This window comes from Triticum aestivum, chromosome 2D (genome assembly GCF_018294505.1).
Source record: "Triticum aestivum cultivar Chinese Spring chromosome 2D, IWGSC CS RefSeq v2.1, whole genome shotgun sequence".
Taxonomy (NCBI): Eukaryota; Viridiplantae; Streptophyta; class Magnoliopsida; order Poales; family Poaceae; genus Triticum; species Triticum aestivum.
The window spans coordinates 9,925,350-9,997,438 of NC_057799.1; the positions used below are offsets into that span (position 1 = coordinate 9,925,350).

Here is a 72,089-nt window from a genome sequence, read left to right on the forward strand (position 1 = left end):
ATGCATCATCCCACAACTAACTCATTAGTCACATTGCTTGCAAGGCTTATAGTGATGTGCATTACCGAGAGGGCCCAGAGATACCTCTCCAATACTCGGAGTGACAAATCATAATCTCGATCTATGCCAACCCAACAAACACCTTCGGAGACACCTGTAGAGCATCTTTATAATCACCCAGTTACATTGTGACGTTTGATAGCACATAAGGTGTTCCTCCGGTATTCGGGAGTTGCATAATCTCATAGTGCGAGGAATATGTATAAGTTATGAAGAAAGCAATAGCAATAGAACTTAATGATCATTATGCTAAGCTAACGGATGGGTCTTGTCCATCACATCATTCTCTAATGATGTGATCCCGTTCATCAAATGACAACACATGTCTATGGTCAGAAAACTTAACCATCTTTGATTAACGAGCTAGTCAAGTAGAGGCATACTAGGGACACTCTGTTTTGTCTATGTATTCACACATGTACTAAGTTTCCGGTTAATACAATTCTAGCATGAATAATAAACATTTATCATGATATAAGGAAATATGAATAACAACTTCATTATTGCCTCTAGGGCATATTTCCTTCAGTCTCCCACTTGCACTGGAGTCAATAATCTAGATTACATAGTAATGATTCTAACACCCATGAAGTCTTGGTGTTGATCATGTTTTCCTCGTGGAAGAGATTTAGTCAACAGGTCTGCAACATTTAGATCCATATGTATCTTGCAAATCTCTATATCTCCCTCCTTGACTTGATCGCGGATGGAATTGAAGCATCTCTTGATGTGTTTGGTTCTCTTGTGAAATCTGGATTCCTTCGCCAAGGCAATTGCTCCAGTATTGTCACAACATATTTTCATTGGACCCGGTGCACTAGGTATTACACCTAGATCAGATATGAACTCCTTCATCCAGACTCCTTCATTTGTTGCTTTTCAAGCAGCTATGTACTCCGTTTCACACGTAGATCCTGGAACGACGCTCTGCTTGGAACTGCACCAACTTACAGCTCCACCATTCAATATAAATACGTATTCGGTTTGTGACTTAGAGTCATCCGGATCAGTGTCAAAGCTTGCATCGACGTAACCATTTACGACAAGCTCTTTCTCACCTCCATAAACGAAAAATATATCCTTAGTCCTTGTCAGGTATTTCAGGATATTCTTGACCGCTGTCCAGTGATCCACTCTTGGATTACTTTGGTACCTCCCTCCTAAACATATAGCAAGGCACACATCAGGTCTGGTACACAACATTGCATACATGATAGAACCTATGGCTGAGGCATAGGGAATGACTTTCATTTTCTCTTTATCTTCTGAAGTGGTCAGGCATTGAGTGTGACTCAACTTCACACCTAGTAACACATGCAAGAACGCTTTCTTTGACTGATCCATTTTGAACTTCTTCAAAACTTTATCAAGGTATGTGCTTTGTGAAAGTCCAATTAAGCGTCTTGATCTATCTCTATAGATCTTAATGCCCAATATATAAGCAGCTTCATCGAGGTCTTTCATTGAAAAATTCTTATTCAAGTATCCTTTTATGCTATCCAGAAATTTTGTATTATTTCCAATCAACAATATGTCATCCACATATAAGATTAGAAATGCTACAGAGCTCCCACTCACTTTCTTGTAAATACAGGCTTCTCCAAAAGTCCGTATAAAATCATATGCTTTGATCACACTATCAAAGCATATATTCCAACTCCGAGAAGCTTGCACCAGTCCATAAATGGATCGCTGGAGCTTGCACACTTTGTAAGCACCTTTAGGATCGACAAAACCTTCTGGTTGCGTCATATACAACTCGTATTTAAGAAATCCATTAAGGAATGCAGTTTTGACATCCATTTGCCAAATTTCATAATCATAAAATGCGGCAATTGCTAACATGATTCGGACAGGCTTAAGCATCGCTACGGGTGAGAAGGTCTCATCGTAGTCAACTCCTTGAACTTTTCTAAAATCTTTGGCAACAAGTCGAGCTTTGTTGACAGTAACATTACCGTCAGCATCAATCTTCTTCTTGAAAATCCATTTATTCTCTATGGCTTGCCGACCATCGGGCATGTCAACCAAAGTACACACTTTGTTCTCATACATGGATCCCATCTCAGATTTCATGGCCTCAAGCCATTTCACGGAATATGGGCTCATCATCGCTTCCTCATAGTTCGTAGGTTCATCGTGGTCTACTAACATGACTTCCAGAACAGGATTACCTTACCACTTTGGTGCGGATCATACTCTGCTTGACCTATGAGGTTTGGTAGTAACTTGATCTGAAGTTTCATGATCATCATCATTAGCTTCCTCACTAATTGGTGTAGGCATCACTGGAACTGATTTCTTTGATGAACTACTCTCCAATTCGGGACAAGGTACAATTACCTCACAAAGTTCTACTTTCCTCGCACTCACTTCTTTCGAGAGAAACTCCTTCTCTACAAAGGATCCATTCTTAGCAACCAAACTCGTAACTCAAATATTACGCTCGGCCATCAGATCGTAGAAACTTTATTTTCTTATTACGATCATTTTCCACTTCACTCTGAAATTCTTTGAACTTGTCAAATGTTTCAGACTTCTTTTTCATTAAGTAGATATACCCATATCTGCTCTAATCATCTGTGAAGGTCAGAAAATAACGATACCCGCCACGAGCCTCCTCACTCATTGGACCGCACACATCAGTATGTATTATTTCCAATAAGTCGGTGGCTTGATCCATTGTTCTTGAGAATAGAGTCTTAGTCATCTTGCCCATGAGGCATGGTTCGCAAGCATCAAGTGATTCATAATCAAGTGATTCTAAAAGCCCATCAACATGGAGTTTCTTCATGCGCTTTACACCAATATGACCTAAACGGCAGTACCACAAATAAGTTGCACTACCATGATTAACTTTGCATCTTTTGGCTTCAATATTATGAATATGTGTATCAGTACGATCGAGATTCGACAAAAATAGACCACTCATCAAGGGTGCATGAGCATAAAAGATATTGCTCATATAAATAGAACAACCATTATTCTCGGATTTAAATGAATAACCGTCTCGCATCAAACAAGATCCGGATATAATGTTCATTCTCAACACTGGCACCAAATAACAATTATTCAGGTCTAAAACTAAACCCAGAGGTAGATATAGAGGTAGCATGCCGATGGCGATCATATCGACCTTGGAACCATTTCCGACGCGCATCGTCACCTCGTCCTTAGCCAATCTTCGTTTAATCCGTAGCCCCTATTTCGAGTTGCAAATATGAGCAACAGAACCAGTATGAAATACCCAGGCGCTACTACGAGCATTAGTAAGGTACACATCAATAACATGTATATCAAATATACCTTTCACTTTGCCATCCTTCTTATCCGCCAAATACTTGGGGCAAATCCTCTTCCAGTGACCAGTCCCTTTGCAGTAGAAGCACTCAGTTTCAGGCTTAGGTCCATACTTGGGCTTCTTCCCGGGAGCAGCAACTTGCTTGCTATTCTTCTTGAAGTTCCCCTGCTTCCCTTTGCCCCTTTTCTTGAAACTAGTGGTCTTGTTAACCATAAACACTTGATGCTCCTTGATTTCTAACTCCGCAGCCTTTAGCATCGCGAAGAGCTCGAAAATTGTCTTTTCCATCCCTTGCATGTTTTAGTTCATCACGAAGCCTTTATAGCTTGGTGGCAGTGATTGAAGAACTCTGTCAATGACACTATCATCAGGAAGATTAAGAGCATAATTGGTTTGCTGCCAAAAATTGGCATTGCCAATATTTGGCATTGTGCCAAATATTGGCAACTACTTTGTTGGCTACGAGTTGTTTTGCCTATCTCACATAAAATTGCCAATAGTTGGCAAGTCTTGGTATTGCCAATAGTTGGCAATGCCAACATTTGGCAAGCCAAATATTAGCAACAAACCAATTATGCTCTAACTCCCAGCTAAGTCAAGTGGTTATGGTACCCAAACAAACTGAGTATGTGTCCACTGACAAAACTATTCTCCTCCATCCTGCAGCTATAGAAATTGTTGCAGACTTCATATCTCTCAACTCGGGCATTTGCTTGAAATATTAACTTCAACTCCTGGAACATCTCATATGCTCCATGACGTTCCAAACGTCTTTGAAGTCCCGATTCTAAGCCGTAAAGCATGGCGCACTGAACTATCGAGTAGTCATCAGCTTTAGTCTCCCAGACGTTTATAACGTCCAGAGTTGCTCCTACAGTGGGCCTTGCACCTAGCGGTGCTTCCAGGACGTAATTCTCTGTGCAGCAATGAGGATAATCCTCAAGTTACGGACCTAGTCCGTGTAGTTACTACCATCATCTTTCAACTTAGCTTTCTCTAGGAACGCGTTAAATACAAGTGAACGGTAGCACGGGCCATTGATCTACAACAACATAGATATGCAAAAACTATCAGGATTAAGTTCATGATAAATTAAAGTTCAATTAATCATATTACTTAAGAACTCTCACTTAGATAGACATCCCTCTAGTCATCTAAATGATCACGTGATCCATATCAACTAAACTATGTCCGATCATCACATGAGATGGAGTAGTTTTCAATGGTGAACATCTCTATGTTGATCATATCTACTATATGATTCACGTTCGACCTTCTCAGTGTTCCGAGGCCATATCTGCATATGCTAGGCTCGTCAAGTTTAACCCGAGTATTCTGCACGTGCAAAAATGCCTTGCACCCGTTGTATGTGAACGTAGGGCTTATCACACCCGATCATCATGTGGTATCTCGGCACGACGAACTGTAGCAACGGTGCATACTCAGGGAGAACACGTATACCTTGAAATTTAGTGAGGGATCATCTTATAATGCTACCTGATAACCCACAAGTATAGGGGATCAATTGTAGCCTCTTTTGATAAGTAAGAGTGTCGAACCCAACGAGGAGCTAAAGGTAGAACAAATATTCCCTCAAGTTCTATCGACCAGCGATACAACTCTACACACGCTTATCGTTCACTTTACCTAGATCAAGTAGAAACTAGAAGTACTTTGTAGGTGTTGTTGGATAGGTTTGCAAGAATATAAAGAGCACGTAAATAAAAATCTAGGGGCTGTTTAGATGAAGACACAACTAAGTTAGTTTTAGTAGAGAGCTTGTTGTCACGAGAAAGTTATTTGTCCCTAGGCAATCGATAACTAGACCGGTAATCACTATTGCAATTTTATTTGAGGGAGAGGCATAAGCTAACATACTTTCTCTTCTTGGATCATATGCACTTATGATTGGAACTCTAGAAAGCATCCGCAACTACTAAAGATCAGTAAGGTAAAACCCAACCATAGCATTAAAGTATCAACTCCTCTTTATCCCATATGCAAACAACCTGCTTACTCGGGTCTGTGCTTCTGTCACTCACGCCACCCACCATAAGCAAATCACAAACATATTCCAAACCCTACAGCGGGGATCCCTCACACTTGCGCGACACGGAGAGCACCATAGGACAGCACCAATATAAAAACATGCAACTCAAACCAATTACGATCATCAATTAACCCATAGGACAAAACAGATCTACTCAAACATCATAGGATGACCATACATCATTGGGAAATAATATATAGCGTTGAGCACCATGTTTAAGTAGAGATTACAACGGGTAAAAGAGGGGTTACACCGCTGCATAGAGGGGGGAAGAGTTGGTGATGACGGCGGTGAAGTTGTTGGTGTAGATTGCGGTGATGATGATGGCCCCGGCGGCGTTCCGGCGCCATCGGAAGACAGGGGGAGAGGGCCCCCCTTCTTCTTCTTCTTCTTCCTTGACCTTCTCCCTAGATGGGAGAACGTTTTCCCCTCTGGTCCTTGGTCTCCATGGCATGGGAGGGGCGAGAGCCCCTCCGAGATTGGATCTGTCTCTCTGTCTCTCTCTGTTTCTGCTCTCCAGATTCTGCCCTTTCACCGTTTCTTTTATAACTGGAGATCCGTAACTCCGATTGGATTGAAACCTTCGCCACGATTTTTATTCCGAAAATTAGCTTTCTTGCGGCAAAAGAATAGCAGCAACCACCTTACGGGGTGCCCACGAGGGTCAGGGGCGCGCCCCCTGTCTCGTGGCCCCCTCGGGCACCGTCTCGTGTTGATTCTTCTTCCCAAATATCAAAAATAGTCCAAAAATATTCTCCTTCCGTTTGGACTCCGTTTGATATGGGTTTTCTGCGAAACATGAAACATGCAACAAAGAGGAACTAGCACTGGGCACTGGATCAATATGTTAGTCCCAAAAATAATATAAAAAGTTGCCAAAAGTATATGAAAGTTGTATAATATTGGCATGGAACAATCGAAAATTATAGATACGACGGAAACGTATCAGCATCCCCAAGCTTAATTCTTGCTCGTCCTCGAGTAGGTAAATGATAAAAAAGATAATTTTTGATGTGGAATGCTACCTAGCATAATCTTGATCATGTATCTAATCATGGCATGAATATTAATACAAGAGTGATTCAAAGCAATAGTGTATCTTTTGACATTGAGACAATAATACTTCAAGCATACTAATAAAGCAATCATGTCTTTTCAAAATAACATGGCCAAAGAAAGTTATCCCTACAAAATCATATAGTCTGGCTATGCTCCATCTTCACCACACAAAATATTCAAATCATGCTCAACCCCGATGACAAGCCAAGCAATTGTTTCATACTTTTGACGTTCTCAAACCTTTTCAACTTTCACGCAATACATGAGCGTGAGCCATGGACATAGCACTATAGGTGGAATAGAATATGATGATGGAGGTTGTGTGGAGAAGACAAAAAAGGAGAAAGTCTCACACCGACGCGGCTAATCAATGGGCTATGGAGATGCCCATCAATTGATGTCAATGTGAGGAGGAGGGATTGCCATGCAACGGATGCACTAAGAGCTATAAGTGTATGAAAGGTCAAACTGGAAACTAAGTGGGTGTGCATCCAACTTGCTTGCTCATGAAGACCTCGGGCATTTGAGGAAGCCCATCATCGAAATATACAAGCCAAGTTCTATAATTAAAATTCCCACTAGTATATGAAAGTGATAACTGAAGAGACTCTCTATATGAAGAACATGGTGCTACTCTGAAGCACAAGTGTGGTAAAAGGATAGTAACATTGTCATTTCTCTCTTTTCTCTTATTTTTTCTCCCTTTTTTTTGGTGGGCTTCTTTGGCCTCTTTTTTTATTTGGGCTTCTTTGGCCTCTTTTATTTTGATAACCTCACCTGGGACAATGTTCTAATAAGGATGATCATCACACTTTTATCTACTTACAACTCAATACTAGAACAAAGATATGACTCTATATGAATGCCTCCGGCGGTGTACCGGGATGTGCAATGATCTAGCGTAGCAAAGATATCAAAAAACGGACAAGCCATGAAAATATCATGCTAGCTGTCTTACGATCATGCAAAGCAATATGAAAATGAATGCTCAAGTCATGTATATGATGATGATGGAAGTTGCATGGCAATGTATCTCGGAATGGCTATGGGATTGCCATGATAGGTTGGTATGGTGGCTGTTTTGAGGAAGATATAAGGAGGCTTATGTGTGACAGAGCGTATCATATCACGGGGTTTGGATGCACCGGCGAAGTTTGCACCAACTCTCGAGGTGAGAAAGGGCAATGCATGGTACCGAAGAGGCTAGCAATGATGGAAGGGTGAGAGTGCGTATAATCCATGGACTCAACATTAGTCATAAAGAACTCACATACTTATTGCAAAAATCTATTAGTCATCAAAACAAAGTACTACGCGCATGCTCCTAGGGGGATAGATTGGTAGGAAAAGACCATCGCTCGTCCCCGACCGCCACTCATAAGGAAGACAATCAATAAATACCTCATGCTCCGACTACATCACATAACGGTTCACCATACGTGCATGCTACAGTGATCACAAACTTCAACACAGGTATTTCTACAACCCACAACTACCCACTAGCATGACTCTAATATCACCATCTTTATATCGCAAAACTATTGCAAGGAATCAAACATATCATGTTCAGTGATCTACAAGTTTTATGTAGGATTTTATGACTAACCATGTGAATGACCAGTTCCTGTCAACTCTCTAAATAGATATAAGTGAAGCAAGAGAGTTTAATTCTTTCTACAAAAGATATTCCCACGCTCTAACAAATATAAGTGAAGCAAAAGAGCATTCTACAAATGGTGGTTTTCTATGTGAAGAGAAACAGGCAATCCAAACTTCAAATGATATAAGTGAAGCACATGAAGCATTCTATAAAGCCAACCATGGACTATCTCATACCACAATGGTGCATAAAAGAAAAGTGAAAACTAAATGCAAAAGACGCTCCAAGATTTGCACATATCGCATGAACGAAACGAATCCGAAAACATACCGATACTTGTTGAAGAAAGATGGGATGCCTTCCGGGGCATCTCCAAGCTTAGACGCTTGAGTCTCCTTGAATATTTACTTGGGTTGCCTTGGGCATCCCCAAGCTTGAGCTCTTGCCTCTCCTCCTTATCCTCATATCGAGACATCCTCGATCTTCGAACACTTCATCCACACAAAACTCAACAGAAAACTCGGTAAGATCCGTTAGTATAATAAAGCAAATCACTACTCTAGGTACTGTTGCAAACTAATTCATATTTTGTTTTTTCATTGTAGCTACTGTAATATAACTTTCCAATGGCTTAATCCACTGATAGAAATCGATAGTTTCATCAAAACAAGCAAACTATGCATCAAAAACAGAATCTGTCTTAAACAGGACAGTCTGTAGTAATCTGAACATTCACCATACCTCTGGTACTCCAAAAATTCTGCCAAAATTAGGGAAAATAAACAATTTGTATAGAAAGACAGTACAAAAAGTTTCAGAACCATTTGACGTTCCAGTAAAAAACGTAAAATCGCGCACTACAACCAAAGTTTGTTCCTGCACCGCACAAACCAACAAGCATTGTAAACATCCTAAAGGGAAACCTTGACACATTATTTTTATAATACAATGGAATTGTACAAGGGGATAATTATTTTTGTTGAATAGTTTCTGTAATCAAGATTCACAAAGTTTCCGTGAGCAAGAACAAAGTTCAAGGAGCTCCCCCACTTCAACCATGCTTGTCTCTCTCACTTTCACTTTCCTTTTTGAAAAAGTTTTGGGTTCCCCTCTTTATTTCTTTGTTTTTAAACTATATAAAAGCACTCAACAGAAATAAATGACTCTCTAAAACTTCCGGGTTGTCTCCCTGGCAGCGCTTTCTTTAAAGCCATTAAGCTAGGCATATAGTGCTCAAGTAATGGATCCACCCGGTTCCCAAGGTATATCAAAGCCAATTTTAATTAACAATGATTTGCAATTTAGTAGTGAGCACAAAGTAACATATATCATGCAACAACGAAATCTAACTCTCTTCCTATGCATCGGCATGTCATAAAAGAACAATTCATGAACACATAGTAAAGGCCAATGCATAGTATAAACAGTTTCTTGCAATTTAATCATGTTGGAAACATAGAGAGGTGGAGATATAGTTCCTCTGTCATAATAATTGCAAGTAGGAGCAGCAAGCACATGCATATTATATTCATCAAAATCACCATGTGCAACGGTGAAAGGCAGCCCATCAATATAATCCTTAATAAGGGCAAACTTCTCCGATATAGTGTAGTCGGAAGAATTCAAAAAGATAATAGGACTATCATGTGTGGGTGCAATAGCAACAATTTCATGTTTAACATAAGGAACTATAGCAAGTTCATCTCCATAAGCATATTTCATATTGGCATCTTGGCCACAAGCATAGCAAGCATCATCAAAAAGGGATATTTCAAAAGAATCAACAGGGTCATAACAATCATCATAGCATTCATCCTTCGGTAAGCACGAAGGGAAATTAAACAATGTATGAGTTGAAGAGTTACTCTCATTAGAAGGTGGGCACGAGTGATCAATCCGCTCTTCCTCCTTTTGTTCTTCGCTCTCCTCCTCATCTTTTTCATCCAATGAGCTCACAATGTCATTAATTTCTTCTTCCATAGACTCCTGCAAAATACTAGTCTCTTCTTGGACAGCGGGGGAGTCCTCAATATAAGGTCTAACATAGGCATTAGAAGCATAATTATCATAACAATATTCAAGTATGGCAAAATTTTCAGATTTGTAAAGAGTAGCATCATACTTTTCAATCAAAGAAGAAATTTCATAAGCACCCTTAAAAGCAACAAATTCTTCAATTTGTTGAACATCATAGTAATTATAAACACCCTTAGCATACGAAGATACGATTCCATTATCACTAAACTCACATTGGTAGGGAAGGTGTTTCTTAGGGTTTTCAGAACAACAAGTCACATCAAATATTTCACATAAATTCCAAGCATAGCATTGCAAACGATGAATTTGATTCAGTAAAAGTTTCCCTTTTGGAGATAAGCGGTGTCGCACAAAACAAGCATGCTCATCTAAAGATTTGCCCTCAACTAAGCTAGTTGGGGTTTCAGCACGAGCACAAAGTGGTCGAAGATGATCCAAGTAAAAGGCTTCAGGAGTGTGATAGATTTTGAGTGGTTCTTCAACCATTGGTTCAGTAGGTACAACTATTTTTTTTTGGTATTTTGCGTTTCCTACCCATAACTAAAGATAGAAAACAACTTAGAACAGCAAATAAAAAGTACTTAGAGATAAAGCAAACAAGCACACACGAGAATATTCACCCCACGGTGTGACTCCCCGGCAACGGCGCCAGAAAAAGATCTTGATAACCCATAAGTATAGGGGATCAATTGTAGCCTCTTTCGATAAGTAAGAGTGTCGAACCCAACATGGAGCTAAAGGTAGAACAAATATTCCCTCAAGTTCTATCGACCACCGATACAACTCTACGCACGCTTAACGTTCGCTTTACCTAGAACAAGTATGAAACTAGAAGTACTTTGTAGGTGTTCTTGGATAGGTTTGCAAGAATATAAAGAGCACGTAAATAAAAAGCTAGGGTATGTTTAGACGAAGACACAACTAAGTTAGTTTTAGTAGAGAGCTTGTTGTCACGAGAAAGTAATTTGTCCCTAGGCAATCGATAACTAGACCGGTAATAACTATTGCAATTTTATTTGAGGGAGAGGCATAAGCTAACATACTTTCTCTTCTTGGATCATATGCACTTATGATTGGAACTCTAGCAAGCATCCACAACTACTAAAGATCATTAAGGTAAAACCCAACCATAGCATTGAGGTATCAAGTCCACTTTATCCCATATGCAAACAACCTGCTTACTCGGGTCTGTGCTTCTGTCACTCACGCCACCCACCATAAGCAAATCATGAACATATTGCAAACCCTACAGCGGGGATCCCTCACGCTTGCGCGACACGGAGAGCACCATATGACAGCACCAATAATAAAACATGCAACTCAAACCAATCACGATCATCAATTAACCCATAGGACAAAACGAATCTACTCAAACATCATAGGATAGCCATACATCATTGGGAAATAATATATAGCATTGAGCACAATGTTTAAGTAGGGATTACAGCGGGTAAAAGAGGGGTTACACCGCTGAATAGAGGGGGAAGAGTTGGTGATGAGGGCGGTGAAGTTGTTGGTGTAGATTGCGGTGATGATGATGGCCCCGGCGGCGTTCCGGCGCCACCAGAAGAGAGGTGGAGAGGGCCCCCCTTCTTCTTCTTCTTCTTCTTCCTTGACCTTCTCCCTAGATGGGAGAAGGTTTTCCCCTCTGGTCCTTGGTCTCCATGGTATGGGAGGAGCGAGAGCCCCTCCGAGATTGGATCTGTCTCTCTGTCTCTCTCTGTTTCTGCTATCTGGATTCTGCCCTTTCACCGTTTCTTTTATAACCGCAGATCCGTAACTCCGATTGGATTGAAACCTTCGCCATGATTTTTTTTCTCCAAAAATTAGGTTTCTTGCGGCAAAAGAATAGCAGCAACCGCCTTACGGGGTGCCCCTGCCTCGTGGCCCCCTCGGGCACCGTCTCACGTTGATTCTTCTTCCCAAATATCGCAAATATTTCAAAAATATTCTCCGTCCGTTTTTATTCCGTTTGGACTCCGTTTGATATGGGTTTTCTGCGAAACATGAAACATGCAACAAACAGGAACTGGCACTGGGCACTGGATCAATATGTTAGTCCCAAAAATAATATAAAAAGTTGCCAAAAGTATATGAAAGTTGTATAATATTGGCATGGAACAATCGAAAATTATAGATACGACGGAGACGTATCACTACCGCCGTCCAAAGCTAAATAAGATGTATAAAATATAAACATCACATGCAATCAAAATATGTGACATGGTATGGCCATCATCATCTTGTGCCTTTGATCTCCATCTCCAAAGCACTGTCATGATCTCCATTGTCACCGGCTTGACACATTGATCTCCATCGTCACCGGCTTGACACCTTGATTTCCATCGTAGCATTGTTGTCGTCTCGCCAACTATTGCTTCTACGACTATCGCCACCGCTTAGTGATAAAGTAAAGCAATTACATGGAGATTGCATTTCATACAATAAAGCGACAACCATAAGGCTCCTGCCAGTTGCCGATAATTTTTACAAAACATGATCATCTCATACAACAAATTATATCTCATCACGTCTTGACCATATCACATCACAACATGCCCTGCAATAACAAGTTAGACGTCCTCTACTTTGTTGTTGCAAGTTTTACGTGGCTGCTACGGGCTTCTAGCAAGAACCGTTCTTACCTACGCATCAAAACCACGACGATTTTTCGTCAAGTGTGCTGTTTTAACCTTCAACAAGGACCGGTCGTAGTCCAATTTGATTCAACTAAAGTTGGAGAAACAGACACCCGCCAGCCACCTGCGTGCAGAAGCACGTCCGAAGAACCGGTCTCATGAACGTGGTCATGTAATGTTGCTCCGGGCCTCTTCATCCAACAATACCGCCGAATCAAAATTATCGCCCACAACTCTTGGTGTTCTACCCGTGCATATCATCTACGCATAGACCTGGCTCTGATACCACTGTTGGGGAAGGTAGCATGCAATTTCAAAAAAAATTCCTACGCTCATGCAAGATCTATCTAGGAGATGCATAGCAACGAGAGGGGAGAGTGTATCCACGTACCCTCATAGACCGAAAGCGGAAGCGTTAGTTTAATGAGGTTGATGTAGTCGAACGTCTTCACGATCTAACCGATCTAAGTACCGAATGTACGTCACCTCCGTGTTCAGCACACGTTCAGCTCGATGACGTCCCTCGAACTCTTGATCCAGCAGAGGGTCGAGGGAGAGTTCCGTCAGCACGATGATGTGATGACGGTAATGGTGATGTGATCCGCGTAGGGCTTCGCCTAAGCACTACGACGCTATGACCAGTGGAGTAAACTGTGAAGTGGGGCACCGCACACGGCTAAGAGAACAATTGATGTGCTATCGGGTGCCCCTGCCCCCATATATAAAGGAGGAGAGGGAGGAGGCCGGCCAAGGGGAGCGCCATACGGGGCGGGAACCGACTAGGACTCCTAGTCCTACTCGCCCCCCTTCCTTCTTACGGAGGGGGAAAGGGGAAGGAGAGGTGAGGGAGAGGGAAAGGGGGGCCGCGCCCCCTCCCCTTGTCCTATTCGGACTCCCCATGGGGGGGGCGCCATCCCCTTGTGGGCTGCCCTCTCTCCCCTATGGCCCATAAGGCCCAATACTTTCCCTGGGGGGTTCCGGTAACGCCTCGGTACTCCGATAAAATACCCGAACCACTTGAAACCATTCCGATGTCCGAATACGACCTTCCAATATCTGAATCTTTACCTCTCGACCATTTCGAGACTCCTCGTCATGTCCGTGATCTCATCCGGGAGTCGAACAAACTTCGGTTACTAAAACACATAACTCATAATACAAATCGTCATCGAACGTTAAGAGTGCGGACCCTACGGGTTCGAGAATTATGTAGACATGACTGAGACACATCTTCGGTCAATAACCAATAGAGGAACCTGGATGCTCATATTGGTTCCTACATATTCTACGAAGATCTTTATCGGTCAATGCATTATTCCCTTTGTCATCGGTATGTTACCTGCCCGATATTCGATCATCGGTATCATCATACCTAGTTCAATCTCGTTACCGGCAAGTCTCTTTACTTGTTCCGTAACATCATCCCACAACTAACTCATTAGTCACATTGCTTGCAAGGCTTATAGTGATGTGCATTACCGAGAGGGCCCAGAGATACCTCTCCGATACTCGGAGTGACAAATCATAATCTCGATCTATGCCAACCCAACGAACACCTTCGGAGACACCTGTAGAGCATCTTTATATTCACCCAGTTACGTTGTGACGTTTAATAGCACACAAGGTGTTCCTCCGGTATTCGGGAGTTGCATAATCTAATAGTCAGAGGAATATGTATAAGTTATGAAGAAAGCAATAGCAATAAAACTTAACGATCATTATGCTAAGCTAACGGATGAGTCTTGTCCATCACATCATTCTCTAATGATGTGATCCCGTTCATTAAATGACAACACATGTCTATGGTCAGGAAACTTAACCATCCTTGATTAACGAGCTAGTCAAGTATAGGCATACTAGGAACACTCTGTTTTGTCTATGTATTCACACATGTACTAAGTTTCCGGTTAATACAATTTTAGCATGAATAGTAAACATTTATCATGATATAAGGAAATATAAATAACAACTTTATTATTGCCTCTAGGGCATATTTCCTTCAGTGTCGTGCAGTGCTGGAGGCCGGTCATCCACCGGGACCTATCGCCGGGACGACAACGGGTGTCATGAGGTGGTCCTTGCGCGGGGCACGTGGGGCTGCGGCGACGTGCTGGCCTTCCGCGTGTGTAGTGCCGGCCAACAACGTCGTGATCTTTGGTTGTAGGTGTTGATCCATATCCGATTGACCGGATGGTGGTGGCTGATGATTGTTCTGCAATGATTTCCTATGGATCCACGATAGCAGAGGTCATCGAAAAGACATCGGAAGGTTTTATCTCTTGATCGAGTGGATGACTTTAGTGGTGGAATGCAAATAATGGATGACCGTCAAATGGAAGGTTTTATCTCTTGATCGAAAAGACGTCGGAAGGTTTTATCTCTTGACGCGAAGGGATGGATGTGAGGTGGCGACCGTCAAATTGTACCTGCGGAGATTGTGGAAAAGCGGCCGCGACAACACTTGTGTGGCTTGGATGGTGGTGCTGCGTGCACCCAGTCTCGAGCACCGGGGCGAAAGTCTAGGTCAGACCCGAGTGGTTATGTCTAGCAATGGTGATGTTTATTTTACGTTGTTACCTTTTTGGAGGCATTGCTCGGATATGCTTCGACTCATACTGCAGGGTGAAAACTTAGATTCTGGCCTTTCTGGTTGGATCCGGTGATGGCGGCGCTTGAGTGTCGCTCCCTTCCTGAAGGCATTGTTGTTGAAGATCTTTGTCATCAATGTGGTGTCAATGGTTGGTGCGGATATGGTCTTAGTTTTAGTTTGTTGATCACTAATATGATCGTTATGTTTTTTTTCTTTTTCCTCGCCTACACATAGCTTTTGGTCTTATGACTTTGCTAGTTGTTGGCGTGTTTGTGTGTGTTGAGTTGGCTGTGTGCATCCTATTTATACAGAGACCGGGTGTGTGCTCATTGTGTTATGTATCCTCTTGATACTCCATTTTGAGGCAATAAAAGCCACCCTTTATCAAAAATAAATAAAAGGAAAATAGCATGATGCAACTTACAGGATAGATACCTTTGAATCATTAGTGTATAGACAAATTAGGTGGCCTCTGTTAAACTAGTCTTAAAGTGTTCTGGAAAAGCAAAGTTTCGCATATACTCTTTGCAAAGTAGAAAAGTCTCCAGGGTTGACTAAACCGTTGACAGCAACGATTGGGTGGCTGAAGCAGGACGCAACTCATCGGCAAGAAACACTATGTTCCCTTCTTTTTAATCTTCATCAGTAATAATGAGAAATTTTCTTTTTGACACGTCAAGGGCGGGCTTCGCCAGCCTGAACCTTATAATACCAAAGGTGAAGCAAGTACAGAAAGTAGGGATAGTTACAAGGCATTCTGAGGAAGAAAAGAAGAAAGGATTAAAGATTACATGAGAGCTATAATCTCGGAACAGGCTTTCGTCGCGCTTTAACTATAATAAAGTAACAACCTCAAGTTACACGGCGGAACGATACAATGTGATGAGATAGCCCTCTTACACAGCAGACCCCGAAATGACAAGCCAATATAGCCAACGAAACCCGAAATGAGAGCTATAATCTCGCAGCTAAATGAGACAAACATGGCCCCCTAATCCCGTAGCAGGAATTGTTTATGCGGGTTCTTACATCTTTGAGGCCATAGAAGAAGGTCCTCTGCTGCAGCCTTAGCGATTAGGTGAATGCCGCGATCTTCATTCCTAGAAACATTTGCATTGCGACGTTTTCAAGTGTTCCATACTTGAGTAATATCTCAGGGCACATGTAACGTGCTTGTCTGTACAGCTTTTCCTTTGGTTTCTTGTGAGAACCCGATCATTTTCTGTGTGGCTTATTTTGTGATAGTCCAGTCTTTGATCGAATACAGAATTCAGGCTTGACCTGATGTTGATCTCCACAATGCTAAAAGTGTTGCTTGACCTGATGTTGATTTCCATACAACGACTTCCATGGATTCTCACGACCGCCTAGTCCAGTCAATTTTCATCACTAAAAGTGTTGCTTGACCTGATGTTGATTTCCATGCAACGACTTCCATGGATTCTCACTACCGCCTAATCCAGTCAATGTTTATCATTATTATTGGCCGTCGTTGTTAGCAAAGGCGGGCTCCTTCCCGGAAAGACAAGCCAGGCTAGTTTCTTCTTTATCTTTATATAATCTGGTCTTGGAATAGCTCTGGTCTCTGGTGCAATCACTATGCTACTTACCATGGGTGTGTGTCTGTTCCACGGGAATAAAATAGTGCGCTATAGTGTTCTGAGCAATGTCGCGCTAAATAAATCAGTGTTACTTCGTTAATGCTTAAGCATATACTAGCAAAAATGTCCGTGCGTTGCAACGGAGGCATACATATTCTAGTAGTTCAACAATAATTATGTGAAACATATACATTTTGAATCCTCGTGCAAATCATATGGCATTGTTGATTTTGTTTCCTCTTAAATCATTTTTCTTGTACCTTTATATATCTGAATGTTTTTTTCGATAAAGCATGGATTTTATTGGCTCAAAGAGGAGCATCAAGAGGATACAAACCCAAAGAGCACACATCCGGCCTCTGCATAGCTACGATGCACACAACCAACACCAACACACGCACACACAAAAACACGCCAGATAGCAAAGTCATATAAGACCAAAGCTACATGTAGGCGAGTAAAAGAAAAACCCGAAGTGAGCAGATCCACGATCGGCAAACTATATCAATGACCATATATCTGAATGTTATGCACCCAGTGCAATGATATCTTAAATACAATAGTTATTTGGAATTATGAGTTAAGTGAAGATCACATATTAACTTCTCCTTACTGACACGTCTCCTTTCTCCTTTTTGCTTCCTTGATCTGCTCCTTCCATTCCATAATGTATCTCTCCCGTCCTAGGCCACAAGAAATCAAGTCATCATATACCTCCTCCCTTCTATACGTCCCTCGGCTATGTATGTCATCGGCGTGTTATATTGCTCCGGTCACTTGTCTCCCTAATCCACCTCATTCTCATCTTCAACTCAGTAAATATCTATTGGATGGTTTTTATATTGGATTTGAACCCGAGGATGTTTTTCCTACCAAGATTGGTTTGAATAAAGAAAAAAGCTGCCTACAAATAACTTTGATATGCTTCCATTTTTGTATGATTAAAATATCCACGGCAAATGAGAATGTGTGACACAGTCACCGCCGCCGACCACCAACTCACATTCATAATATAGTGAATGTAGTTTTGTCCTAGCAAAAGGAGAATTGTTAACAATGGGCCGCAGGAGAGGAGACAACCACAAATTAATTGATGCACATGACCAAAATAGCTGGTATAGAACCGAAAATCCGCATCTGAGCCCGGGCTCAGATGTTCCCGCTCAGAAAAAAATTCAAAACAATACTAGAAAAATTCAAAAAATTCAATTTTTTTTGTGTGGTAGATAATTTGATGCGTGCGGTCTGCTCTAAATTTCAACTCATTTGGATATCTGATAAGCACTCGGCAAAAAAGACAAATCGGGTCAAAACAGTTCGTAAACAATAAACTTTTTTACAGACCCCGATTTTGTCTTTTTTGCAGAGAGCTGCTCAAATGTCCAAAAGAGTTGAAATTTATGGCAAACCTCACGCATCAAATTATCTACCATACAAAAAAAACTTGGAATTTTTTCTGAATTTTTTTAATATTTGTTTTGATTTTTTTCGTCTGAGCGGGTGCAGCTGAGCCCGGGAGCCAAATTGGCCTTCTCGTATAGAACAAACATTCGTTTTTGTCTTGTTCTAAAATGCAATTATGAATGGAAGTATATTAGTACATGTTTGCACCATTGAAACTAAAAGCCCCGCAAGTGAACTCCCACTGACTGATGGGTCATCTGTACAGTGATTCAAATCAATCTACAGAATATTCATCCATTGTAACTTCATGCCGAATAAGAAGAAAACCACTCAGATTGTCTGCCGCTCGCATTTCACAAACACAGTATGCTATCACAATACATAAGTACATGGCTGTGTTGTACGCCATATAACAGGCATACATAATCATTGTATTTATATGAAAAATTACTATATCTACGGAGCCCCTCTATATGTACATTGTTTTTGTATCTATGCAAAAAATATACAACAATGATACTATGTACAATGTGACCATACAACAACTTGTTCTTCCTGTTGTCGTCTTGTGAGTGTATTTTCTTTTCCCATGCCCGATGTGAGTTTATTTTTCTTTCATCCTCTCGGTTGCAACTCCTCACATTGCTTGTTTGTTCTTTCTTTGTGCATGTTCTTAGCCTCGTCTGCTGTTGTTGGGAATGAGGAGTTTCTTCGCTGATGGCCCTTGCTTCTTGAAGACTTTATTCAAGAGGAGCAAGGTGGATGGCAGCGACAGGTCTGGAAGAAACCATGGCCGGCACCGACCAGGCAATTGAAGTTGTCGTCGAGCAGATTTAGCAGGTCGGCTCTCATTATCCATGCCGGGGATTTTCGGGCGAGCGATGGTATACTTTATAATGCTTATGCGAGACGTTTTCTAAAAGACTTGGGTGAATTAGGATTGAATGCGGTATGACTGTAGTTTATTTGTAATAACTTTATTTCAGACTCAATGTTTACTCCAGACTCGTCAACTATAATGTCAGAGTTCAGTCTGTACTATGGTCTGAAGTTTATCTTCCATTTGTCTTGTTGGTTTGAATAAATAAATCATGAACTGGAACTTGAATTTGCTACTGAATCATACCATGCGCCCTTGCTGTCATTTACTCTGTAGAATTATTTATTGACCCTGATCTGAAGCACTGGTTTCTGGGTGTAAGAATGATACGGTGTGCTCACTTCATCGACTGTCAGTCTCACCTTTACTTGCACTTATACAGGGAGCAAATCATCCGGTGATGCCTTTTGTGTGCGATGAAGCAAATCATATGTTGAAACGCAGATGAGGTATTCGTTTATTATCAATTTGATCGGTAAGCTAGACATGATTGTTTCTTTATTTATGTTATATTCTTATTACATACTTTTTTAGGGGTTATTTCTCCTGTATTCTGCGTAAATAAGGAGCCTTCTTCCGTCGAGATCAGATAAAAACTTCGCCAACCTTGTAACTTACGGTTGCCGTTTGAATAGAAATCTTAACTGAAGCTGAACGCCCTGAAGCGCGGCTCAGCATCAAAACTCAGACAGTCCTTCTGTCCAGTGTCCTTTTATGCGGTCATGCCTTGTGTTTCTAATTCCTTTTTGTCTACTCCTGGAATCAACATTTACAGTCAGGAATTCAGATTTATCACCACATACAGTTCATCACTCCAAGAAGAATCCTCTATACTATTTAATTTTTCTTCCGCTTCCACAACCTGCTCGGCAGCTTGTTCTGCAACTCCCTGAATTTGCTGCACAGCTCGTGAGGATCCTGGAAGGGATTCAGCAGCATCCCAACTACCTGTTGAAAATTCTTAGGCATCACATTACAACAGCGGAACAGCCCTCTAGATTCTGCGATATTGTCACCGGTGCCGCATGCCGTCTCTTTGGCTCTCTCTTCCACTCTTTAGTACACATAAACGATTGAAGCAACTCATCAGCCAGACAAAATTGTGTTCCCACCAACAGCAATTCCAAGCCGGTCAAGACACTCATGTGCAAAAACAAATAAGCTTCCAGTTTCCCCAGCAATCCCCTCCCGTGACACCGAAGCTTACCATGTTGATACTGGACATCAAGCAGTATCGTCATGACCACCGCAAAGTCTGCCCACGTCCCATCAAACTTCTTCTTGGAAGAGTAGTATTCATGAAACAGCTCGTGAAGTGGCCAGGGACTTATCTGGGCGATCGAGTGCCGTGAGGACAACCTCCTCCACGCGTGGACGGAAGGAGGGAGGCGAACTTGCTAGCAGTGTAGCCGTGAAGGCACAGGTCGGGAGCACATCTGGAGCTCGCCGGGGTTCATGCTAGGCATGTAGCAGAACTTGGCTTAGTGGAATGCGACCAAGTCGTGAGGAGCGACAAGAGGGAGCTGGACATGTAGGCCTCGTATTCGAAGTCATTCAGGAGGACCACGGTGGTATGCGCCCTCGTGCTTCGCGAGCTGCAGCGAGGAGGCCGAGATCCTGGTGACCGCCGCCGGATCCAGCCCCGCCATGCAGAAGAGGTGGAGGGGGCGATCCGTAAACACCCTCCCACTTCACTTAGTGGTCTTGCTCCGTGCACGACGAAGGACGAACAGCTCCGTCGTTGACGCGCCATCCATGGAGCTGCAGACATCATCATGATGCTTCTTGGAGGGGTCTAGGCGTGCTTTGCGGTTGCGAGCTTCGTCCACCCTGACCTATTTGCCCTGGAGCTGCAGACGGAGGTCGCCGAGCATGGCTTCGCACGGTGTGACGGCATGTAGAGTGGGGCCGTGGAGGGAGTCAGGCTCTTGCGGCAGGCGCGGGATGCGGTCGCTCGTGGTGATGGCTGAACGACTGGAAGCGACCCCTGCATATGCATGGGCCTGAGCCACCTTGGCGAATCGTACCAAGAAGTATTGTTATTTGACTTTGGGAGGATCTCAGCCGTCAATCTTTATGACTAACACAAAATCAACGGATAGAAAAGATGATGTATAAAGAACTATGAAAGGCTTCGTCCTTTAATATTAGGTATAGATATAGATAGCCGACAATCCACGTTCACTTTTGCCATACCCGCAGGTGGTCGAATCCAAGGTAGTTGCTGAGTCCCTGGTGGGTTAACTTGCTATACTAACTTCTTCTCGAAACATTTCAGCTCCGATAAATAGACTGGACAAAGCCATGAATGGAGAAAGGGCTCTGGAAAAATTGCTCGTGAATTGCCTTTCGACGAGCTCCCCACAGTGCCCAAAGAGTAATGACGAAAGCAGTGCAGTCATCATGCGATAAAGATTCATGCATGGGGAACAGCCACGTTTTCGCATTATCATCTAAATGCTTACTCAAGTTGTCGACAATCGACTCCCTAGACAGCGCCCAAGTGCTCCTGGAGACGGCATAGTTCAGCAAGGCATGACGCTATGTATCCTCTGCTCCACAAAGGTGACAAGCTCCTATGTTTGACATATTGCGATGGTTTAAAAGAGCCGTTGTAGGTATAGAGTGTTGTGCCAATCTTCAAAGAAAGTTTTTCAGCTTTGATGGGACCTTGATCCCCCACAATTTGGCCCATCCCACGTTGTCCAAATCAGAGTGAGACGAACCCTCCTCTCCATCTAACCATGCCTCCATGCTGAGTTTAACTCGCTGGATCATCTTATACGCTGACCTGACAGTAAAGATTCCCCTTCTATCTTCACTCCATGCCCAAAAGTCCTCCACTTGCCTAGTACAGAGAGGAATAGCCAAGATCGCTTCCGCATCTATAGGGATGAAAACTGATCGCACTAGTTGCTCATCCCAAGACGAGGTTGTGCTATTAATCAACTCAGACACCTTTGTTGGAGGCACAGACTTGAGAGATGTCAGCGGCCGTTTCATGTTTTCCCTGGGAATCCAATTGTCAGACCAAATATTAGTTATTTCTCCATTGCCTATTCTCTTAATAAGACCATGTACCATTATATCTCTGCCATCAAGAATAGATCTCCAAATCTGGGAAGGATGAGGGCCCAAAGTGGCTTCAAATAATGTGTGTTCCGGGAAGTAAATGGATTTTAAAATCCTGGCGCTCAAGGATCATGGATTTTGAAGGATCCGCCACGACTGCCTTGCCAGCAACACTTGGTTAAAGAGTTCCAGATCACAGAAGCCAAGCCCTCCCAAGTGTTTGGGCTTCGTCATAACATCCCATGCAACCCAACACAGTTTATGTTTTCCTTGCTTGATGCCCCATCGGAACCGCCTGATCAGAGAAGTCACACTCTCACAAAGCCCTCGAGGGAGTCGGAAGCATGACATGGAGTACACCGGTATTGCCTGCGCTACAGATTTGATCAATACCTCCTTTTCTGCAGCAGATAAAAGCTTCTCCGTCCATCCCCTAACCTTCTCCCATACACGATCTCGTAGGTATTCTCTTGCTAGTATTCTACACATGCGGATAATATAGAATCAAAAAATGCATTGATCATTACATGGAATTCTATTAAGATATTATATGAAAGTCGAATTTATTCCACTCTCATTTGAGAGTGCAAATACAAGGAGGTATTTTGTGTTTGGGAAAGTCCGAAGAAAAAAGATTTTGAATCTGCCTTTTCCTTCTTTCCCTTAAAAAAATAACTCAAGAAAAATCCAATTATTTACTCTACAAGAATGAAATGCTTGTTATGCCTAATATACTTAGTTTAACCTGTATCTGTTTTAATTCTGTTCTTTATCCTACTAGTTTTTTCTTTGCCAAATTACCCGAAGCTTATGCTATTTTCAATCCAATCGTGGATATTATGCCTGTTATACCTCTATTCTTTTTTCTATTAGCCTTTGTTTGGCAAGTTGCTGTAAGTTTTCGATGAAATCTTTAGTACTCTGTATGCCAAATTGAATGATGTGTTCATTCCAAAAAAATATAAAAATGGGTAAAAGCCGAGAAGTTTTATATTTTTATATTATGAACCTTCGATTCTAAAATTTAAATTCTTCTACATTGAATGGGTAGCTACAGCAATAAATTTGGATCAGCCTTTCTACTCCCCTGCACCTAGGTTGAGCAGGTACCTAAAGGTACCTACACAATACCTAATCACCTAACCCTATTTTTGATATTGATAAGAGTGCTTATTATAAAAGAATTCTTGCAATTTTTTTCAAGAATTCTTTTTTGCATTTTTAGGTATAAAAAAACCATCCTAGTGGATCCGTGTGGTAAGGAAAAACTGGTAATCTATTCCTTTGGAGATTATGTAATGCTTACTCTCAAACTTTTTGTTTATACAGTAGTGATATTCTTTGTTTCACTCTTTATCTTTGGATTCTTATCTAATGACCCAGGACGGAATCCTGGACGCGAGGAGTAAAAATTCAGTTTTTTTTTTCTTATTGGATTTGTTTCGTACATTTATCTATGAGAAAATCCGGGGGTCAGAATTCTTTCCAATTCGAAAGTCCCAAATGATCCAAGGGAGCAGAAAGAAAGGGATTCGAACCCTCGGTACAAAAAAAATTGTACAACGGATTAGCAATCCGCCGCTTTAGTCCACTCAGCCATCTCTCCACGTTCCAAAGCGAAAGGTTTCCGTGATATGATATAGGCAAGAAATAAGAAATAACGGTTGCAAAAAAACCCCTTTTTTTCTTTCAAAAGTCTATAAAAATTATATTGCCAATTCCATTTTAATTATATTCTTTTTTCTTAATGTTAATAAAAAAAGAAGAAAATTCTTGTTTTTTCTTTCTAAAAATCGATATTGGCCGAGAGACAATCAAATAGATTTTCTCTTTAGCGGGCATTTCCATATAGGACTTGTTATAATTATAATAAAACAAGCAGGTTATATAAAAAAACGCTTTTTTTGTCGATTATTTATCAAGAAAGCAAAAAGGGTTCTTATCAAATCCACCATAAAATTGGAAAGAAGCATAAAGTAAGTAGACCTGACTCCTTTAATGATGCCTCTATCCGCTATTCTGATATATAAATTCGATGTAGATGAAATTGTATAAGCGAATTTTTTTTATTTCCTTAGACTTAGACCGCGCAAGACAAGAATTTTTCGCTATTTACGATTTCATATTCTTGTTACTAGATGTTCTATAGGAATAAGAAGAAATCGCAACTCCTTTGCGCTACACATAAAATTGGATTTCGAAGGTCCATTTTTTTCAGAATCCTCTATTTTAGTTCTTCCACCCATGCAATAGAGAGGGAATGGGAAAAGAAGGGTTACTTTTATTTTCATTTTTCCCTTAAAAGATAGACTTTGAAATAGGAGTCTTGGAATAATGCTGAATTCAAAGGTTTATTTCTTTCTATAGTATAAGAAAAACAATTTATTTCTATTTCTATAGTATAAGAAAAACAAATAGTATAAGAAAAACAAATCGAATCAAATTCATGGATTTACCACGACCTCGGTTGTGACTGTGACTCCATAGATAAAAATGGGAAATTTCTCTCTTCGAGACCATTGAAAAAGGGCATTGAACGATAAAGAAATCGTCCACAGATAATAAAACTATCATATGCCTTGGAAAGTGATATGAGGTGCTCGGAAATGGTTGAAGTAATTGAATAGGAGGATCACTATGACTATAGCCCTTGGTAGAATTCCTAAAGAAGAAAATGATCTATTTGATACTATGGATGACTGGTTACGAAGGGACCGTTTTGTTTTTGTAGGATGGTCTGGCCTATTGCTCTTTCCTTGTGCTTATTTCGCTTTAGGGGGTTGGTTTACAGGGACAACTTTTGTAACTTCTTGGTATACCCATGGATTGGCTAGTTCCTATTTGGAAGGTTGTAATTTCTTAACCGCAGCAGTTTCTACCCCTGCCAATAGTTTAGCACACTCTTTGTTGCTACTATGGGGGCCCGAAGCACAAGGATATTTTACTCGTTGGTGTCAATTAGGCGGTCTATGGACTTTTGTAGCTCTCCACGGGTCTTTTGCACTAATAGGTTTCATGTTACGCCAATTTGAACTTGCTCGGTCTGTTCAATTGCGGCCTTATAATGCAATCTCATTCTCTGGTCCAATTGCTGTTTTTGTTTCTGTATTCCTTATTTATCCACTGGGGCAATCTGGTTGGTTCTTTGCGCCGAGTTTTGGCGTAGCAGCGATATTTCGATTCATCCTTTTCTTCCAAGGATTTCATAATTGGACGTTGAACCCATTTCATATGATGGGAGTTGCCGGAGTATTAGGTGCGGCTCTGCTATGCGCTATTCATGGAGCGACCGTAGAAAACACTCTATTTGAGGACGGTGATGGTGCAAATACCTTCCGTGCTTTTAACCCAACTCAAGCTGAAGAAACTTATTCCATGGTCACTGCTAACCGCTTTTGGTCCCAAATCTTTGGTGTTGCTTTTTCCAATAAACGTTGGTTACATTTCTTTATGCTATTTGTACCCGTCACCGGTTTATGGATGAGTGCTATTGGCGTAGTTGGCTTGGCTCTGAACTTACGTGGCTATGACTTTGTTTCCCAGGAAATCCGTGCAGCGGAAGATCCTGAATTTGAGACTTTCTACACCAAAAATATTCTTTTAAACGAGGGTATTCGTGCGTGGATGGCAGCTCAGGATCAGCCTCATGAAAATCTTATATTCCCTGAGGAGGTTCTACCACGTGGAAACGCTCTTTAATGGAACTTTCGTTTTAGCTGGTCGTGACCAAGAAACCACCGGCTTTGCTTGGTGGGCTGGGAATGCCAGACTTATCAATTTGTCCGGTAAACTACTTGGAGCTCATGTAGCCCATGCCGGATTAATCGTATTCTGGGCCGGAGCAATGAACCTATTTGAAGTGGCCCATTTCGTACCAGAAAAGCCCATGTATGAACAAGGGTTGATTTTACTTCCACACTTAGCTACTCTAGGTTGGGGAGTAGGGCCAGGGGGGGGAAGTTCTAGATACTTTTCCGTACTTTGTATCTGGCGTACTTCACCTAATTTCCTCCGCAGTCTTAGGCTTCGGTGGCATTTACCACGCGCTTCTGGGACCCGAGACTCTTGAGGAATCTTTTCCATTCTTTGGCTATGTCTGGAAAGATAGAAATAAAATGACTACAATTTTGGGTATTCACTTAATTTTGTTAGGTCTAGGTGCTTTTCTTCTAGTACTCAAGGCTCTTTATTTTGGCGGTGTATATGATACCTGGGCCCCTGGGGGGGGGGGGAGATGTAAGAAAAATTACCAATTTGACCCTTAGCCCCAGACCATACAAATGCACGGCGAGCCCATGCGAAGGGTTTGGTTAAAATATGCCAAATTCCGCCAAATACACAAATAAAACCCAACCATACATGCCCACCAATTATATCTTCTAAATCATCTACACTAACAATCCACCCTTCTCCACCAAAAGGAGATTTTAGTAAATAACCAAATTCCGTCCTGGGTCATTAGATAAGAATCCAAAGATAAAGAGTGAAACAAAGAATATCACTACTGTATAAACAAAAAGTTTGAGAGTAAGCATTACATAATCTCCAAGATTTTTTTTGAAGGAATAGATTACCAGTTTTTCCTTACCACACGGATCCACTAGGATGGTTTTTTTTTATACCTAAAAATGCAAAAAAGAATTCTTGAAAAAAATTGCAAGATACCTATCACTAACAGATTCGTTTTGAAAGTTCAGAATATTCTTGACATTATCTCTAGTGGCAAGCGGGCACCCACGATTGAAAAATATCGAAGACTTATCATGGTTTATACGCTGACCTGATGCCAAGTAATAGCTTTCCAGTAGGTTTGAAACTGCATTAGCCCCTTCAGTGTTCGCCTTAAAAAGCAGCAGGCTATCATCGGCGAAGAGTAGGTGGTTGATGGCCGAAGCCGTTGGAGCCACCTTGATACCCTTGAACTGAGATGATGAAGAACCGGATTTCCGGAGGCACGAAAGGCCTCTGCTGCAATTACGAAGAGATAAGGGGATATCAGATCTCCCTGTCGGATGCCTCTGCTAGGTGTGAATTGGTCAAGCCTCTCACCATTAAAGAGCACCGAGAATGAAACTGACTGCACCATGTTCATCACAATTTGTACCCACGATGGTGTGAAACCCAACTTCAACATCAACGCCTTAAGATAGTCCCACTCAAGGCGATCATATGCCTTCATCATATCGATCTTATGTGCATTGTAACTGTTCACCTTTGCTCTGCTGCATTTCATAAAATGAAGGCATTCATATGCGCTAATTATGTTGTCAGTTATCAGCCTTGCGGGGAAAAAAGCGGACTGCTCCTCTGAGATGATGTCAGGTAGAATATGCTTCAGCCTGTTTGCCACAACTTTGGATGCAATCTTGTATAGCACATTACATAAACTTATGGGTCTAAATTGAGACAATAAAGACGGGTTCATTACCTTCGGGATCAACACCAAAACCATGTCATTAATGCAGTCCGGATTGTCCTCCCCTCTGACAATCCTTAGTACCGCCTCAGTTACCTCAAGGCCACAATGATCCAATGGCGTTGGTAGAAGTGAGCCGGAAAGCCATCTGGACCGGTAGAATTTGTAGGAAACATTTGAAAAAGTGCACTCTTTACCTCATCGGCTGTGTAAGGAGCCACTAGCATCTCGTTCATCTCGGCTGACACCTTGGTTGGTACTGTTTCAAGGACTGCCTCCATATTGCTGACCCCCTCGCTAGTGTATAGAGTTTATAAAAATCATGTACCAGCCCCTTCAACTCCTCGGGATCATTATTTATCACCCCTAGCGAATTCTGTAATGCCTTGATCATATTTTTCTTTCTGCGGATGCTAGCTCTCAGGTGGAAAATTTTGGTATTCTTGTCCCCTGAGGTTAGCCAATCAATCTTGGACCTCTGCCTCCATAGCAGCTCCTCTCGGTGATACATCTCCACAAGCTTTTCGTTAATCTTTAGTTCAACATGTGTTGGTGCAATCCGGCTCGGATCAGACCTTAGCTTCTCCAATTCTTTCTTCAATCTTTTTATTTCTTTTCGGACATTTTCAAATGTGTTTGTGTTCCACCTTCCCAGATCATGTGAAATCGCCTGCAGCTTTGTTCGGAGCTGGTCCGCCCTGCTGCATGGTTCTCCCCCTGTCCACGCTGTAGTGATGGTGCATCATCATCCCGAAGTTGGTTATGTATCGCGTGTCTGCCTCCTCAATGATGGTGCTAGCTCTCATCAGGAGGTGCTGCAACCTCTCCACCACCTTCTCCTCTGATTGGGCATGGCTCAAGGAGTTGTACCTGTTCATCAGGATGGAGATGAACTGGCTCACGAGTTCACTTGCAACTGCAGATATGGCTGTATCCATGGCTGGCATTAATGAGGTAAGGTGCTGGCCGGTCTCTGGACAATTTAAGTATGCTGGCCACTGCCAAGTCTTATGGAGATTCTAGGCAAAATGGAAAAGTCTCCATGGATGACTTTGACTGGGACAGATGGGCGGGTGAAACACTGAGTAGAAGAGGCATGGAAAATTGCAGCAGGATTCAATATTTTGTCGTTGGACTCTTTACACTACATATGTGTGAATCTGAAGAGCATTGCTACCCAGACGACATTATTTGGACGATTTGCAGCCGACGATTGAATCCAGCCGTGCAATCTTGTTCACAGCGGAGCAACGGCCGGTGGATTCTTTAATCGTGCACAGATCGTCCAAAAGTTTATCGTGTGTGGAGCAGTTTTGGAATCTGAATTGTCCCCAACATATGTGTACTCTACTCTAGCAAATTTTCCCGTGGAAGTAGTTTGAACTTTTCTAGATAAACTTTAGTGGAGAAAGCAGGGGGGCAACTCATTGGCACAAACTTTAGTAATAACCTTCCAAAGGACATGTAACCAGTTCTTCATAACCTTATCAGTTGGTGTGGCTTTTTTTTTTCTAGTTCAATCTTTAATGGAAAACGGTTGCGCCTTGTGCGTTCTTCATAGTTTAGGCTTGGCCTGTCGTTGATCTCCACAATGGGGTAAATGTGGGAAAACAAAGTAGCATGATGCTACTTTGGTTTGTTTCCTCTTTGTCTTTGATTCTATGGGCTGCTATCCATGTGGACTGGCAATGGGCATATCTAGTATATAAATATTTTGTGCTGATTTGCTGGGCGGGCCACGGCACGGTTTTGCCCGTGAGTAGCTCCGCCAGTCTCTGGACAGATTAAGTGTCCTCTGCCAAACAAGTCTCAGATAAGACTCTTTCCAAAGTAGAAAAGTCTCCAGGGGTGACTAAACTGAGCACATAAATACTTGTCTAAATGTCCAAACATGTGACAATGACAAGGCAATAGTTCAAGGAGCATGAGAAGGATCGACTAGTATTTCTAATATTTGAAGTAGCTAGGTTCAAATTAATCATCATTCAACGGAGAATTGCATGTATGTTTGATTATCTTTGTATTGCCTTGGTCTCCTTTTACATTTTACTTAGCATCGGATATATCTGCACTCTACTCTAGCAAAGTTTGACCGTGGAAATTGTTTTTGGGCTTTTTCTTGGTGAACTTCAATGGAGAAGTTCGGTGCCCTTTCATCTTGGTCAGTGATGATGAGAATCCAATCATTCTGGGTACCCTCGGGAGTAGCCACACCTTTGGCTTTATTAATCTTTCAGGCCACATGTATGTAACCTGTTTCTCTGTACAGTCTTTGGTCGAAACCTTTTGCACCTTGTGCATTTCTTCAGAGATCATCGTCCATCGTCATCACGTGGATTTTCATGACCATCACGTGGATTTTCATGACGGCCTTGTACAGTCAATTTTTGTCATTATTGACAGAAGAGTGCTAGTCAGTAAATCAACACTTGTTGTTAGATTGAGAAAACAGAGGCTAGCACTGTGTTTGATTGACAGAAAATACAAGAAGAATTTATCTGAGTAATGTCTCACAAGATGGAACCTGTTGGTTAATAGTACACCTCAAGGTGACCTTGCGCACTTCCCCGTGTAGAGGTTGCCAAAGCTGATGGTAACCGAGCCGTTTCGGTCCTTGGTCTGTGGGTAGCTCCCAGCGGTCACCTTCATTATCGTCGATTTGTCCCCAATGGCTGCCACTGTCAACCGACACGGTCAGAAGGCCGGCGAGGGACTGGGAGATGGCCACCACCGCCAATGTCGCCAACATGGGAGAAGGACCCCCCCCCCCCCCCCCACCCCCCTCTCTGTTCCTGATGGCTTAAATCGACTTGAATTCAGGTATGCTTGTTTCAGAACTGAATTTCTTGGTGATATGTGTTTCATATGTATTTCAGTTTCAACCATCAACAGGAGAAAGACACATGAGCAAAAACGATATCCAATATTCCAAGAGAAGACGAGGCAGTCAGGCACTGAAGAAATAGTTCTCGATTTCTGGGTGATACGTGTTTCATCTCTGATATAGTTGCCTTCATGTTCCAATCAGTTTGGGTAACAGCAAATGGTGTTGGGCTGAAGAAAGCAGCAAATGACTATGGAAAATAGACTAGATCACAGTCAGAGTGGGGGAATTCAGCAGGCACACACCACTCAGCTTGGTAGTCTCAGAGTATCAGGTCAGGTTACAACTCAAGGAAGAAAGGGGCTGGAAGGAGGTAATCGATCGCCCTGTCAGGATGCCTCACATGTCACCCACGCTGGTGTATATAATTATAGACTACTCATCACACATCAGTCACTTACAAGCATACCCCACAACACTAACAAATGACCCGTTCATCAGTGGAGTAAAAAATACAGGGGGCTGGGGGTCTGGCTGACTTGCGGGTCCCGCCGTCCAGCTCAACTGTCTCTTGCTCTCGTTGTGTTTTTTCTCGAGCTGGTTCAGTTTCGTCAGTCTCCTTCAGCCTTTGCTGCTGCACCTCATTCATTTCTGCCTCTGCACGCTTCGCTAATGCCTTCTCCCAGCGTCCCTGCATACGGGGTGTTTATTTTTTAAAATGGAGGTGTGTCCCCGGCCTCTACATTATGATGATGCATGCAACCATCTTATTAAACAATCCACAAAGTATCACAAAGTCTTAAAAGTGTTACAGCTCGCAAGCGGAGCGAAGCAAAAAATTAAATAAAAGAGAAATACATGCTGGCAATCAGCACTGGTACGGCAGTATGAAGGATAAGCTCCCTAGACTCCTATCCTATTATGTGACCGCCATTTGAACCGGTTGAATATAGCCCGTGCTACCATTTCCCACTGGTTGCACCCAGTAACCAAAGGCTCCCTGGAGTCCATAGGAGTGAGTAAGGACCACGTACGGATCCATGCGGTACCTTTGAAGATGACCTGCAAGAAAGTTAAAGTGTGTTGTCTGTTAAAAATCAAATCATTCCTACAGTTCCATATAGCCCACATAAGCGCACATATTCCAATCGGAATACGAGCCGCTGTATTATGTTGAACCCCAGCTAACCACGTTTCAAATAACGATTCAATGTCAACTGGAGGATTAATGTTGAAGGCTATATGTATCGTTCTCCAAAGCAATTTGGCAAGTGGGCATTTAAGGAATAAATGTTGTATTGTTTCATCATGATCACAAAAACCACAACGTGAATTACCTACCCATCGCCGCTTGATCAAGTTGTCCTTGGTGAGTATTATTTGCTTGTCGACAACCATATAAAAAATTTAATACGCAAGGGAACTTTAATCTTCCAAATATATAAGGATCTTGAGATTGGGCTAGAGTTAATCAAATCCATATAGAAGGATTCCACCGTAAAAACACAATTTTTAGCTAATTTCCAATGCGTCGAATCCGGCTGGTCGGAGAATTGAACATCTATCAATCTCCGAACCAAGTGCATCCAGACATTCCATCGCTCACCAACTAACGCGCGTCTGAACTGAATATTCAAGGGAATCATTTGGAAAATTGTGCCTACGTAGTCCTCCTTACATTGCACAATGTTATGAAGGGTGGGATATTGTACGGCTAGAGGTGTCTCTCCTAACCACGTATCCTCCCAAAATCTTGTGGACATCCCATTACCAATCAAGAATTTGACCATACGAAAGAACAAGTCCTTTGTTCTCCTAAGCCCTTTCCTGAATGGTGAATTAGTTGGTCTCATCACTAGTAGAAAAAGGGCCATTTGTCCCGGTTCATAAGGCCCATTTGTCCCGGTTCGAGAACCGGGACTAAAGGGTCGGTACTAAAGCCCTAAACCTTTAGTCCCGGTTCTTATACCAACCGGGACAGATGGGGCTCCATGTGGCCGCTGCGGCTTGCCCTGGCAGGGGGGCCTTTTGTCCCGGTTGGTAGCACCAACCGGGACCAATAAGCTACCACGCGTCAGTAGTTCAGGGGCTAGGGTTTTTGTTTTTTTTCTGAACGGGGGGGGGGGGGGGGGTTGGGGGTTCTGGGGGGTTTTGTAGGGTTAATTTAGGTGTTTCATATATTGTGTTAGGTAGCTAATTATTAATAGAGAGAAGTGTCCTCTCTTATCTCCGTGCTTGATCGACGCTACGTACTATATGTATAAAGAGGACTCGACACACTAGCTAGTAAGCAAATGAAGGAAACCATTAAGTACAGAAGATCATCATGAACATATGCATACAGAGAGAAGTGATATCGACCTCTCCTTCTCTGAGAGATTGGTCGAACAACAAGTTTTCGTATATCTATCCGACGCTACTGGCTACATATATACAATATAAGATCTCTTACAATCCCCTAACATTTGAACTCAACTTTCACATGGTATTCTCCGGCTTTATTGATGACATGATCAAGAAAGAATCCCGCCAATTCCTCTTGAATTGCTTTCATGCGATCTTGTTCTAGGAGTTTATCCCGCATCTGCCACGTCTAATTTGAAGAAGGGGGTCAATACATATGTATGAATGAAACTCAACACAAATGATGGTAATAAAATAAAATTGTGAATATTATTGCTTACGCACATCATATTGTCTTTTAGAGTAGCCCCGCTTATTCTTGGCCGTCGCGTTGTAGATGAACTCACCGACGTAGTATCCACAGTCATCATTCCCTTGTTCCTGCCAAGAGCAATTTACGAGAAATAGAGGTCAATCAAACTGATAATGAAGCATTATAAATGCCATTGATGAAAGTATCTAGAATCAACTGGAGATGCGCGGAACTAGCTACCTAGTAGTACTTACTTCCGGGTATGTACATTGCAGCTCCCCCGGCAGTCTCGGAGCTTGTGCGGTGAATAGTTTCCAAACCTTGCGAGACAAAGAAAATAATTACTTGATATCAAGAAATGAACAAAACGTTGCCGATATGGTGCGATAATAATCGATTGAACTTACTTCTTGAGCATTTTAGTCCTGTCCGCATATTCCTCGGGATCTTTTCGTCTTGAGTCTAAGACGGTTACTAGTCCGTGCTCAAGCTTGATCTTTAGGAGAATATAGTGGAAGCTGCGCACGCATGCATAACTCATCAACTACATTACTATAACCTCAAGTAATAAGGGAAACCGAATATGCACAAGACAGTAGCACTCACTTGAAGTTGTAAGGAAAGAGTATTTTATCTTTGTTTTGATTTTGAAGCAACAATTTGAGCAAGTTGGCCTCGGTGTCTTTGGTATGAAATTTAACCGTAAATTCATCTATGAGATTTGTGTTAATGAACCCAATATCATAGATTTCTGCTTTTCTGCATTCGACGATCTTCAATCTGCATAATATAGTGAGGATAATCATATATACATGCAATGAAAGAGCTGAGCTATATATAGAGACTTAATGATGGTAGTACTTACAAACAGTAGCAAGTGACCATTAATTTATCGAGAGCCTTTTGATTGAAAAACTGGAAGAACTCCTCAAATGAAAGAGTCAACAGTTCAATTCCAACGACGTCGTGCTCCTCTTTAACTCTCAGCGCCAAAGTATCCTTCCCCCAGACTCTCTGCAGTTTTTCATGTACCAATCATGGAATTTTCGCATCATCATTGTTAGAGATCTTTCATCTTTGACGAGAGGCTTCCCGTAATGGTATTTGTGTTCGTCCACCTCCATTGTATCATAATGTACATCGTCGGGCATGTAATCTCCAAGATTGTTACCGGGCAAAATCTCCGGATGATTAGCGACGATATCGCTAGACACCTTGAGCGGGGGCACGATTGGTTCGCTTGTTCGCCGAGCTAGGCAATTTTTTTCCCAGCTCATCATTCTGCTAACCTTCGATCACTGATAGTACTTCACGATCGCTCCGCTTCGATATATGACCTTTCAATAATGTGCTCATAGCTGTTTTTCGGCGGAGACGGTGGTGGTTTCTTCAGGGCATCGATAGTGCGCTTTGCTTTCACCAGATCTATCTTCTCCTCTGGAGGTGGATGTTTCTTTGCTTTCACCGCTTCAAAGAAGTCCCTCACTTCGGCTTCCACGATCTTCGCGGTTTCCTCCACGGTCCTCTCGTATGGTAACGTCCCTAGAGGCTTGAGAGACGGACCGAATCTATATTGCCTCCTGCCTCTGGCTGTACTGCTAGACGCCGGAGCAGACGGAGCGGCTACGGCTGTCTTCTTTCCTTGCTTACTAGGCGGAGGAGAAGGACTACGACGCGCCAGAGCAGCCGGAGCGGCGGCGGGTCTCTTCCGCCCTTGCTAACGAGGCGGAGAAGGAGGAGGCTGGGTGCTCGGACGCGCCGGCGCAGGAGGAGAAGGAGGCAGAGTGTCGCCACGCGCCGGAGAAGGAGGTGGAGTGCCCTGATCACTCGCTGGAGGAGGAGGCGGAGTGCCTTGACTCGCGGAGGAGGAGGAGGAGGCGGAGGCGTCCAGTTCGGAAGGTTGATGAGCTCCTTCCGCCATAGGCATGGATTCTTCAAAGCAGAACCCAGCCGAGTGTCTCCTTCACCGGTAGGGTGGTCAAGCTCGAGCTCCTCAAATCCCTCCGTTATTTCGTCCACCGTCACCCTAGCATATCCTTCTGGAATTGGACGGCAGTGAAAAGTTGTGCCGGGTTCAGGAGGTCGAACAGAGCCAGCAGCCGCCTGTCTTTGAAGTTCTGCCATTGCGTCATAATGTGGCAATGTTGAGACTCCGTGATAGCATCCATGGGGTAGCTAGCAGGAGCCGTGAAGACAGGCTCCAGCTGAAGCAGCTCGGTGGAAGCCATGCTGCTTCTCCGCTGAGATGGCAGGGTAGCTTCAGGGGTAGCTTCGGCAGGTCGCTTGCTGTGAACTGCTTCTCGTTTCTCTAGAGCTTGTACCCTTGCGTGCAGCTTCTACGGTTGGGTATGCTCCACTTTCCTCCTCCTCTCCTGGCATTTGTAACCGCATGCGTCCGGAAACCCAACCTTCCACGGAACAGAGCCTGGCGTGCCTCGTGTCCGTCCAGGGTGCTCAGGATTCCCGAGGGCCATTGTGAGCTCCTCGTTCTCTTTGTCTGGAACGAACGTCCCTTCCTGCGCTGCGGCGATATAGTCCTGAAGCTTCGTGACGGGTATTCGCAGTTGCTCGTTCGTCCAAACGCACTTCCTTGATACAGGGTCCAAGGTTCCGCCAACCCCGAAGAACCAAGTCCTTGAACGGTCTGGCCAGTTCAATGTCTCTGGTTCGATGTCCAGAGTGGCAGACGTAGACCTAGCTAGCTAATCACAACAAGGAATCATATTAGTGGCCTCGAAGCTTCTCTAGGATTTGGGGTGGCCTCGGCAACGCTTCAAGGGTTCGGGGTGGCCTCGACGACAACGCTCTTTTAACTTGGTAAATTTGGGTGGCCTCGTTAGCGCTTCTAAGGTTTGGATCAACTTGTGCACATTGGCAGACCCTCGACCCTCGACCGCTCGGCAATCCACGACCCTCTACGTACCCTATTTCCTGACCCTCGACCCCCTCATGTCACGTTTGTATAGTGTCAAAGGATTCAACAAAACCATGTCTTCATCATTAGGTGAAAGTAACAGGCGCATGATGGTACGAAGTTCTGCAAAGTTGTTCTGGAACGGAGTCCCAGATAGGATAATTCGCTTTTTCGTAAAAAGTTCAGCAAGAGCCTTCCGAATATCGCTATTTGGAAGGCCTTTGCATAACTTCGTATAAAAAGGCGAATTATCCTATCCGGGACTCCGTTCCAGAATTACTTTGCACAACTTCATACCATCATGCCCTGGTTACTTCCGGCTAATGATGAAGCCGTGGATTTCTTCAATACTTTGACACTAGCTAGGCAACCTCTCCACCCCTCGGCGATCCTCGACCCTCGTCATCTCGGACGATCCACGACCCTCTACCCTATTTCCCGACCCTCGACCCCCTTGTCGGTGTCAAAACCGGCGGATCTCGGGTAGGGGGTCCCGAACTGTGCGTCTAAGGTCGATGGTAACAGGAGACGGGGGACACAATGTTTACCCAGGTTCGGGCCCTCTCTATGGAGGTAATACCCTACTTCCTGCTTGATTGATCTTGATGAATATGAGTGTTACAAAAGTTGATCTACCACGAGATCGTAATGGCTAAAACCCTAGAAGTCTAGCCTGTATGACTATGGTAATGAGTATATCCTTTCCAGACTAACCCCTCCGGTTTATATAGACACCGGGGGGACCTAGGGTTACATGGGTTCGGTTACATAGAAGGAATCTTCATAGTTGGTTGCCAAGCTTGCCTTCCACGCCAAAGAGAGTCCAATCCGGACACGGGTACAGTCTTCGGCCTTCATGTCTTCACAACCCATCAGTCCGGCCCATGGATAACAGGCCGGACGTCCGAGGACCCCTTAGTCCAGGACTCCCTCAGTAGCCCCTGAACCTGGCTTCAATGACGAGGAGTCCGGCGCGCAGATTGTCTTCGGCATTGCAAGGCGGGTTCTCTTTTTTCCAAACTCCAAGATAGTCTTCGGACGTGATGATAGTATCCGGACTTGTGACACGCACTGCACACAACCGCGGAGAGAATATTATACTTGCACAAGTCCAATCTGCTGACACCTTTGTACAACATGACATCACGCTAGCTCGGTCATAATTTCGGACCGTTTGGTGTCCGCCGTTCCATGTTTCAAGACGCAGTTGCCATTGGCACGTCTTGTCAAAGCAGAGATCGTGTGCCCTTATTGAGGGATTCTCATCAATACGGGCATGGGTAACCCAACCGTGCCATTTACATAGCCCTTGGGAATAGGCGAGTTCTGAGGTGAGTGGGGAGGCATTTAATATTCACTGCCTTTATAAGGGGATAAGGATTCCCTCTTCTTCTCCCACGCCTTCTCTATCTCCGCCCTTCCAATCTTGAGCTCCAGTGCCCAAGCTCTCATCTCCTCTCCACTCAAGCTAGCACTCAACCATGTCCGGATCCGGAGGTCAGGGCAAGTGGATGGTCTCCTCCGTCAAGGAGGAGGACATTACTGAGCTTCGGGCAGCCGGATACTTGGCGAAGAAAATCGCCCACCGTCTACCGGCCGAGGGGCATGTCGTCCCCACGCCAAAACCCAACGAGAGGGTGGTTTTCATTCCTCATTTCTTCTGCGGGCTAAGGTTCCCTCTCCACCCTTTCGTCCGCGGGCTGATGTATTATTACGGGATAGATTTCCATGATCTGTCCCCGAACTCCTTCCTCAACATTTAGGCGTTTATCGTCGTGTGTGAGGCCTTCCTCCGCATCAACCCCACTTCGGGTTGTGGGTCAAAGTCTTCAACGTGAAGCCGCAGGTGGTGGACGGCCAGCATGCGGAATGCGGAGGAGCCATGGTGAGTAAGCTGTCCAACGTCTCCTGGCCCAAAGGCACTTTTGTGGACACAGTAAAGGAGTGACAGAAACAGTGGTTCTACATCACGGAACAACGCAGCACCACCTGGGCCGCAGTTGCCGAATTCCGCTCCGGAGCTCCCATGCGACTCACCTCCTGGGTCGAGAAGAGTCCGGACTGGTGTTCACCTGACGAGATGATAGCGCTTCAGACGCGCGTTCAAAGCATGGTAACCAAGAACGTCAAGCTTGTTGACGTAATCCAGGTGATGCTAGTTCGTCGGATTCTCCCGTGCCAGCGCCAAAGCCGCCCTCAGTGGGAGTTCAATCCGAAGAAGGACCAAACCCTGGTGAGGCTCTTCGAGACTACTCATGAAGGTGCCTGGAAGTTGCTCTTTAAGGGCAACGAGAAACCGCCGGCCACATATTCCGACCGCGGGCACGATATTAAACACCTCGCCAGCGAGGTATTCTATTTTAGCGTATCCCCTACTTGTTTGTTTCGAGGATAGTGTTTGAGCTTTTAGCATTTTCTTTTTCAGGATTGGATGGAGAGGGCGAAGAGGATCCAGTGTCCGGCTCCGCTGCCTGAAGAACCAGTCATCCCATGTCTGGCGAAGATGCTGGTGTCGGCGCCCTACAAAGCGCCGGAGAAGAAGGCCAAGAAGAAGGCCAAGGGGGCCAAAAGGGGCCCCCGCCACAAGGGTACTTCGGACGTAACGTCCGGAGACAAAGAGACCCATTCCTCCGTCCCTGAGGAGGACGACGACGAGGAAGAGGAGGAGGAGGAGGAGAACCCTCCCCCTGAGGAGGGGAAGAAGAAGAAGAGGGCGGCTTCCGCGCATCTGGAGGCGGAAAGGCCCAAGAAGGGGAAGGGCGCCCTAGCGGTCAACACCGCGTGGGAGGTCGACAGCAGTCCAGAACGACGCCCTCGCACTAAGCCTCAGGCCGCATCGTAAGTTTCATGACTCATAATGCCCGTACATCCGGCTTTTTCTCTTTATCGTCTTGATATGGTTAACTATACTATTGCAATCCGGCCTGTGGCCATATCCAGCGATCCTCATCTGGAGGTTCGTTGGATCCGGCAGAAATGGCCAGCATGTCGTCGCCGCCCGCTTATTCCCCCGGGGCCTGGGACGACACCGAGGTGTTGTCCCGGAGGACCGCTCCGACCCGGGGAAGAGCCCCGAACACTGTCTGGGAGGCGCCACAAGGCGAGACGTCCGCTGCCGGACGCATGGGGGAGCAGATCCCCATGGAGACTGGCGGAGGGGGCCGTATTCAGTTTGTCCCTCTTTCGAATACTATTCCAGAGACCCATATGGCTCCAGAGTCGGGCGAGCAGCTCCCTTCAAAGGAGGGGGTGCGCCGATTCCACCGGTGGCCCCTGTCCAACCAGGGGCACCAGATAACCTAATGGAGGCGCTACGAGGCGCCTCCCTTGTGGACGAGCACCTTGTCCTTATGGGTGCGGTGATCGAGAAGGTTCAGTCCGCCAAGAGTGGACTGAACGAAGCCTGCAGCAACCTGTTGACAGGTTTTGAGGTAAGTGACGTAGAAAGAGAAAAAAAAACCATGTAGATAGTAGCGCCTGAGACACTGTCCGGTGTTCGGCAAGAAGAACCGGACAGAGGATCAAGCCTTTGTTATAGGAGACTAACTTAATATGTATGAATAAGCAGGCGTCACTATTGGCCGCGACATCGCATGCTGCCGAAGTCTCTGAGCTAAAGTAGAGGCTGGAGCAGACCGAGAAGGAGCTCAGCGAGGTGAAGATTCGGCTCCAGGAGAAGCAAGGTGAGTGACGACTTGTTGTGTATTCCAAAAGAATAAGCGGTGTATATTGACCGTAGTGTCATAATTTGTGTAGGAGCCGCGACCGAGGTCGAGGCCCTAAAAAAGGCCCTGGGCGAAGCCGAGGAGAAGGCTGTCCAGCAGCAACCGCCCGCAAGAAACTCAAGGCCCGTGTCAACGAGGTCCAGCAGGAGCTCCAGGACGCGGTGAAGAAGTGCGAAGCCTTGGAGCACGAGGCGTTGGTTCAAGAGACCGAACTTACCAAGGCTCACCAGAGCGTGGAGGCCGCACAGAATGAGGCCCGAGATGCTCCCCAGGAGATCCAGGTGGCCCAGAATGTCACCGCGGGTAAGGCATGTAATATGCAAAGCAAGTATGCGGAGAGGAAGTACCTTTTACTAACCCGGATTCGGAGTTGCCCAGGGGTGTTTGCGGACCTACCACGTAGCGTGTCCGATGTTGCGGAGTTCTTCCGAGCCAGAGAAGGGAGCTGCACGGAGAAGTTGTTCTGGTCGCAGTACGCTATGCCAGAGCATCCGGTGCCCTTCACCGACCAGCTAAAACAGCTGGTGGAGCTGCATAGGGTGGTCGAGCTACCCATGAAGGATTTGATAATCCGGCTGTGGCCAGCCGAAGCTATGCCCGACAGCTACTTCGGACTTGTGAAGCGGCTGGTGGAAACCTATCCGCGGCTGGACACCGTCAAGCGGTCAGTCTGCATCGAAGGTGCCCGCATGGCCTTTGCCCATTGCAAGATGTGGTGGGCGAAGATGAACGCCGTCGATGTGGCCAGAGGGCCGCCAGAGGGCAAGGAGCACCGCACACCCGAGCGATATTTTGCGGATGTCCTAGAAGGGTCTCGACTTGCAGCAGCGCAGTGCGGGCAGGACATTATTTTTGAATGAATACATTCGTGTTGTCCTTGCTTTGTATGATTGAAACAAAGTTGGTTTGTAATATAATGTTTGTTATGTTTTGATTGTTTCCTCCTGTGCGGCCGTGGTGTATGGAATTTGAGGGTTGGCCAGTCGTCGGCTTCTGCCCTCACGTAGGTAGTACGGAGGTGTTCGGGATGGAATCTAAACAATCTTGATCCAATTATATGGTCATTCAAGGAGTTGTTTAGCGCAACGAACCAGGCAATCACACTATGCGGCTTAAACGCCCTCACTTAGCCATAGGAGTTTTATAATAAAACATGGGCGCGGCCCCTGGTTTATGAACCAGGGTGCTGTCAGCGTTTGATTGGGAAGTACCGATCCTTCGCATAATGCGGAAAAAATCTCCAGCGATTTGTAACCCTCGAACAGCTGACCGGCTCTCGCCGCATCATGACAGTCAGTTTTCGGCTTTCTCTACTGAGGTGCTCATCCGGTTTAGACCAGGGCACAATCGCAGTAGTTCTCCCTTTACTACCCTAGCCGATGTAGCGGAACGTAGGGTAGCAAGCATAGGAGCCAGGCAACCCAACTATTGACCAAAGACATGATTCGGAGCCAATGCATATAATGCTAAATTCGGGGTGCCGAACTTCTCTATGAGAAGTGTTGGGACTTTGCTGCCGTGTTATGGGGCGATGAGGAGCCCCTGGCGAATATGAAACGTACAAGAAATGTACGAGTGCTAGAAAATAAGTAAGTAAAGGAAAACAGAAGGAGAACAGAGATAGTATCTGGGGCCTTTGAACTTGGACCATGAACTGTTTCCATTATAGTTGGATTAATGCGTCAAAGCACATTGATACAAAATAGTGCAATAAGCAACCGGCTATTTGACATGCCACAACCAAAGGCGAGCCGCGTGTGGGTCGTGAAAACGGGTAGAGTAATCATTGAATTGACCTCTAGAGCTTCCCCTGTACGCCTGTGCTCCGTGCCAATCCGGTGTATTTATCCTTTGACAGGACCAGTAATCAGGCCCTCGAAGGAGGCCCGCATAAAAGAAACCTGAACAAAAAAACAGAAATATTAAAGTTATATGTGAGTCCGGGATTGGTCTAGCCGAACTGTAGATCCCAGGCTAGCTTGTGCCTCCGTCGATGCCCATGGAATTTTGAGTGCGTAATTATGTACGCGTGGTACGAATGCCACTACCTCATTGGGACTGGGACGGAGGCTGAATTGCTAATCGAGATCTTGATGGGCCGCGCCGTCCTGTTGCAGTGTGGTGTGGACCCTCTTAATGGTGTCCAGGGGCTCGGCAGCCGGATTATGGCGCTGCTTGAGAAGGCCGCTCCGTACCTCTGCTGCTAGGGTGGCGGTGTGCTCCTCTGTTTGGAGGGAGCGTTCCGTGTTTCTGTTGACTGTTATGACGCCACGTGGACCGGGCGTCTTGACCTTGAGATAAGCATAGTGTGGCACCGCGTTGAATATAGCAAACGCGGTTTGTCCGAGCAGTGACGATATCGAAGATTAGCTCTTCGCTTCGGAAGTTATCCGGGGAACCCAAGAGCACCTCCAGCGTGATTGAGCCCGTACAACGGGCCTCTACGCCTCGTATGACTCCTTTAAAGGTAATTTTCGTAGGCTTAATTCATGAGGGATTAATGCGCTTTTTACGTATTGTATCCTGATAGAGCAGGTTGAGGCTGCTACCACCATCCATGAGGACTCGTGTCAGGTGAAATCCGTCGATGATTGGGTCGATGAACAATGCGGCCAAACCGCCATGACGGATACTAGTTGGATGATCTCGACGATCAAAGGTGATCGGGAATGACGACCATGGATTGAACTTTGGGGCGACTGGCTCTACCGCATAGACGTCCCTGAGTGCGCGCTTGCGCTCCCTTTTGGGGATGTGTGTAGCGTATATCATGTTCACCGTTTTGACTTGAGAGGGAAATTTCTTCTGCCCCCTAGTGTTCGGCTGCCGGGGCTCTTCGTCGTCGTCCTCACTTTGTGATCCCTTTTCCTTATTCTCGACATTTAATTTGCCAGCCTGTTTAAAAACCCAACAATCCCTGTTGGTATGATTGGCTTGTTTGTCTGGGGTGCCATGTATCTGGCACGGATGGTCGAGTATGCGGTCCAAGCTGGATGGTCCCTCGTTGTTCCTTATGTAGGGCATCTTCCGCTGGCCGGACATGGAGCCGCTGAATCCGGCGTGAACCGTAGTGTCATCGGTGTTATCGCCATTGCTTCGACGTTTGTGTCTATTGCGCCGGAGCTTGCTGGTGCTGTTTTTGGCCTCGGAGGGGCCTGCCTCGCTGGCTGTGGTTTTTCTACGGGCCAGCCAGCTATCCTTGCCCGCGCAAAAGCGGGGCATGAGTGCCGTAAGGGCTGCCATAGACTTCGTCTTTTCTTGGCCGAGGTGGCGTGCTAGCCATTCGTCACGGATGCTGTGTCTAAAGGCCGCTAGGGCTTCAGCATCTGGACAGTCAACGATCTGGTTCTTTTTGGTTAGGAATCTAGTCCAGAATTTTCCGCTGATTCTCCAGGTTGTTGAACTATGTGGCTTAATTCATCGGCATCAGGCGGCCGGACATATGTACCTTGGAAGTTGTCAAGGAAGGCTTCTTCCAAGTCCTCCCAGCTGCCGATGGAATTTTCAGGCAGGCTATTTAACCATTGTCGAGCTGGTCCTTTGAGCTTTAGTGGGAGTTATTTTATGGCGTGGAGGTCGTCTCCACGGGCCATGTGGATATGGAGAATAAACTGGGATCGGTTGTGCCGTCGTATGATTCAATATTGACGTGCTTGAACCCCTCCGGGAATTCATGATCCATTACTTCATCTGTGAAGCAAAGAGGGTGTGCGGAGCCTCTATATCGGGCCGCGTCGCGGCGCACCTCCGATGGAGTCCGCCTGCGGTTATCGGCCCGGGCGTGACTGGGTTTGTCACGTCCGAATAGGTAGCCGTCGTCGCGAGTCGAAGAACGTCCTCGCGATCCATAGATTGATCTGGTGTGTCCTGCTCTCTTGTCCAAGTCCTGCTGAAGGTCGTATGTATGATCCCGAGCTATTTTGTCTCTGCTTTTACGTGGCGGTGGGGCGGGCTGTTGTTCGGCCTGAGTTGCCGTTTTATCCCGACCGCGAGGTGGTCGGTCCGCCGCGCTGTCCTGACCGCGGGGTGGTCGTTCCGCATTGTGCGAGGGAGGTATAGGCTCCGACGCCTCCTCATCGAACTGAGGTAGCAGTCTGCATTTCGGGTAGCTCTTGGCTGGGTGCTTGAGGCCATATTCTTCAGCTGCCAGCACGTCGGTCCACCTGTCAATGAGTTGGTCTTGATCATCTTGGAGCTGCTGCTGCTTCTTCTTCAGGCTTCTTGCAGTGGCTATTAGCTGGCGCTTGAAGCGCTCCTGCTCGAGGGGTGCCTCAGGCACGATGAAATCCTTGTTGCTGAGGCTTTCCTCATCCTCGGAGGGTGGACGATAACTATCGTCATCCAGGTCACTGGGTATGGCATGTTTATCAGGGTTAGCTTGCTCGTTGTCTTGTTCCTCCTGTTCGGTTGTTGATCCAACATGGTCTTCATTGTTTTCGGCGTCGTCCGGAGTACTATTTTCTCCGGTGCCAGTGTTGCTGTCCTTTGGGCGACGTGACTTAGAACGGCGTTTAGGGCGCTGGCGCTTGGACTGTGTCTTAGAAGGTTTATTCGCATCTGGGTCTTCTTTGTCATCGCCACTAGATTCTTTAGGTGTATCAACCATGTACACATCGTAAGAAGAGGTGGCCGTCCAACGTCCAGTGAATGGCGGGTCTTGGCCTTGCTCCTTATCGGCATCGTCGTCCATGCCGTCGATGTCTTCAGAGCCATAATCCAGCACGTCGGCTAAGTCCTCGACAGTGGCTATGAAGCGGGTGGCGGGTGGGAAGAAAAATTCTCCATTGTCAGCCCCTGGTTCGAACAGGACATAGTTCGGCTGTGAGTCCCCAGCCAAGGACAGGTTCTTTAAAGAGTTTAGCACATCGCCCAAAGGTGAGTGCTATAAGATGTCTGCGGCGCTAAATTCGAAAATCAATAACCGATCCAGCTCGGTGTCTGCACACGTCCGTGGTTCGGAACTTATATCCGGAGGCGACTGCGGAGTTTTGTTGACGCCAACATTGCAAGGTGCTGAGTCCGTGTGCGGCTCCAACGTCGCGGATTCAGCAGTTTTGGATGGCGCGATCTGCTACAGATCTAAGGCCGTGGCAGTTTCAGGAACCATCTCCTGAATATGGTCCGATGACAGTTTTAAGTCGTGTTCATCGGAGCGAGGGGGAGCGCTCGCCGTGGTCTCAAATCCGTTGAATATCAAGTCTCCACGGATATCCACGACGTAGTTCAGGCTTCCGAATCTGACCTGGTGGCCAGGGGCGTAGCTATCGATCTGCTCCAGATGGCCAAGTGAGTTGGCCCGCAATACGAAGTCGCCGAATACGAAAATTTGTCCGGGGAGGAAGGTTTCTCCTTGGACAGCATCACTATCGACGATTGGAGGGGCCATCAAACCATTCATTGACGGCATAGTGGAACTCTCAATGAAAGCACCAATGTCGGTGTCAAAACCGGCGGATCTTGGGTAGGGGGTCCCGAACTGTGCGTCTAAGGTCGATGATAACATGAGACGGGGCACACTATGTTTACCCAGGTTCGGGCCCTCTCTATGGAGGTAATACCCTACTTCCTGCTTGATTGATCTTGATGAATATGAGTGTGACAAAAGTTGATCTACCACGAGATCGTAATGGCTAAAACCCTAGAAGTCTAGCCTGTATGACTACGGTAATGAGTATATCCTTTCCGGACTAACCCCTCCGGTTTATATAGACATCCGGGGGACCTAGGGTTACATGGAGTCAGTTACATAGAAGGAATCTTCATAGTTGGTCGCCAAGCTTGCCTTCCACGCCAAGGCGAGTCCAATCCGGACACGGGTACAGTCTTCGGCCTTCATGTCTTCACAACCCATCAGTCAGGCCTATGGATAACAGGCCGGACGTCCGAGGACCCCTTAGTCCAGGACTCCCTCACCCCTCATGTCACGTTTGTCTAGTGTCAAAGGATTCAACAAAACCATGTCTTCATCATTAGGCGAAAGTAACAAGCGCATGATGGTATGAAGTTCTCCAAAGTTATTTTGGAACGGAGTCCCAGATAGGATAGTTCGCTTTTTGGTACAAAGTTCAGCAAGAGCCTTCCGAATATCGCTATTTGGAAGGCCTTAGCTGAAATTCATACAAAAAGACGAATTATCCTATCCGGGACTCCCTTCCAAAATAACTTTGGAAAACTTTGTACCTTCATGCCCCGGTTACTTCCAGCTAATGATGAAGCCATGAATTTCTTCAATACTTTGACACTAGGCAACCTCTCGACCCCTCGCCGATCCTCGACCCTCGACCCTCAAACCCTCGGCGACCCTCGACCCCTCTGCATTCCTCGACCCTCGAACCCTAGGCCCCTCGGAGACCCTCAAACCCTCGGTGACCCTCAAAGCTCTGCCCTAGTTTCCGACCCTCGCCCCTCGAACCCTCAGCGACCTCCCCCCCCCCTCATGTAAGAAGAGGAAAAAAAGATCGAAGAAGAAAAACGAGGAGAAGAAGAAAGGAATTGAGGAGAAGATCGAAGAAAAAAAAAGAAGAAGAAAAAGAGGAGAAGAAGAAAGGAATAGAGGAGAAGAAGAAAAAATAGAATAATTATATTTTTTTCTTCTTCTCCTCTTTTTTTTCTTCTTTTTTTCTCTACTTATTTATTTCTCCTCCTCTTCTCCTTTCTTCTTCTCCTTCTTCCTCTTCTTATTTTCCTTTTTCCACTCCTTCTTTTTCTTCTTCTTCTTCCTTCTTCCTTCTTCCTTCGTCCTCTTTTCTTCCTTTTCCTTATTTTACTTTTCCCTCTACACTAACCTAAAATGCACTATCCTAAAATCGATATCTACTAATTAACAACCTAAATAATAAAATTAATACATATATGAAAGAAAACATCATATGAAAAAAACATCATATGCACAAAAAAACATCATATGAGAAAAACATCATATCAACATCATCACATAAATGAAAAAAAAAAACATCGGAAGGCCGCCGGACCGTGGGGCGGCGCGGCGACGGCATCGGGGGAAGCGGCGCCGCGGGGCGGCGACGGCGTCAGGGCGACGCCGGGCGGCGACGGCGTCAGGGCGACGCCGGGCGGCGACGGCGTCGGGGCGGCGCATGGAGGTGATGGCGACGGCATTGGGACGGCGACGACGTGGGGGGCGCGCTGCGACGGCGCCGGGGCGGCGCGGGGTGGTGACGGCATGGGGCACGGGCGGCGATGGGGCAGGGCGCGGCGACGACGTCGAAGGGGCGAGAGCTCGGGCAGCCTAGCGGCGTCGTCGGGGCGGGGCAACTGCAGAGATGAAAATGAAAACGCTAAGTGTTTGCTTATATAGCAAAGCCATTGGTCCCGGTTCATGGCACCAACCGGGACCAATGCCCCCCTTTAGTCCCGGTTGGTGCCACCAACCGGGACCAAAGGTCTCTTTTCAGCAGCCCAAAGGGCGGGAAGCAGAGGCCTTTGGTCCCGGTTGATGGCACCAACCGGGACTAAAGGGGGGCATTGGTCCCAGTTGGTGCCACTAAAGGGGGGCATTGGTCCCGGTTTGTGGCACCAACCGGGACCAATGCCCCCTTTAGTCCCGGTTGGTGCCACCAACCGGGACCAAAGGCCTTGTGCTGCCCGCGTCAAAAGTTTAGTCCCACCTCGCTAGCTGAGAGAGCTCGGGAGTGGTTTATAAGCGCTGTTGCGCCCACCCTCTCGTGCTCCTCTCAATTGCACGCTTTCGGGCCTAACCGGACACTGTGTGCCTATGGGCCTACTGGGCCTGTTGCGGGCCTGAATCCTGACCCATGATTGGGTCTCTAGTCGTATTCAGGCCGTGGTGGCCCAGTAGGTGGCACTTTTTTGTTTTCCTTGTTGCTTTATTTATTTTATTTTGTTTCTACTTATTTATTAAAATTTATTTTGTTTCAACTTATTTATTTTGTTTTGTTTCTACTTATTTATTTTATTTTGTTTCTACTTATTTATTTTATTTTGTTTCTACTTATTTATTTTATTTTCTTTTTGCTTATAATGTTTAGAACAGATAATACTTTGATAATTTTAGTTGCATAAATTTTATATAATTTTAGTTTCAATAATACTAGAGGTTTATAAAACTTTTTAGTTGATTCCTTTTGCTATTAGAGTTTAACTAAAGTTTTCTAGTTCATTCTTTTTTCTATTAGAGTTTCATTAAAGTTTATTTTATTTCTACTTATTTATTTTCTTTTCTTTTTTTTCTTTTTTTATTGATTTTATGAAAATTCTTTTTTGCTTTTAATGTTTTGAACAGAAAATACTTTGATAATTTTAGTTGCATAAATTTTATATAATTTTAGTTTCAATAATACTAGAGGTTTATAAAAGCTTTTTAGTTGATTCCTTTAGTACCGGTTCTAAGCCTGTTACAAAGGCATTTCATTTAGTACCGGTTCTAAGGTCCCCACGAGCACCTTTAGTACTGGTTCGTGGCATGAACTGGTAATAGAGTTTTTTAATTGATTCTTTCTGCAGCTGTTTTTTAGTCCAACCTCGCCAAGCGAGAGGCACTCGCCGCGGTTTATAAGCCCTGAGTGCAGAGACGATATGAAGGAGAGACACAATGCTCACCTGCACGTTGCTTAGCTTCAGGCCTTGAGGAAGTGGTGTAGACTGCATGGAGCTATCTGCAGAGTTTCGGACAAAAACTACACATAGCTCCGTGCAGTCTACACTATTTCCTCAAGGCCTGAAGCTAAGCAACGTGCAGCTGAGCATTGTGCCTCTCTTTTATTTTGAGCATTCCACCATTCAAAGCCACATCATCAATTTTCAACCCTTTCTGACTTCATTTGTTATTTTTCATGCATTTACTGATTTTTTGAGCTATAAGACCCTAAAATTCAAAAGCATTTCAAGTGAACTCTGAAAAGGTTGAAAGTTGGCATGGTATCATCATTTCACCCACATAGCATGTGCAAAAAAACTGAGAGGGTTACGGCAAAAAGTAGATGCACTTCGTGTACAAAACGGACCATCTCTTTCGAAGTATCAGGGTTTCATATGGAAACTCATCTGTTACAAAGGGATTTCATTTTTTTAACTTATTTGAACTCCAGACTTTTTATGTGCTCAAAATGCACCATTCAAAGCCGCATCATCAATTTTCAACCCTTTCTGACTTCATTTGTTATTTTTCACGCATTTACTGATTTTTTTAGCTATAAGACCCTGAAATTCAAAAGCATTTCACACAAACTCTGAAAAGGTTAAAAGTTGGCATGGTATCATCATTTCACCCACATAGCATGTGCTAAAAAGTTGAGAGGGTTACGGCAAAAACTGGATGCACTTCGTGTACAAAACAGACAATCTCTTTCGAAGTATCAGGGTTTCATACGGAAACTCGTCTGTTACAAAGGGATTTCATTTTTTTGAACTTATTTGAATTCCCAACTTTTTGTGTGTTCAAAATGAACCATTCAAAGCCACATCATCAATTTTCAACCCTTTCTGACTTCATTTGTTATTTTTCATGCATTTACTAATTTTTTTGAGCTAAATGACCCTGAAATTGAAAAGCACTTCAAATGAACTCGGAAGAGGTTGAAAATTGGCATGGTATCATCATTTCACACACACCGCATGTGTTAAAAAGTTGAGAGGGTTACCGCAAAAACTGAATGCACTTCGTGTACAAAACGGACAATCTCTTTCGAAGTATCAGGGTTTCATACGAAAACTCGTCTGTTACAAAAGGCTTTTCATTTCTTCACATGTAACTTCAGTGATATTCTAGATCAAAGGCATCATCATAATAGTCGTGGAGAGAAATTCTTCACTTTTTCTTCGCTTGTGTCCTTGCTTATTGCGCCGTAACCATGGATAATCTTCATCGTTTAATAGGTTGCTTGGGTCAGCCTTGACTTTGAAGGGAGGAATTTCATGAAACTTTTCATAATCTTTAGACATGTCCGTCTTGGCCTCCACTCCCATGATGTTTCTTTTTCCTGAAAGAACTATGTGGCGCTTTGGCTCATCGTATGATGTATTCGCTTCCTTATCTTTTCTTTTTTCGGTTTGGTAGACATGTCCTTCACATAGAAAACCCGCGCCACATCATTGGCTAGGATGAACAGTTGGTTGCTGCATCAAAGCAGACACTGTTGTTTTGGTTGGTGCTCTTTTGATCTTGGGCGGTCGTGTAAAATGTATTCTCATTTATCTCGTATCCTTTGTAAGTCAATACAGTCGAAGATGGTCCCTTGGACAACGAGTACAGCTCATCACAAACAGTGTTGTCACCTTTGAGACGTGTTTCCAACCAACTGCTGAAAGTCCTGATGTGTTCAGTCATCACACTGCTCCGGGTGTTTGGAGCGCAGACTGTTCTTGTGTTCATCAACATACGGGGTCACCAAGGTAGAGTTCAGTACAACTGTGTAGTGTGCTTGAGACCAAGAATGCCCGTCCCTGCATATTATTGAGTCCCCTCCAAGCGTGCCTTTTCCACTCAGTCTCCCCTCATACCACGATTTAGGGAGACCTATGTTCTTAAGGCCAGGAATGAAGTCAACACAAAACCCAATGACATCCTCTATTTGATGGCCCATGGAGATGCTTCCTTCTGGCCTAGCGCGGTTACGGACATATTTCTTTAGGACTCCCATGAACCTCTCAAAGGGGAACATATTGTGTTGAAATACGGGGCCCAGAATGACAATCTCGTTGACTAGATGAACTAGGATGTGCATCATGATATTGAAGAAGGTTGTGGGAACACCAGCTCGAAACTGACAAGGCATTGCCCCACATCACTCCTTAGCCTTGGTATGATTTCTGGATCGATCACCTTCTGAGAGATTGCATTGAGGAATGCACATAGCTTCACAATGGCTAATCGAACGTTTTCCGGTAGAAGCCCCCTCAATGCAACCGAAAGTAGTTCCATCATAATCACGTGGCAGTCATGAGACTTTAGGTTCTCGAACTTTTTCTCTGGCATATTTATTATTCCCTTTATATTCGACGAGAAGCCAAATGGGACCTTCGTACTGAGCAGGCATTCAAAGAAGATTTCCTTATCTTCTTTGGTAAGAGCATAGCTGGCAGGACCTTCATACTGCTTTGGAGGCATGCCGTATTTTTCGTGCAAACATTGCAGGTCCTCCCGTGCCTCCGGTGTATCTTTTGTCTTCCCATACACGCCCAACAATCCTAGTAGGTTCACGCTAAGGTTCGTCACATGCATCACGTCGATTGAAGAGCGGACCTCTAGGTCTTTCCAGTATATAGATTTCTTCTTCCACATGGGTACGCGTCCCTTAGCGTCATTCGGAACAGATAGTCCGCCGGGACCCTTTCCAAAGATTACGTGTAAATCATTGACCATAGCAAGTACGTGATCACCGGTACGCATGTCGGGCTTCTTCCGGTGATCTGGCTCGCCTTTGAAATGCTTGCCTTTCTTTCCACATTGATGGTTGGTCGGAAGAAATCGACGATGGCCCAGGTACACATTCTTCCTGCTTTTGTCTAGGTATATACTTTCAGTGTCATCTAAACAGTGCGTGCATGCGTGGTATCCCTTGTTTGTCTGTCCTGAAAGGTTACTGAGAGCGGGCCAATCGTTGATGGTTACAAACAGCAACGTGTGCAGGTTAAATTCCTCCTGTTTGTGCTCATCCCACGTACATACACCGTTTCCATTCTACAGCTGTAAAAGTTCTTCAACTAATGGCCTTAGGTACACATCAATGTCGTTGCCGGGTTGCTTAGGGCCTTGGATGAGAACTGGCATCATAATGAACTTCCGCTTCATGCACATCCATGGAGGAAGGTCATACATACACATAGAGTCACGGGCCAGGTGCTGTGATTGCTTCTCTGCTCCCTGAAAGGATTAATGCCAGCCGCGCTTAAACCAAACCATACGTTCCTTGGGTCACCCGCAAACTCAGCCCATTACTTTCTCTTGATTTTTCTCCACTGCGACCCGTCAGCGGGTGCTCTCAACTTCCCGTCTTTCTTATGGTCCTCTCTGTGCCATCGCATCAACTTGGCATGCTCTTCGTTTCTGAATAGACGTTTCAACCGTGGTATTATAGGAGCATACCACATCACCTTCGCAGGAACCCTCTTCCTGGGGGGCTCGCTGTTGGGGAACGTAGCAGAAATTCAAAAATTTCTACGCATCACCAAGATCAATCTATGGAGTTTACTAGCAACGAGAGGGAAGGAGTGCATCTACATACCCTTGTAGGTCGCGAGCGGAAGCGTTCAAGAGAACGGGGTTGATGGAGTGAATCGTCGTGATCCAAATCACCGATGATCCTAGCGCCGAACGGACGGCACCTCCGCGTTCAACATACGTACGGAGCAGCGACGTCTCCTCCTTCTTGATCCAGCAAGGGGGGAGGAGAGGTTGATGGAGATCCAGCAGCACGACGGCGTGGTGGTGGAAGTAGCGGGATTCCAACAGGGCTTCGCCAAGCGCTACGGGAGGAGGGAGATGTGTCACGGGAGGGAGAGGGAGGCGCCAGGGCTTAGGTGTTGCTGCCCTCCCTCCCCCCCCCTACTATATATAGGGCCAAGGGAGAGGGGGGGCGCAGCCTTGGCCCTTCCTCCAAGGAAGGGTGCGGCCAGGGAGGAGTCCATCCTCCCCAAGGCACCTCGAAGGTGCCTTCCCCCTTTAGGACTCTTCCTTTCCCTTATCTCTTGGCGCATGGGCCTCTTGGGGCTGGTGCCCTTAGCCCATATAGGCCAAGGCGCACACCCCTACAGCCCATGTGGCTGTTGGGGAACGTAGTAATTTCAAAAAGTTTCCTACGCACACGCAAGATCATGGTGATGCATAGCAACGAGAGGGGAGAGTGTTGTCCACGTACCCTCGTAGACCGACAGCGGAAGCGTTATCACAACGCGGTTGATGTAGTCGTACGTCTTCACGATCCGACCGATCAAGTACCGAACGTACGGCACCTCCGAGTTCTACACACGTTCAGCTCGATGACGTCCCTCGAACTCCGATCCAGCCGAGTGTTGAGGGAGAGTTTCGTCAGCACGACGGCGTGGTGATGATGATGATGTTCCACCAATGCAGGGCTTCGCCTAAGCTCCGCAACGGTATTATCGAGGTGTAATATGGTGGAGGGGGGCACCGCACACGGCTAAGAGATCTCAAGGATCATGGGGTGCCCCCTGCCCCCGTATATAAAGGAGCAAGGAAGGAGGAGGCCGGCCCTAGGAGGGGGTGCACCAAGTGTGGAGTCCTACTAGGACTCCCTAGTCCTAGTAGGATTCCACCTCCCATATGGAATAGGAAAAGAGAAAGGGAAAAAGAGAAGGAAGGAAGGGGGCGCCCCCCTTCCCTAGTCCAATTCGGACCAGACCAAGGGGAGGGGTGCGGCCACCCTTGAGGCCCTCTTCTTTCTTTCCCGTATGGCCCAATAAGGCCCAATACGTATTCCCGTAACTCTCCGGTACTCCGAAAAATACCCAAATCACTCGGAACCTTTCCGAAGTCCGAATATAGTTGTCCAATATATCGATCTTTACGTCTCGACCATTTCGAGACTCCTCGTCATATCCCCGATCACATCCGGGACTCCGAACTCCTTCGGTACATCAATATTCAATAAAACTGTCATCGTAACGTTCAGCGTGCGGACCCTACGGGTTCGAGAACTATGTAGACATGACCGAGGCACGTCTCCGGTCAATAACCAATAGCGGGACCTGGATGCCCATATTGGCTCCCACATATTTTACGAAGATCTTTATCGGTCAGACCGCATAACAACATACGTTGTTCCCTTTGTCACCGGTATGTTACTTGCCCGAGATTTGATCGTCGGTATCTCGATACCTAGTTCAATCGCGTTACCGGCAAGTCTCTTTACTCGTTCCGTAATACATCATCCCGCAACTAACTCATTAGTAACAATGCTTGCAAGGCTTATAGTGATGTGCATTACCGAGTGGGCCAAGAGATACCTCTCCGACAATTGGAGTGACAAATCCTAATCTCGAAATACGCCAACCCAACAAGTACCTTTGGAGACACCTGTAGATCACCTTTATAATCACCCATTTACGTTGTGATGTTTGGTAGCACACAAAGTGTTCCTCCGGTAAACGGGAGTTGCATAATCTCATAGTCATAGGAACATGTATAAGTCATGAAGAAAGCAATAGCAACATACTAAACGATCGGGTGCTAAGTTAACGGAATGGGTCAAGTCAATCACGTCATTCTCCTAATGAGGTGATCCCGTTAATCAAATGACAACTCATGTCTATGGCTAGGAAACATAACCATCTTTGATTAACGAGCTAGTCAAGTAGAGGCATACTAGTGACACACTTTTTGTCTATGTATTCACACATGTATTATGTTTCCGGTTAATACAATTCTAGCATGAATAATAAACATTTATCATGATATAAGGAAATAAATAATACTTTATTATTGCCTCTAGGGCATATTTCCTTCAGTCTCCCACTTGCACTAGAGTCAATAATCTAGTTCACATCGCCATGTGATTTAACATCAATAATTCACATCACCATGTGATTAACACCCAAAGTTCACATTGTCATGTGACCAACACTCAAAGGGTTTACTAGAGTCAATAATCTAGTTCACATCGCTATGTGATTAACACCCAAAGAGTACTAAGGTGTGATCATGTTTTGATTGTGAGATAATTTTAGTCAACGGGTCTGTCACATTCAGATCCGTAAGTATTTTGCAAATTTCTATGTCTACAATGCTCTGCACGGAGCTACTCTAGCTAATTGCTCCCACTTTCAATATGTATCTAGACCTAGACTTAGAGTCATCTAGATTTAGTGTCAAAACTTGCATCGACGTAACCCTTTACGACGAACCTTTTGTCACTTCCATAATCGAGAAACATATCCTTATTCCACTAAGGATAATTTTGACCGCTGTCCAGTGATCTACTCCTAGATCACTATTGTACTCCCTTGCCAAAATCAGTATAGGGTATACAATAGATCTGGTACACAGCATGTCATACTTTATAGAACCTATGGCCGAGGCATAGGGAATGACTTTCATTCTTTTTCTATCTTCTGCCGTGGTCGGGCTTTGAGTCTTACTCAATTTCACACCATGTAACACAGGCAAGAACCTTTTCTTTGACTGTTCTATTTTGAACTACTTCAAAATCTTGTTAAGGTATGTACTCATTGAAAAAACTTATCAAGCGTCTTCATCTATCTCTATAGATCTTGATGCTCAATATGTAAGCAGCTTCACCGAGGTCTATCTTTGAAAAAATCCTTTCAAACACTCATTTATGCTTTGCAGAATAATTCTACATTATTTCCGATCAACAATATGTCATTCACATATACTTATCAGAAATGCTGTAGTGCTCCCACTCACTTTCTTGTAAATACAGGCTTCACCGCAAGTCTGTATAAAACTATATCCTTTGATCAACTTATCAAAGCGTATATTCCAACTCCGAGATGCTTGCACCAGTTCATAGATGGATCGCTGGAGCTTGCATATTTTGTTAGCACTTTTAGGATTGACAAAACGTCCTGGTTGCATCATATACAACTCTTCTTTAATAAATCCATTAAGGAATGTAGTTTTGTTTATCCATTTGCTAGATTTCATAAAATGCGGCAATTGCTAACATGATTCAGACAGACTTTAAGCATAGATACGAGTGAGAAACTCTCTCATCGTAGTCAACACCTTGAACTTGTCGAAAACCTTTAGCGACAATTCTAGCTTTGTAGATAGTAACACTACTATCAGCGTATGTCTTCCTCTTGAAGATCCATTTAATCTCAATGGCTCACCGATCATCGGGCAAGTCAACCAAAGTCCATACTTTGTTCTTCATACATGGATCTCATCTCAGATTTCATGGCCTCAAGCCATTTCCCGGAATCTGGGCTCATCATCGCTTCCTCATAGTTCGTAGGTTCGTCATGGTCTAGTAACATAACCTCCAGAACAGGATTACCGTACCACTCTGGTGCGGATCTTACTCTGATTTACCTACGAGGTTTGGTAGTAACTTGATCTAAAGTTACATGATCATCATCATTAACTTCCTCACTAATTGGTGTAGAAGCCACAGGAACAGATTTCTGTGATGAACTACTTTCCAATAAGGGAGCAGGTACAGTTACCTCATCAAGTTCTACTTTCCTCCCACTCACTTCTTTCGAGAGAAACTCCTTCTCTAGAAAGGATCCATTTTTAGCAACGAATGTCTTGCCTTCGGATCTGTGATAGAAGGTGTACCCAACTGTCTCCTTTGGGTATCCTATGAAGACACATTTCTCCGATTTGGGTTTGAGCTTATCAGGATAAAACTTTTTCACATAAGCATCGCAACCCCAAAATTTTAAGAAACGACAACTTTGTTTTCATGCTAAACCTCAGTTCATAAGGCGTCGTTTCAACGGATTTTGATGGTGCCCTATTTAACATGAATGCAGCTGTCTCTAATGCATAACCCCAAAACGATAGTGGTAGATCGGTAAGATACATCATATATCGCACCATATCTAATAAAGCACGATTACGACGTTCGGACACACCATTACACCGTGGTGTTCCAGGTGGCGTGAGTAGTGAAACTATTTCACATTGTTTTAACTGAAGGCCAAACTCGTAACTCAAATACTCTTCTCTACGATCAGATCATAGAAACTTTATTTTTCTTGTTACGATGATTTTCCACTTCACTCTGGAATTACATGAACTTTTCAAATGTTTCAGACTTATGTTTCATTAAGTAGATATACCCATATCTGCTCAAATCATCTGTGAAGGTCAGAAAATAATGATACCTGCTACGAGCCTCAATATTCATCGGACCACATACATCTGTATGTATGATTTCCAACAAATCTGTTGCTCTCTCCATAGTTCCGGAGAACGGCGTTTTAGTCATCTTGCCCATGAGGCACGGTTCGCAAGTATCAAGTGATTCATAATCAAGTGATTCCAAAATCCCATCAGTATGGAGTTTCTTCATGCGCTTTACACCAATATGACCTAAACGGCAGTGCCAAAAATAATTTGCACTATCATTATTAACTTTGCATCTTTTGGCTTCAATATTATGATTATGTGTATCACTACGATCGAGATCCAACAAACCATTTTCATTGGTGTGTATGACCATAGAAGGTTTTTATTCATGTAAACAGAACAACAATTGTTCTCTAACTTAAATGAATAACCGTATTGCAATAAACATGATCAAATCATATTCATGCTCAACGCAAACACCAAATAACACTTATTTAGTTTCAACACTAATCCCGAAAGTATAGGGAGTGTGCGATGATGATCATATCAATCTTGGAACTACTTCCAACACACATCGTCACCTCGCCTTTTACTAGTCTCTGTTTATTCTGAAACTCCCGTTTTCGAGTTACTACTCTTTAGCAACTGAATCAGTATCAAATACCGAGGGGTTGCTATAAACACTAGTAAAGTACACATCAATAACATGTATATCCAATATACCTTTGTTCACTTTGCCATCCTTCTTATCCACCAAATAGTTGGGGCAGTTCCGCTTCCAGTGACCAGTCCCTTTGCAATAGAATCACTTAGTCTCAGGCTTAGGTACAGACTTTGGGCTTCTTCACTTGAGTAGCAACTTGCTTGCCGTTCTTTTTGAAGTTCCCCTTCTTCCCTTTGCCCTTTTCTTGAAACTAGTGGTCATGTCAACCACCAACACTTGATGTTTTTTCTTGATTTCTACCTTCGTCGATTTCAGCATCACGAAGAGCTCGGGAATTACTTTCGTCATCCCTTGCATACTATAGTTCATCACGAAGTTCTACTAACTTGGTGATGGTGACTAGAGAATTCTGTCAATCACTATTTTATCTGGAAGATTAACTCCCACTTGATTCAAGCGATTGTAGTACCCAGACAATCTGAGCACATGCTCACTAGTTGAGCGATTCTCCTCCATCTTTTAGCTATAGAACTTGTTGGAGACTTCATATCTCTCAACTCGGGTATTTGCTTGAAATATTAACTTCACCTCCTGGAACATCTCATATGGTCCATGACGTTCAAAACGTCTTTGAAGTCCCGATTCTAAGCCGTTAAGCATGGTGCACTAAACTATCAAGTAGTCATCATATTGAGCTAGCCAAACATTCATAACGTCTGCATCTGCTCCTGCAATAGGTCTGTCACCTAGCGGTGCATCAAGGACATAATTCTTCTGTGCAGCAATGAGGATAATCCTCAGATCACGGATCCAATCCGCATCTTTGCTACTAACATCTTTCAACATAATTTTTCTCTAGGAACATATCAAAAATAAACACAGGGAAGCAACAACGCGAGCTATTGATCTACAACATAATTTGCAAAAATACTATCAGGACTAAGTTCATGATAAATTTGAGTTCAATTAATCATATTACTTAAGAACTCCCACTTAGATAGACATCCCTCTAATCCTCTAAGTGATCACGTGATCCATATCAACTAAACCATGTCCGATCATTACGTGAGATGGAGTAGTTTCAATGGTGAACATCACTATGTTGATCATATCTACTATATGATTCACGCTCGACCTTTCGGTCTCTGTGTTCCGAGGCCATATCTGTTATATGCTAGGCTCGTCAAGTTTAACCTGAGTATTCCGCGTGTGCAACTGTTTTGCACCCGTTGTATTTGAACGTAGAGCCTATCAAACCCGATCATCACGTGGTGTCTCAGCACGAAGAACTTTCGCAACGGTGCATACTCAGGGAGAACACTTATACTTTGATAATTTAGTGAAGGATCATCTTATAATGCTACCGTCAAACAAAGCAAGATAAGATGCATAAAGGATTAACATCACATGCAATCAATATAAGTGATATGATATGGCCATCATCATCTTGTGCTTGTGATCTCCATCTCCGAAGCACCGTGCTTGTGATCTCCATCTCCGAAGCATCGTCATGATCACAATCGTCACCGGCGCGGCACCTTGATCTCCATCGTAGCATCGTTGTCGTCTCGCCAACTTATTGCTTTTACGACTATCGCTACCGCTTAGTGATAAAGTAAAACTATTACATTGCGATTGCATTTCATACAATAAAGCGACAACCATATGGCTCCTGCCAGTTGCCGATAACTCGGTTACAAAACATGATCATCTCATCCAACATGCCCTGCAAAAACAAGTTAGACGTCCTCTACTTTGTTGTTGCATATTTTACGTGGCTGCTACGGGCTTAGCAAGAACCGTTCTTACCTACGCATCAAAACCACAACGATAGTTTGTCAAGTTGGTGCTGTTTTAACCTTCGCAAGGACCGGCCGTAGCCACACTCGGTTCAACTAAAGTGAGAGAGACAGACACCCGCTGGTCACCTTTAAGCAACGAGTGCTCGCAACGGTGAAACCAGTCTCGCGTAAGCGTACGCGTAATGTCGGTCTGGGCCGCTTCATCTCACAATACCGCTGAACCAAAGTATGACATGCTGGTAAGCAGTATGACTTATATCGCCCACAACTCACTTGTGTTCTACTCGTGCATAGCATCAACGCATAAAACCAGGCTCGGATGCCACTGTTGGGGAACGTAGTAATTTCAAAAAATTTCCTACGCACACGCAAGATCATGGTGATGCATAGAACCGAGAGGGGAGAGTGTTGTCCACGTACCATCGTAGACCGACAGCGGAAGCGTTATCACAACGCGGTTGATGTAGTCGTACGTCTTCACGATCCGACCGATCAAGTACCGAACGTACGGCACCTCCGAGTTCTACACACGTTCAGCTCGATGACGTCCCTCGAACTCCGATCCAGCCGAGTGTTGAGGGAGAGTTTCGTCAGCACGACGGCGTGGTGACGATGATGATGTTCCACCGACGCAGGGCTTCGCCTAAGCTCCGCAACGGTATTATCGAGGTGTAATATGGTGGAGGGGGGCACCGCACACGGCTAAGAGATCTCAAGGATCAATTGTTGTGTCCATGGGGTGCCCCCTGCCCCCGTATATAAAGGAGCAAGGGAGGAGGAGGCCGGCCCTAGGAGGGGGCGCACCAAGTGTGGAGTCCTACTAGGACTCCCTAGTCCTAGTAGGATTCCACCTCCCATATGGAATAGGAAAAGAGGAAGGGAAAAAGAGAAGGAAGGAAGGGGGCGCCCCCCTTCCCTAGTCCAATTCGGACCAGACCAAGGGGAGGGGTGCGGCCACCCTTGAGGCCCTTTTCCTTCTTTCCCGTATGGCCCAATAAGGCCCAATACGTATTCCCGTAACTCTCCGGTACTCCAAAAAATACCTGAATCACTCGGAACCTTTCCGAAGTCCGATTATAGTCATCCAATATATCGATCTTTACGTCTCGACCATTTCGAGACTCCTCGTCATATCCGATCTCATCCGAGACTCCAAACTCCTTCGGTACATCAAAACTCAATAAAATTGTCATCGTAACATTAAGCGTGTGGACCCTGCGGGTTCGAGAACTATGTAGACATGACCGAGACATGTCTCCGGTCAATAACCAATAGCGGGACCTGGATGCCCATATTGGCTCCCACATATTCTACGAAGATCTTTATCGGTCAGACCGCATAACAACGTACGTTGTTCCCTTTGTCACCGGTATGTTACTTGCCCGAGATTTGATCGTCAGTATCTCGATACCTAGTTCAATCTCGTTACCGGCAAGTCTCTTTACTCGTTCCGTAATACATCATCCCGCAACTAACTTATTAGTCACAATGCTTGCAAGGCTTATAGTGATGTGCATTACCGAGTGGGCCCAGAGATACCTCTCCGACAATTGGAGTGACAAATCCTAATCTTGAAATACGCCAACCCAACAAGTACCTTTGGAGACACCTGTAGAGCACCTTTATAATCACCCATTTACGTTGTGACGTTTGGTAGCAACAAAGTGTTCCTCCGGTAAACGGGAGTTGCATAATTTCATAGTCATAGGAACATGTATAAGTCATGAAGAAAGCAATAGCAACATACTAAACGATCGGGTGCTAAGCTAACGGAATGGGTCAAGTCAATCACGTCATTCTCCTAATGAGGTGATCCCATTAATCAAATGACAACTCATGTCTATGGCTAGGAAACATAACCATCTTTGATTAACGAGCTAGTCAAGTAGAGGCATACTAGTGACACACTTTTTGCCTATGTATTCACACATGTATTATGTTTCCGGTTAATACAATTCTAGCTTGAATAATAAACATTTATCATGATATAAGGAAATAAATAATACTTTATTATTGCCTCTAGGGCATATTTCCTTCAGTGGCCCCCCGGGGCTGGTGGACCCCCTTGGTGGACCCCCGGACCCCTTCCGGCACTCCCGGTACAATACCGATAATGCGCGAAACCTTTCCGGCGACCAAAATAAGACTTCCCATATATAAATCTTTACCTCCGGACCATTCCGGAAGTCCTCGTGACGTCCGGGATCTCATCCGGGACTCCGAACAACTTTCGGGTTACCGAATACTAATATCTCTATAACCCTAGCGTCACCGAACCTTAAGTGTGTAGACCCTACGGGTTCGGGAGACATGACCGAGACGACTCTCCGGTCAATAACCAACAGTGGGATCTGGATACCCATGTTGGCTCCCACATGCTCCTCGATGATCTCATCGGATGAACCACGATGTCGAGGATTCAATCAATCCCGTATACAATTCCCTTTGTCAATCGGTATGTTACTTGCCCGAGATTCGATCGTCGGTATCCCGATACCTTGTTCAATCTCGTTACCGGCAAGCCTCTTTACTCGTTACGTAACACATCATCCCGTGATCAACTCCTTGGTCACATTGTGCACATTATGATGATGTCCTACCGAGTGGGCCTAGAGATACCTCTCCGTTTACACGGAGTGACAAATCCCAGTCTCGATTCGTGCCAACCCAACAGACACTTTCGGAGATACCTGTAGTGCACCTTTATAGCCACCCAGTTACGTTGTGATGTTTGGTACACCCAAAGCATTCCTACGGTATCCGGGAGTTGCACAATCTCATGGTCTAAGGAAATGATACTTGACATTAGAAAAGCTCTTAGCAAACGAACTACACGATCTTGTGCTAGGCTTAGGATTGGGTCTTGTCCATCACATCATTCTCCTAATGATCTGATCCCGTTATCAACGACATCCAATGTCCATGGTCAGGAAACCGTAACCATCTATTGATCAACGAGCTAGTCAACTAGAGGCTTACTAGGGACATGGTGTTGTCTATGTATCCACACATGTATCTGAGTTTCCTATCAATACAATTCTAGCATGGATAATAAACGATTATCATGAACAAGGAAATATAATAATAACCAATTTATTATTGCCTCTAGGGCATATTTCCATCACTCACCGTCAACATCACCAGGGTCATCTCGTCTGATCTTATACCGCAATGCACCGCATACCGGGCATGCGTTCAAATCCTCGTACGCACCACGGTAGAGGATGCAGTCATTAGGGCATGCATGTATCTTCTGCACCTCCAATCCTAGAGGGCATACGACCTTCTTTGCAGCGTATGTACTATCGGGCAATCCGTTATCGTTGGGAAGCTTCTTCTTCAATATTTTTAGTAGCTTCTCAAATCCTTTGTCAGGCACAGCATTCTCTGCCTTCCACTGCAGCAATTCCAGTACGGTACCGAGCTTTGTGTTGCCATCTTTGCAATTGGGGTACAACCCTTTTCTGTGATCCTCTAACATGCGATCGAACTTCAGCTTCTCCTTTTGACTTTGGCACTGTGTCCTTGCATCAACAATGACCCGGCGGAGATCATCATCATCGGGCACATCGTCTGGTTCCTCTTGATCTTCAGCAGCTTCCCCCGTTGCAGCATCACCGTATTCAGGGGGTACATAGTTGTCATCGTCCTCTTCTTCTTCGCTGTCTTCCATCATAACCCCTATTCCGTGCTTCGTCCAAACATTATAGTGTGGCATGAAACCCTTATAAAGCAAGTGGGTGTGAAGGATTTTTCGGTCAGAGTAAGACTTCGTATTCCCACAATTAGGGCATGGACAACACATAAAACCATTCTGCTTGTTTGCCTCAGCCACTTCGACAAAATTATCCAGGCCCTTAATGTACTCGGAGGTGTGTCTGTCACCATACCTCCATTGTCGGTTCATCTGCGTGCATTATATATATATTTATGTGTGTCAAAAACCATTACAGATTCACATGGATAGATAAATGACCAAATTAATAGAAGTTCATCATCACATTAAAACCAAAGTACATACATAGTTCTCATTGAACAACATATAGCTCTCCAGAGCATCTAATTAAAAAATAGATTGAAACTATGTAGAACCTTTCAATGCAATAACAAATGCGATCATAATCACAACCAAGGTAACGATTGATCCAATGGCATAATGATAGCAAGCCTCGGTATGAATGGCATATTTTCTAATCTTTCTAATCTTCAACCGCATTGCATCCATCTTGTTCTTGTGATCATCCACGACAGCCACAACATGCAACTCCAATATCATCTTCTCCTCCTCAATTTTCTTTATTTTTTCCTTCAAGTAATTGTTTTCTTCTTCAACTAAATTTAACCTCTCGACAATAGGGTCGGTTGGAATTTCGGTTCACATACCTCCTAGATAAATAAAATCTATGTCACGTTGGTCGGCATAATTGTCATAAACAATAAATGAACTAAATAGTTATAAAAGATAATATATACCACATCCGAATCATAGACAGGATGAGGGCCGACGGGGGCGGATACCAAAACCATCGCACTATATACTAACAAGCAATAATAAAAGTAAGAAAATTATGCAAGTATCTATCTAAAGTAAGAATTTTTTCTTTCAGAAAGAATATAAGAACAAGAGGCTCACCACGGTGGTGCCGGCGACGAGATCGGCGCGGGCGATCAACGGCGGTGAAGATGGGGACGGGACGTGATGGACCGCTAAACCTAGACAAATCTCGGGAAAACTTAACTAGTGTGGCTCGGGAATTTCATCGAACACCTCATGTGCATAGGAGGTGAGCTAGAGCACCACAAAGCTCTCCCCTCGCCGGCCAGAAAAAATAGAGCACTGTGGAGTGCTCTGCCGCGGCGATGGGGTATATATAGCCACCTCATTGGCCCCGGTCCTTGGCTCGAACCGGGACTAAAACCCCCCCTTTTGTCCAGGTTCTAGGCACCAACCGGGACCAATGGCTGTTGGCTAGGAGCGAGGACCATTGGTCCCGGTTCGTGCCTAGAACCGGGACAAATGTGTCCACACGAATCGGGACAAATGCCTGCCATCGGTCCCAGTTCGTGACAGAACCGGGACTAATGGGCTGGCCAGGCCCCAACCAAAGCCCTGTTTTCTACTAGTACATGGTAACCCAAGCCTGCGTTTTCGACTGTAAATACTTATTGCGCAAAATTTGTGCCCACATGTCATCTGGCTCTGTCTCTAACCTGTAGAGCCATTTACTGATAAGGCATTTATTCTTGATTTCTAAGTTCTCAATACCGAGACCCCCTGGTCTTTTGGTCGGCAAAGGATATCCCATCGCACGAGACGGTATTTCCTCTTGGCCTCAACTGACTGCCAGAAGAACCAAGATCTGAAGAAATCAAGTCGCTTCCGAACTCCTTTCAGAACTTCGAAGAACGATAAAAGGAACATCAGCATACTAGTCAATACCGAATTAATCAGCACTAGCCGACCTCCATAAGACATAAGCTTGCCCTTCCAACAGCTAATCTTTTTTTGAATTTGATCTTCGATACACTTCAATTCTTTATTAGAAAGCTTAGGGTGGTTAATTGTTATACCCAAATAACTAAATGGTAAAGAACCCAATTCACACCTGAACAATTGTCTATAAGTGTCTTGCTCTTCTTTGGCCTTCCCAAAGCAGAACAACTCACTCTTGTGAAAGTTTATCTTTAAACCAGACAATTGTTCGAAGAGACATAATATAAGTTTCATATTGCGTGCTTTAGCAATGTCATGATCCATGAACAAGATAGTATCGTCAACATACTATAGGATGGATACTCCTCCATCGACCAGATGAGGAACTAACCCCTCCACTTGACCATGCTACTTGGCTTTGCCAATAAGAGTGGCTAACATATCGGCCACTATATTAAATAAGAGAGGAGACATGGAATCTCCTTGTCTCGAACCCTTATGTGTCTGAAAATAGTGACCGATATTGTCGTTAACCTTGATTCCGACGCTACCCTGCTGGACTTGAGAACCCACTTGGTTCCACAAGGCCTGACTAAATCCTTTCATGCGCATTGCCTGCTGAAGGAAAGGCCACTTAACTTTATCATATGCCTTCTCAAAATCCACTTTGAAAATAACCCCATCTAGCTTCTTCGAATGAATTTCGTGAAGAGTTTCATGCAGAACGACTACCCCTTCAAGTATGTGTCGCCCCGGCATGAACGCTGTCTGGCTCGGTTGTACCACTGAATGAGCGATCTGTGTCAATCTATTGGTACCCACCTTTGTGAAAATTCTGAAACTCACATTAAGAAGACATATGGGCCTGAATTGTTCGATCCGAACAGCCTCTTCTTTCTTTGGCAACAGCGTAATCATGCCAAAGTTTAGGTGAAACAACTCTAGATGACCGTTAAAGAAATCATGAAACATAGGCATAAGATCATCCTTAATGATATGCCAACATTTCTTATAGAATTCAGATGGAAACCCGTCTGGTCCCGGTGCTTTGTTCGGTTTCATTTGTGAGATTGCCTCCAGAACCTCCTTCTCAGTGAATGGTGCAGAGAGAATATCATTCTCCTCTACCTGGAGCTATGGGATATCTCCAATAACAGACTCATCTAGGGTCACTGTGCTTGCTTCCGGATGCCCAAAGAGTTGTTTATAGTAATTAGAGATCTAAGCTTTCAGATTCTCATGCCCCACAATTGTCCCCTCATCCTATTCAAGCTGTATGATTTTCTTTTTCCTATGTTTACCATTTGCAATCATATGGAAGAATTGTGTATTATCATCCCCTTGGACAACCTTAAGCACTTTAGCGCGCAATGCCCACTTGAGCTGCTCTTCTCTAAGAAGAGCTCGTAGGCCTTGCTCCGCTTCGGACTTGGAGCTTTGCTCATTAACTGTAAGGAGATTACTTCCGGATTTTAAATCAAGCTCTTCAATTAATTGAGTGAGTTGCTCTTTTTCTTGTCTGTAAATCCCACTGTCGTTTCTGGCTCAACCTCGCAAAAACTGTCTTAGATGTCTGATTTTATTTTGCCATCTCTCAATACTAGTTCTTCCACTAACAGGCTTTGCCCATTCGCATGCAATGATCTCCAAAAAGTTTTCTTTCTTGAACCAACCTTGTTGGGGATATTACCACTGGGCGTAAACCGGCCAGGAGAGGCCGGGTTAACCCCATAAGTAGTTCATCTGTATCTGAAGTCCATGAAGACAGACGGTGATGATTTATGAAGGCCCAGGGCCCAAAGCCGGTTTAAGGCCTGTAGACATAAACCGGCATTGATATGTGAACTTGTGTTGTAAGATAGAAGTAGCAGAGACCGAGCCGGACAAGATTATGAGCCGGCCTCGGGATTCTGTAAACCGGATGGGCGGCAACCCATGTATATAAGGGGACGACCCGACGGCGGTTCAGGAACAACAGACGACAACTCGAGACTCAGGCAAAGCGTATTCGCTCCCTGGTCATCGAAACCCCATCAATTCCATCACAACTAGACGTAGGCTTTTACCTTCATCGTAAGGGGCCGAACTAGTATAAAACTCTCTTGCGTCCCTTGTCCGCTTTAACCCCTTTAAGCTAACCCGTAGCGATGGCTCCACGACTAAGTCCTTTCTCTAGGACATCTGTCGTGACAAAACCACGACAGTTGGCGCCCACCGTGGGGCTATCGCGTGATGGTTTCAAGTTCTTGGAGGGCAACTTTGAAGGACTCAAGGGTTACGCTGTGGGCCGGATGACCAAGAGTCGTCGCGGCAAGCTCTACATCGACGATGCAGGCTGGGGCCCCGAGGCCGGCTCAATCGAGTATGGGTAACGGGTCCCCTTTGGTAGCATACACATTTTCATTGGCAAGATCGGCGAACCGGGCCCTGAGCCGGACATCTGCACCGACCTCGTCGAAACGGCTCAGCGTGCGAGATCTGCCCAGGTCAAGCCTTTCATGAAGCATGCCTTCGTGGGAGTTATCCATGGAGGGGAATCTGAGGATAGATCGGAATCTGGTGGTGAGACCGTCGTTTATTCCGGCGACGAGTCATCGACTGGAGAAACCGAGTCTTATATCAGTTACAAGATGGCCGGATTGGGGGCTGTTCTGATGGCGACAGTATTCCGGACCGCTTTGATCTGCCAAACCGGGTTGCGATCTTCATGGCCGGCACGCAACCGGCGCTCCACTCTTCGACCGCAGCGGCGATGATTTCCGGATCGGCAGCGGCCGGGGCAGGAGGCCCTGTGCGACCGCCAGCTCAGGTTCTATCTGATTTGTTTGACGCGTTGGCAACGCTGATGGCGGAGTTTCACCCGGCGGGTCAGGATGCACACAATGCGGAAATCGCGAAAGTGAAAGATCAGATCACGCAGGCCAAAGCCGACTTAGCAGCTGAGGATACCAGGATAGCCGCGGAGCGGCCCGCTTTGGATGCACAAGCTTACCGGATTATGCTGGATCAGAGTGCGTCGAACGAAGTCCTGAAGAGGAGGCACCGATCTCGCCTGCCGCCGGTTTATGACGCTAGAAATCTCTTTAACACCCCAGGAGCAGGGACCAGTAATCCGCCGGTGGTAAACCGGGCGGAGGCACCTGGAGCAGGGGCGCTGGTTCAGCCATGTTTGGCGGATCCGCCTCGTCAGAACAACATTGCAACACCGCATGTCCCAACGCCACCGGGTCATTACTCTAACCCGATGGACAATATTGTCGCTCCCGCTTCACGGCTGGCGGCCATTTCGATCGAAGGCGATTCTACAGCGGCGGTCGAGACGCGTCGGGTTAAGGAGCTTCTTCAGACAGCTTTTGGTTCAACAGGAGGCTTATTCATATAGTCGCGATCGGATTCATTCCACTCCCCGTCCAAGCCGGAGTTATAGCAGGCGTATGGATGAACCGACACTGTCAAGCAATGCGCAGAACCGTGATCCGCCCCGTGGCAATAACCCGACGGGTGGTGCTGGTGATGCTCAGGAGGTGGTGGACCGGGCTCGGGCACGCACAGAGCCCGAGTTAGCGGCACAGCATGAAGCCCGTCAGCTTACTCCGGTTCGTCCAACCACATCGGTGGAACCAGGAGTAACCTCTAGTTCTTTGGGAGTGCCATGTCTTGTCCCAGCATTGCGCAATGTGCGCCTGCCCAAGGATTTTAAGGGCCCTCGCAAGGTGCCGAATTACACCGCCGATTTATCCCCTGAAACATGGGTCGAAAGCTATGAGATGGCCATGGAGATGCTGGATGTGGATGATGCGGCATGTGCGAAATACTTCACCATGATGCTAGAAGGGACAGCCCGCACTTGGTTAAAGAGCTTACCGGCTAATTCTATCAGGTCATGGGCCGAGTTGAGAGCCTGGTTTATTCAGAATTTCAAGGATACATGCAAGCAGCCCATGTCAATTGTGGACTTAGCTACCTGCTGTGTCCAGGAGGAAGGAGAGTCAACAACCCATTGGGTGCGCTGGGTTTCGGAGATTTTGCATTCATCAGACTGCATCAACGCTGACACCGCAGTTTTAACATTGGAAGGCAATTGCCGGTTTGAACCCCTGAAGTTGAAGTTGGGACGGCTCAAACGTCATTGTAATGACATGGGAACCCTCATGGCTGCACTGGTGAACTATGCCGACTCTGATAGTACCAAGGATCCCGAGTCTGACGATGATAAGACAGGGAAGGGAAAGAAGAGCGGCAACGCCAAGGGGCAGCACCACAACCCGGCGGGTCATGGAAACGGCGGGAAGCGTAAGGCGGACCAAGGTTTAGACTTTGTGGCTAACACTAATACACATGACAAGGGCCAGCGGCGTAAGGGTAAACCGCCCCAGCGCGGTGGAAGGCCGAGTCCTAATCCGGACCATTTGTCTTATCTGTTGAACCAGCCCTGTCCAAAGCATGGGACGAAGGAGGACCCGTCCACGCACCTCTGGAAAGATTGTTACATCATGTAAGAGTTCAAAAATTCTGATTCTTTCCGGTATGATCATGGACCAGGAGGCGGTCCGGGCCCCGGCTCTCATGGGCCGGGTTATGGCGGAGGAAATTCCGGTTCAGGCTTCCACGGTAATCAGGGTGGACATAACAATCAAAGTAATCAGGGTAACCAAGGTGGCTATAATCATCAGGGCAATCAGCAGCAGCAGCAGCTGTCGGGTTACCAGAGCAACCCGAAGCAGTTGAATAGCGGTCAGTATCATGTCTTCACCACTAGCTTGGACAAGCGGGATCAGAAGCTTCATAAAAGGGCGGTGAATGCCGTTGAACCGGCGATGCCCCGTTATTTGCGTTGGTCCGAGCAGCCGATTGTGTGGAGTAGAGAAGATCATCCACCCCGGGTTGACAATCCGGGTCATCTGGCTCTGGTGGTGGCACCTCAGGTGGGAGGTTATAAGTTCACTAAGGTACTCATGGATGGAGGGAGTAGTATCAATATCCTTTATTATGAAACTTTCCGTCGCATGGGGTTAACAGATAAAAATCTTAAACCATCCAATACGGTGTTCCATGGTGTGGTGCCTGGTAAGTCGACATATCCTATTGGTAAGATAGCTCTAGAGGTGGCTCTTGGAGATGAGCATGACTCGAGATCAGAAACCTTGACCTTTGAAGTGGTGAAAATCAGCAGCCCGTATCATGCCCTATTTGGACGGCCAGCCTATGCTAAGTTTATGGCTCGGCCTTGTTATGTCTATCTGCAGCTCAAGATGCCGGGCCACAAGGGAACTATAACCGTGCATGGGAGCCGCAAGATTGCTCTAGAGTGTGAAGAAGGTGATGCGGCTTATGCTGAGTCGGTTTGTGCAACAGAAGAGTCGAAGTTTTACAAGGACAATGTTGATCCGGCGGCAGATATGACATCGTTGAAGAAACCAACTACAGAGCATGATCCGGCCCTGAAGTTTAAATCGGCTGATGAGACTAAGCTTATTGACTTCGTGCCTGGCGATTCGTCCAAGCAGTTTAGCATCAGCGCTAACGTGGATCCAAAATAGGAAAGCGCGCTCATCGAGTTCATCCGTGAGAATCGGGACATCTTTGCATGGAAGCCTTCTGACATGCCAGGTGTACCGAGAGAACTCGCTGAGCACACTCTCAATGTTGATCCCAAGTATAAACCGGTCAAATAGTTTCTCCACCAGTTTAATGAAGAAAGGCGCAAAGCTATTGGAGAAGAAGTAGCTAGGCTCTTGGCGGCTGGATTTATCGTTGAAGTATTCCATCCTGAGTGGTTGGCTAATCCGGTGCTGGTCCTCAAGAAGAATGGCACTTGGCGTATGTGTGTGGATTACACAGACCTCAACAAAGCTTGTCCAGCAGATCCTTTTGCCCTTCCACGTATTGATCAAATTATTGATGCTATGGCGGGTTGCGAGCGTTTAAGCTTTTTGGATGCATATTCTGGTTATCATCAGATCAAAATGGCAGTTAAGGACAAGGAGAAGACAGCCTTCATAACTCCCTTTGGAGCCTTCTGCTATGTGTCCATGCCCTTTGGGCTCAAGAGTGCCCAGGCGACTTATCAACGGTGTGTGCAGAATTGTCTGCATAAACAGATCGGCCGCAATGTTCACGCCTATGTGGATGATATTGTGGTAAAATCAAGGAAGAAGGAGACATTGATTGATGACTTGAAGGAAACCTTTGATAACCTGCGGGTTTATAAAATGATGCTTAATCCGACCAAGTGTGTGTTTGGTGTACCTGCAGGCAAGCTCTTGGGCTTTTTGGTGTCTAACAGGGGCATTGAAGCTAATCCGGAAAAGATCAAAGCCATCACCTCCTTGGCTAAACCGAAGTGTATCAATGATGTTCAACGCCTGGCAGGCCGGATTGCTACGTTGAGCCGGTTTGTCAGTCGCCTTGGCGAGAAGGCCATCCCTTTATATCAGATGCTGAAGAAAACGGATAACTTCGTCTCGAGTGACACCGCTAATAAAGCATTTGAGGACTTAAAGCGGCAGCTGGCTAATCCGCCGATTCTCACTGCTCCAGTGGACAAAGAACCATTGTTGCTATATGTGGCTGCTAATGCTCGGGCTGTTAGTGTGGCTATCGTGGTGGAGCTCAAGGAGGCAGGAAAGGAATATCCGGTTCAGCGGTCGGTTTACTATATCAGTGAGGTACTTGTTGAGTCGAAGCAGAGGTACCCGCTTTGGCAAAAATTGGTGTATGGGGTTTTCACGGCAACCCGGAAGCTTAAGCAGTATTTCCAACACTAGTAGAAAACAGGGCATAGGTCATAGGGCAGTTTTCACATTAGCCCTGGTTCAGTCACGAACCGGGACCCATGGGGGCATTCGTCCCGGTTCGTGAGCCCAGGGGGCCGGCCGGGGCCTCGTGGGCATTGGTCCCGGTTCGTATGGAACCATTTGTCCCGGTTCGAGCCACGAACCGGGACTAATGGTCCTCGCTCCTGGCCCACAACCATTTGTCCCGGTTCTTGGCATGAACCGGGACAGAAGGCCCGGATTTAGTACCAGTTCATGCCACGAACCGGGACCAATGAGGTGCCTATATATACCCCTCGCCCGCGAGCAGAGCACTCCAGTGCTCTGTTTTTCTCTGGCCGGCGAGGGGAGGGCTTTGTGGTGCTCTAGCTCACCTCCTATGCACATGAGGTGTTCGATGAAATGCCCGAGCCACACTAGTTAAGCTTTGTCCTCTCGAAGCTCGACCTCAAAGCTCCATTTTCCTCGAGATTTGTCTAGGTTTAGCGGCCCGTCACGTCCCATTCCCGTCTTCACCGCCGTCGACCGCCCGCGCCGATCTCGTCGCCGGCAACACCGTGGTGAGCCTCTTGTTCTTATCTTCTTTTTGAAAGAAAAAATTCTTACTTTAGATAGATACTTGTCTAATTTTCTTACTATTTTATTCCTTCTTATTACATAGTGCGATGGTTTTGGTATCCGCCCCCGTCGGCCCTCGTCCTGTCTATGATTCGGATGTGGTATATATTATCTTTTTATAACTATTTGATTCATTTATTGTTTATGACAAATATACCGACCAGCGTGACATAGATTTTATTTATCTAGGAGGTGGTTGAACCGGAAATTC

The 72,089-nt window shown here is 45.2% G+C and overlaps 1 protein-coding gene and 1 non-coding gene across 2 annotated transcripts; one reads left to right on the forward strand and one right to left on the reverse strand.

Annotated features, from left to right (window-relative positions):
- Positions 1-23,810: 23,810 nt before the first annotated feature.
- TRNAS-GCU (transfer RNA serine (anticodon GCU)) lies at positions 23,811-23,899 on the reverse strand. Its single transcript has one exon. It is a non-coding gene; the product is annotated as a tRNA-Ser (tRNA).
- A 919-nt stretch (positions 23,900-24,818) lies between these two features.
- Positions 24,819-26,169, forward strand: LOC123051035 (photosystem II D2 protein-like). Its single transcript, XM_044473784.1, has one exon. The coding sequence runs from the start codon at positions 24,931-24,933 to the stop codon at positions 25,990-25,992; it is 1,062 nt and encodes a 353-aa protein (XP_044329719.1). The 5' UTR covers positions 24,819-24,930; the 3' UTR covers positions 25,993-26,169.
- Positions 26,170-72,089: the final 45,920 nt, after the last annotated feature.

What these genes read in the sequence shown, in the direction of transcription:
- LOC123051035 (XM_044473784.1), top strand. Translation starts at nt 24,931, where the DNA reads ATGACTATAGCCCTTGGTAGAATTCCTAAAGAAGAAAATGATCTATTT.